The 71,332-nt window shown below is 50.1% G+C and overlaps 1 protein-coding gene across 2 annotated transcripts; it reads left to right on the forward strand.

Moving 5' to 3' along the window:
- Positions 1–32,062: 32,062 nt before the first annotated feature.
- Positions 32,063–51,353, forward strand: SALL3 (spalt like transcription factor 3). Of its 2 annotated transcripts, XM_044934534.2 has the most exons (4): positions 32,064–32,219; positions 44,103–47,006; positions 47,223–47,563; positions 48,625–51,353. In XM_044934534.2, the coding sequence occupies exons 1-4, from the start codon at positions 32,138–32,140 to the stop codon at positions 49,054–49,056; spliced, it is 3,759 nt and encodes a 1,252-aa protein (XP_044790469.2). In that variant the 5' UTR covers positions 32,064–32,137; the 3' UTR covers positions 49,057–51,353. The 2 variants fall into 2 exon arrangements, with proteins under 2 accessions (XP_025129111.3, XP_044790469.2); XM_025273326.3 differs by having other exon boundaries at positions 32,063–32,219; positions 44,103–47,563.
- The last annotated feature ends 19,979 nt before the right edge of the window (positions 51,354–71,332 follow it).

Consider the following 71,332-nt stretch of genomic DNA (forward strand, 5'->3'; position numbering starts at 1 on the left):
GTCCCACAGGCAAGGAGGGCTATTTGTTAATTGCCTACAACTGATGAGGGGCTTTGGCATAGTCAATAAAGCCTTTGACTGTGTGGATCACAATAAACTGTGGAAAATTCTGAAAGAGATGGGAATACCAGACCACCTGACCTGCCTCTTGAGAAACCTGTACGCAGGTCAGGAAGCAACAGTTAGAACCGGACATGGAATAACAGACTGGTTCCAAATAGGAAAAGGAGTACGTCAAGGCTGTATATTGTCACCCTCCTTATTCAACTTCTATGCAGAGTACATCATGAGAAACGCTGGGCTGGATGAAGCACAAGCTGGAATCAAGATTGCCAGGAGAAATGTCAATCGCCTCAGATATGCAGATGACACCACCCTTGTGGCAGAAAGTGAAGAGGAACTAAAAAGCCTCTTGATGAAGGTGAAAGAGGAGAGTGAAAAAGTTGGCTTAAAACTCAACATTCAGAAAACGAAGATCATGGCATCCAGTCCCATCACTTCATGGGAAATAGATGGGGAAACAGTGGAAACAGTGTCAGACTTTATTTTTTTAGGCTCCAAAATCACTGCAGATGGTGATTGCAGCCATGAAATTAAAAGATGCTTACTCCTTGGAAGGAAAGTTATGACCAACCTAGATAGCATATTCAAAAGCAGAGACATTACTTTGCCAACAAAGGTTTGTCCAGTCAAGGCTATGGTTTTTCCTGTGGTCATGTATGGATGTGAGAGTTGGACTGCCAAGAAAGCTGAGCGCCGAAAAATTGATGCTTTTGAAATGTGGTGTTGGAGAAGACTCTTGAGGTCCAACCAGTTCATCCTAAAGGAGATCAGTCCTGGGTGTTCATTGAAAGGAATGATGCTAAAGTGAAACTCCAGTACTTTGGCCACCTCATGCAAAGAATTGACTCATTAGAAAAGACCCTGATGCTGGGAGGGATTGGGGGCAGGAGGAGAAGGGGACGACGGAGGATGAGATGGCTGGATGGCATCACGGACTCGATAGACATGAGTTTGAGAGAACTCCAGGAATTGGTGATGGTCAGGGAGGCCTGGCGTGCTGTGATTCATGGGGTCTCAAAGAGTTGGACACAACTGAGGGACTGAACTGAACTGATGAGGGGCTTCCCTGGCAGCGAAAACAGTAAAGAATGTGCCTGTAGTACAGGAGACCCCGGTTCAATCCCTGGGTGGGGAAGATCCCCTGGAGAAGGGAATGGCAACCCACTCCAGTGTTCTTGCCTGAGAAATCCCATGGACAGAGGAGCCTGGCAGGTTACAGTCCATGGGGTGGCAAAAAGTCAGACCTAACTCAGCAACTAAACCACAATTGATGAGACTCCAGGCACAAAAACTGGGAGGAACCGTCTGGCATGTGGGACAGCTGGGCAGAAAGGGTGAGTGTGGCCACCTGTCCTGAGGCCGCGTGCAGTAGGCCCGGCCTGCGGTGGAAACACAACTCGCCTTGTAAACCGTTGCCGGGACAGAACCCAAGGGCCAAATGGAAGGTATCTGCAGGCTGGCCTTTCATGGACCCCAGTCCTTGACTTAGTTCTCTCCCTCAAAGAGGAAGTTCTTATGAAAAGTGTTGAGATGGGAGAGACACTGGAGGATCTAGGACAAATCCCCAATTTTTCACCTCGGGAACTGCAAACTCAGGGAGGTGGTCCACCCAGGCTTACATTGAAGATAAAGGCTCAGCTTCGGCCACGGAGGCAGAGGCATGGCTTCCAGAAGCAGACAGTGGATCCCTGAGAACAATCCTGATGGAACCACTTTTTTGGAGTTATTTAGGCAGAGACAAATATGGCTACAGAGAGGCACATGTGTCTGACGGTCCTTTCAAGCCCCATTTTTGCTAAATGTTCATAGGCTACAAAACATCCCCCTCCCTTTTCCGTCATGAGTCTGTGAATTCCATGGAACACCCCACGCTCACCGGAAGTCCCCAGGATGATGCAACGCGGTGAAGAGGAGCAAGAGGAGGGCGTCGGAGCCCGCACCTGCGCCCTGGTGACTGACGGGCCCCTGCATGTCTGTGCCCGCCCGCAGTGCAGGCTCCTATTCACCCGTGAGGCACGTGGCAGCTGCTAAATGGCTGTCTATGGCAGTTTGGTGAAAACAATAATAATACGTTATAAATCAATGAAAATGAAGTTTTTGCTGTGTTAATCTGATATAGATTTGCTAACATTTGTATGAAATTCAATTCTGTTTGATTGCATCAGCATATGCTTCATTTCTTCCAGCACTATTGATTTTGAAGGTTCTTATCCATATGTCTAAATTATTTCTATTACATCCTTGCATTACTGTTCAGAAATAACCTGGGTAAACGGAAGCCATTTTTTCCCATTTTCTGTTGTTTTTCCCTTTTCTCGTCCTCATTCATTGCTTGGGTCTGTATTTTGAATGGAAAGAGGTACCTTTAGAAGAGCCTTCCTTCCTTCAGGAACAGTTAATGCTGAATTATCACTGCAATGTGCAGATTTCCATTGTTAACATTTATGATTGTCATTATTGTTATTATTTTCATTGCTATTGTTTTCTGAGAGCATCTGTCTGTTTTGATGGGTCAAATTTTCAAGGAGGGTTTAAATGATCCTGGAATCTACAGCTACATATTAATCTTCCTTGGGGGGAAAAAAGCGTGTGATTGTGCATCTTACTGAGGCCAATTAATAACCAAAAATGCTGAATTTTCAACACAGAATCAAAAAGGAAAGGAAATCAAAGGGAAAAACGCATGTTGAAGGCCAAGAAAGCAGTGTTGAAAAGCATCCACAGACACAAAAAAAGTGAGATCCCGATGTCACCCACCTTCTGCAACCCAAATATCCTCGGAAGAGCGCCCCCCACCCCGGAGAAACAGGGTCGACCACTAGGCCACCATCAAGTCCCCCTCAAGCGCCCCCTCACCACTGAGTCGCCGTGAAGAAAATAGAAGACAACAACTCACTGGTACTCACTGTGGACGTCAAAGCCCATGAGCACCAAGCGAAACAGGCCCTGAAGCCTCTGACACTGACGTGGCCAAGGCCAGCACCCTGGCCAGACCTGCTGCAGAGGAGAAGGCATGTGTTCAGCTGGTTCCCGACTGGGACGCTTTGCATTTCGCCAACAAAACTGGGATAAGGCAATGGCACCCCACTCCAGTACTCTTGCCTGGAGAATCCCATGGACGGAGGAGCCTGGTAGGCTGCAGTCCATGGGGTCGCTAAGAGTCGGGCACGACTGAGCGACTTCACTTTCCCTTTTCACTTTCGTGCATTGGAGAAGGAAATGGCAACCCACTCCAGTGTTCTTGCCTGGAGAATCCCAGGGACGGCGAGGCCTGGTGGGCTGCCGTCTCTGGGGTCGCACAGAGTCAGCCACGACTGAAGTGACTTAGCAGCAGCAGCAGCAACAAAACTGGGATAATCTACACTGAGTCCCAGGTGGCACTAGAGGTGAAGAGCCCGCCCGCCAACGCAGGAGACGTAAGAGACTCTGTTCCATCCCAGGGTCGGGAAGATCCCCTGGAGGACAGCACAGCAACCCACTCCAGTGTTCTTGTCTGGAGACTCCCATGGACAGAGGAGCCCGGTGGGCTCCAGTCCATGGGGTCTCAGGGAGTTGGACACAACTGAGCAACAAACAGCATGTGCTGCGTTCAGCTCCTCTGAACTGAGTGCCCCTTGTCACTCTCCATCTGTGCACCTGGGGGCAGGGAGGGGGGTGCTCTGCCTCCCGTTCCTGCAGGATGTCCCATCTCCTCTCAGACACCCGCTTCTGTTGGTGCAGTCTGTGCTTGGTATCATGTGCTGCAGGGAACATGAGGGAAAGACGGAAGCTAACACACTCACTGACGGAAGCTCTTCTACTTGGAAGTGAAACTGATTCTAAGTCAGCGCCCAAGCAGAGGGCCGGGTTCAGAATACCTCCAAGTCTCCGGTGCCGTGAAGGCTGCGCCAGGATTACTTGCCAAGCGCTGGCACTTCTCACTCAAACCTGACCTGCCATCTTTTATACAGCAACCTATATGTTACAAATGAAGCAATTTATTTTAACTGTTAGCAATAGCTTTTAAAATAATGAGGACAAATCACAGTGTTACAAAGAATACAGCAAGCTCACCAGAACTCTGAAGGCAGAAGAAACATTCTTGACCTTGGCAGCTCGTTCCAGCAATTCCTGCATATACTTTAAATTTGTATTTACATGTGAAATAAAATCTGTATTGTGCATCACATCACCTTAAAGCAACAATTTTTTTATCTCTTCTGAGACAAATTCCACCAGAACATGAGACGAGGTAGCACACAGCCATTTTTACAAGCAACATAGAAAGTTAGTTTGCCTTTATTTTCTGTTGCATCATCAGGCTTTTTTCCATCCACGGCCCTTAATTTTTAAATCAGTGCTCTTAGGGAAGAAACAAAAGTAAACACAACTGCTAGAAGTCAACCTATGTTCTCTGCTCTTTGCAGGACAGGAACCAGGCTCTGAGCCCCGCTTCCCGATCAAATTGGACAAATGGAAAGAGGGTAGAGCACTGAAGCCGGGGCTAGAGGGCCCTGGAGAGGCTGGTGGGTCTCAGCCCCACGAGCTTCAGCCCAAACCATCCGGGACCAGTGGTCGGCTCCAGGGGCAGGGTCCACGCACACCCTCAGGGTGTGTTTTGAGGTTAAAGAAGTCATTCCACCTGGGCTGCCTGGAGCCCTGAAACTAAGTGGAAAGCATTTGGAAAACATGTAAATACCTAAGCTGACAAAACAATCATGGAGGTCGCCCCACCTCCTCTGCCAGCCGTGACGAGGGCTTTCAAGGGAACTGGGGTGGGGCAACTTGCCTTGATTTCATTTAATGATAAGGCATCAATCTCTGCAAATTAGACAATTTTAGCAAACCACATTCTTAAAAGCATGCACTAACTTAACTTTACTGAAACTTTACTCCAATTAAAATTAGTTTTATATATACGTACTTACATATGTGTATACATATATATATAAAGAAGAGAGAGAGACAGAACCAGGGCTTACCAGGAAAATAAAAGATCCCTTTAAGTGACTTTAACAGAGGATATAGAGCTTTAAAAGTAAAGATCTTTTTTTTTTTTTAATCTAAGAGCATCAAGCTACATTATTAGATTTAGTTTCAGGAGTTTATTTATGCAATGCCTGTAATTAACAAATATTTTCAGCTGGGCTCCCTGTGCTACAGAGCAGCTTCCCACCAGCCATCTATTCTACACGTGATACTGCTGCTGCTAAGTCACTTCAGTCGTGTCCGACTCTGTGCGACCCCATAGACGGCAGCCCACCAGGCTCCCCCGTCCCTGGGATTCTCCAGGCAAGAACACTGGAGTGGGTTGCCATTTCCTTCTCCAATGCATGAAGGTGAAAAGTGAAAGGGAAGTCGCTCAGTCGTGTCCGACTCTTAGCGACCTCATGGACTGCAGCCCACCAGGCTCCTCCGCCGTGGGATTTTCCAGGCAAGAGTACTGGAGTGGGTGCCACTGCCTTCTCCCTGCACGTGATAGTGTATATACAATACTGATAGTGTATATATGTGATAGTGTATATATGATAGTGAGAGTGTATGTGATAATGTATATATGATAGTACGAGTGTATACATGATAGTGAGAGTGTATATATGTCGACACTACCTTCTCCGTTTGTCCCACTCTCTCCTTCCCCCACTGTGTCTGTTCTCCATATTTGCATCTCCATTCCTACCCTGCAAATAGATTCATCAATACTACTTTTCCAGATTTCATATATATGTGTATAGCAATTTTCCTCCAATTAAAAAATATATTTAAAAATTAAAAAACACTTAATTATACTTTTGAAAAAAACAAACAACTATCTTTGATAGTCAAAGGTTGACCCTGAAGACTTTAACTTAAGTCCTAAAGTTTAAATTAGCCCAAGGGATCACAAAGACTCAGACACGATGGAGCAACCAAGCACGCCATCCAAACCCTGCTCCCTCCCGACCTCCTGTGCATTTCACATCCTAGAATTAAAGCAAGCACAGGTGGCCTGCAGACACAAGCAGTGTCTTCTGGAACAGCATCCAATGAGGACAGGATCCGGGTTTCCAGAAGGAAGACCTAACATCACACACACAGCTCAGCTTTGTGACTGGGATTTGAGATACTCAGCGGTAAACTGAGGCTGTTTGACGGTGAGAGGCGGGCCGCGTGTGTGCAGGTTGTTGTAGCGCACCCCCGCTGACCTGTTTCCACAGCTCCCTTGTTGCCCCTGGCCTCCGCCTTCAGTTCTGAGCCCTCGTCACTCCCTCTGGGTCAGCCAGACCCAGGCAGAGTCGAGTCCTTCCCGCATTACCATTTTCTTTCCTAAAAAGGCTTCCAAAGACCCAGTGCCCTGCTGTCCTCTGCCGTCACCCTGAGTGGGGTCTTGGCAGCATCTCACGGGCTGGGTGGTATGTTCTTGGGGCAAACCCAAGCCTGGCCATGACCCAGCCCCAAATTCTGTGCCCAGCTTTCAGCGACCCGGTCCTCTGGCCCCACAGCTCTGCCTGGAGCCCAGGTTCTGCTTGTTCCTCCATAACTGATGCTTTTTGCTTGGGTTCTTCCTATCGCACCTTGCATTTCACATCTCATGGTCATCAGGAACCCACATCCTTCACTCCTGGGGACACCAGGTCAGCACCTGTGCTGCTCGTGACCCCTAGTCCCAACTGCCAAGCAGCCGAGTGAGGGCACATAGCCCATGGGCAAACGAGAGACCCAGAGCCACAAAACACACAGGAACCCAGACCCATGACTGGAGTCCCAGGGGCCTGTCTCTCATCCCTCTTGCTCCACGTCCACTACCACACGGAAGCCATCAAGCCAGTAAAATACCCTCCTTCGGCCTCTGGATTTTGTCAAACTGTGTTAGCCTTGTCGAGAAGCCTGGCTGTGGGAAGGGGCTTCCACATGACAGGGAGGTGCCCTGCACCTACTGCAGGGGGTTCAGTCCCTTGTGCCCTGGAACTGCCTGCCAGGGTCTGCCCAGGGGGTGGGGAGCGGCCAAGGGAAAGTGCCTGCCACCCACACACCTGCCAGGGCTCGCCTGTAAGACTAGAGATGGGTTGAATGCCCTTGGTTGTTGTGTGAGGGGCTGTGTGTGTTGTTCTTGTTGTTGCGGGGGGGGGGGGGGTCTTTTTTTCATTTCAGAAAGAAAATAACACAAAGGCTTCTTCGATGCCCCTGTTTCAAGGGGGCTACAGCCCGGCTGCTGGCTGGCACCTGTCCATTCTGTCCCAGCACCTTTAAAGAAACATGCTGACGGGTCTGCCCACACTGAGGACACTTTTTCCTCCACCTCTGCTTTTTTCTAGGGCTCACAGGCACTTTCCGACCTTCTCCTCTGCCTCCTTCTCCTTTTTCAATCTTTCTGACTCTTCCATTGTTATTCGCCCTGCTTGTTGCTCCCAGCAGCCCTGACATACCGCACATCATCTGAAACCACAGACGACAGGATGCAATAAGCTGGAGAAAGCAGCAATCGGAGAAAGTTCTTCATTCACTCTCGCTCCTAACTCTCTGTCTTCTTATCCTACATAGAAAATAAAAAAATCAATACCACCGCCCAGGGCTTGATAAAAGTGCCGGCCGAGTACAGCAGGCACACTGGATATAGTAAATTAAAGTGATCAAAATTTTCCAGTCGACTCTGCCCACACCCTCCGTAAACTAACAGCCCTGTCGGCCGGGTGTCCGTCATGGGAAGCTTTTTTTTATCAGGGCCTCTGATTATCTGGAGAATGAACACACACTTGCCTGGGGTCGGAAGCCTCAGCACTGGGGTGTGAGGACGCACGCCCAGAGGAAGGTGATGCAGGGGCGGGCGCCCACTTTCCACCAAGACATGCGTGCTGCCCACCGGGCACGGGCTGTGGGCTCCACAGGAAGCATGCCAACAGGGTGCTTCGTGTTTAGGCTCCTGAGTGCGGGAAGGCAGGGTGTCAGCCAGTGCCGTCCAGATGCAGACCCAAGTGCAGGCTGGAGGCCCAGCTGTGCCCTCATGTGACTGCATGTGAGGAACATGACCTACAGAAGCCCATGTCCTCCTGCAAAATAACAGCAAAGACGGCAGTAACAGTAACATCACAAGCACAGTCTTGCAGACCTCAGAGTCCTGGGAACAAAGAATAATGTATAGAAAACACCTCCATATCACAGGTGCTCACACAAGGTTGGTGTGCACACAAACACACACCCATGCACTTATACACATACTTGCACATGCACGAGTGTACACAAGCATGCATGGACACACATACATATAAACATACACACAAACACACATATACACATACACACAAACATGCTTCTATACACACACCCACACACTTATGCACATGCATGCACACGCACAAGCATACACAAGCACGCATGGACACACACATGTATATACTACACACATACACATATACACGCATACATGCATCTATACACACACATGCACACAGATGCATACGCACATGTATGTACCATAAAAACTGAAGTAGTGTATGCTTTTCATCTCACTAAAAGACAACTGTCCCTCCAGATGGATAAACAGTATGCATATTCCTAGTAGATCAAATGATGAAAAAAATCTGTTAGCACCCTTCACATACTACTTACCCACACAGGAGTAAAGATTTGACTCTGGAGCACAGTTCCCAGTAAGGGGACCCAAGCCTCGGGGCACCTCCAGGAGGGCGGAGGGCTGTCCCCCAGCACGGTTGTATCAGCTAGCTCTGCCGTCAGAGTCGCGACCCTTGTTAAGTCACTGACACTCGTCCGACGTTGGAAACGAACTAATAGCTTCCATCGACCGTCAGAGAAATGAGCAGAATCAGAGAGCAGCCAGCTGGCAGGGCAGCCGCGAAGACATCCCGGGACAGCACGGGAGGCGGGTGCCCACTAACTGGGAAGTCACGCCTGCAGAGGAGCTCGCCCGCCCCACGAGGGGTGTGCGCCGAGCCCGGGAGACCAGGGCTGAGCGCCAAGGTCTCCACAGGCGCCTGCGCTGCCCGGACACTCCGTCTATTAGGGTTGGCGCTGCGCAGATGGCAGGGAGGTGCGGGCTGACCACATCGCGGGCGTGACCCTCCGTCCCAGGGCCTCGCGCACACCAGGCTCTAATCCACTGCCCGGCCGACACCAACCCTGCTCAGCCCCAGCCTTCTCCCGTGTAAAGTCTTGGTAAGGGCCCCACGGTCCGCATTGCCTGAAGACTAAAGTGAATGCTCGCACAACGCCTGGCGGGAGTCTGGGTGCCGTGAGTGGCAGACACCCTTCTTGAAAGATCTGAACCAATCCATGTCCACCCGGGCTCGTGTGCTCGCCCCCTGAGCGGCCACTAGAGGCGGGTAGGCACGCAGTCCGCCTCTTCCCACGGAGCTCGGACACATCCAAGCTCGTGACCACGCCACACAGCCCGGCTTTGCCCTTGATTCTGTCACTGTGCTGACAGCCGCCCTTCACAAAGCAAACGTGATGGGCATGTTTGGACGCACACAGAGGCAGAGCCCTGATGGCCTGCGTCCAGGTCGCTTGCATCGCTGGTTCTCCCAGTCCCACCCCACCCACCGGCTGTTCCACCGGGAGCCCCAGCCCTGTCCGTTCACCTGTCAGCACCCTTCCCATCCAATGGAGCCTTGTCATCATCATCACACTGTAAGTAGTTAATGACAGTCTCCTCATGTGATCAAACAACCAGTCAGTTCTCAAGCCTTCCTGATTATTTCGGAAATGCCTTTCTGTTGCTGGTTTGTCTGAATCTTCACAACGCTTTCCACAACCTGGGCTGGGAGAAAGCATTTAGCCTGATTTCCGGGCATTGCTACATGCTGGCCTATTTTACCACAAGCTCCTGTCCTTCACCATCACCTCCTCCCCAGCCTTCAAGGGTCCCGACTTCTCTCCATCCCAGTTTCTGTCCTGAGTTGCAACTCAATGCCTCTATCATTGCAGGGAGGCCCCAGTCACTCCATCACTGTTTCATTCAAGGCTGAATCCTGAAGCCTCGTCTGCAACTCAAGGAGTTTCCCGTCCTTGGAAGGTTCCCACCTCACATCTCAAACCCTGGCTTCGGCCGAGAGATGAGCCCCCAGAGTCCCCTCCAGGCAGCACACAGCCCTCAACAGGAACGGCCCCTCAGGTGTGGAGACGAGGACAGGTCAGACGAGACACCCGCTCTCGCGTTGGCACCCGTCTATAGAGCGTGATTGGCACAGATCTGTCTTATTAAATGTCTCTCCTAGCTGTAACTGCCTCTCTCGCCTCTTTTTTAAAAACGAAAAACCTCTCCATGGACATGTGAAGTCTGGGGTCCAGCTCCCCTAATTTCTTCACCACTTTTCATCCCCACCTTCATGCGCGCCCCCCTCCACAAGCGCCCCTCCCCTGACCTGCCCTGTGACAGTGCTAATCTTTGTGTCTAACATCTAATTTCTGGGAGGCTTTCATACTTTTACAGGGATACAAAGTGCACCTAAATAATAAGAATAATAAAGTGTGCCTGCGTGGAGCAGAGACGAGCATGCCGACGTCACCATGAGGTTAGTGGGTCCAGCTGTGTCAGGACACCTACGAAGGCTCCTCTGCCGAGCAGACCTCCAGGACTGTGTCCCACGGCGTCTGCTTGGAAGGACGTGAGGAAAAGAAGCAAATGTGGGAAAGCACTGCATGTGCTGGTGTGAAGGTTCTGGCTGTGTCCTGATCTATCAGGAATGTGAGAAAGCACACTCCCCAGATCCACACGGAGCACCCTCAGTTTTCCCCCAGACTCTCTAATGGGACTACTAGCCTCCTCTCCCCGAGGGACACAGCCCCAGCCGGGGGTGGGGGGCGGGGAGGACTCAGCATCACAGGCCTAGCAGAGGCTGGGCCACCCGAGCCCCAGACCGCCAGCTTGGGGCAGGAGACCTCCCACCACCCAGCCCACAAAGTTGAAGGGAACAGAAATCACCTGCTTACATGGTGGTCAGAGACCTTCCCACCCACGGCGACTTTAAGGCGCGAGCTCGGCCACACAGAGGGACCGGAATTTAAATAGTTCAGTTCATCTGATGTTTTATTCAGTGCATGTAATGGAGACCCCAGGCTGAGTGTCAGCAATCAGGTCCTGGACCTAAGATCCCATGCATGATTCCAGGGCACTGTCTTAAAGGGTGATTCTTCTCTCCCAGGAAAGGAAGGTCTTCGGGATGAAGGCTGTCTGCCTCCCCTCTGCTCCCTCGGCAAAGCTGGAGCCCAGGTCTGGGGTGGTACTGATGGGCCTCCATCAGCGTTAACTAGTTAACCTGACGGTGACTTCATAAACCCCTCAAGACACAGACATTGGGAACCTTGAGCTCAGATGGCTGTCTTTATAAATCTTGTAGATGGAATTGCTGTGTTTATCTCACAGATAAATATCTTTCCATCTGCACCTGTATCAATGTACATTTTAAGAATTGAGTATTGTTTTAATCTGATCATTGCAGGAAAACAAGAGGTCACTTCTAATGCAAATAAAAGCTCCTTCCATCCCATACATGACATTGTGGTATCTAACGGCCTTTACTTCCAACCACTGCCTGGTTTAGCAACGTCCAGGGCACCTGGAGGCAAGGACCAGCCGCTCTGGCGTGAGGACATTGAGTCTGTAACCACATAAAGACGGGGCACAGGACGTTCTTCTTAAATTTAGTATCCAACTCCAACCTATCGACACCACTCGGTTCATGCAACACGTGTGGGACAGGACTTTACAAAAAAATTGTCTGATGGTGTGTAGGACTGAAGGCGAGCAGACCCTGAAGACATTATGGAGGGGGAGGGGGCATCAGATGGGGACCATTTGACATGAATGAGAGAACTCCTTTGGGGGCTTCCTGTGAAAGGGGGATGGGCTCAGAGGCAGCAGACGGCTGTTCCCCTTCTGTCTCCCACCAAACCTCAGGGCGCTTCCACCAAAAGGTGTTTGGGTAAATTGAGATCACCTTTCGCAATGTCACTGACTATTCCCCTGAACGCATGGCCTCCAGGATGCCTTTCACACACCGGCTTTACAAGCTCCTTCTTGCCTCTAAGTGTCTGTTAGCTGCTGCCTGGGGTGGGGATGGGGGGTCTGTTGCTGCTTCGCTGCAGGAAGGCCCTGGTACGAGACATCTAGGCTTATCTGAGTACTTTTTAGGGTAAAGTCCTAGAGGTGGAACCGAGCTGTCAAAATGCAGGAATGTTTTAGCCTTTGATACCATCATGGTTCTGATAAGTAAGAATTAGTCAGTCGCCTAATTCCTCAATGACCCAGCGTTTTTCTGTGAGTTCAAAGCCTGACCTCCCAAGCTGCTTCCTCAGGGACCCCGTGACCCCATCCATCGCCCCCCCAGGCAGACAGATTCCACATGGAACTCAAGCAGGACAAAGTTCCCCAGAGACCCCTCATGCAACCAGGATCCTGTCAGCTTCTAGTCTCAGGAATGTAATATGCATGGCCTCTGGTGGCTACTGACCACGATGACACAGGAGAAGAGTCATTTCCTTGAGGGTGTGGTTCAAAGAACAGCTGCAGGAAGTAGGAAGTCGGGTGAGGGCAGAGGTGGTTGGGGTGGGGACCCAGGGGGTGGTTTGTAAACAGTCTAAGAGTCTATTAGTCTAGTCTAGTAGCCCACGCCCCCACCCGCTCCCCTGCAAGGACTCTGAGTTTTAGCAGTCCATCGTCCACAGGGGCTGTTAGTTGTTGTTAGTTGGGGCTGTGATTAAAAACCCTTGGAACACGTGTGGGGACAGGACTTTACAAAAAAATTGTCTGATGGTGTGTAGGACTGAAGGAGAGCAGACCCTAAAGACATTATGGAGGGGGAGGGGGCATCAGATGGAGACCATTTGACATGAAAGAGAGAAAAACAGAGGAATTTAAAAGTCTAACTGCAATTGATGAGAAAAGTTCAATAAACGTCAAAATTATTCTGAAAACACTTGATCACCTAGAGAAAAATTTCACCCCAAACTAAAGGTTGTAAGTTCAGGGGGAGCACTGGCAGGAGCCCTGCAGGTTAACCTGGGACTCTGGGGTCTGTAGGTTCCTAGGACCCTGGATTCCATCTCCCCAAGCCTGCCGCTCAGGCGGTTCTGCCCTGGCTCCACGACCTCCTGAGCTGTGTCTCCCAGCAGAGATGCCGACAACATTCTCTCTGGTTCAATCTGTTTTGCCCTCTTGTCTGATATTTCCAAGGGTTTTTAATCACAACCCCAGCAGATTGATCAATGACAGATATGAGCAACAACTTTTGCATGCTAACGGTGCTGGATTTTTTATCTGAGATAATATTTCTCCCTTAAAAAGTCTCTGCACGGCTATGTATTAATTAAAATCTAAATACTAAATATTGATTGATGTGTTATCAGGCCATAGCAGTTGGGCTCTGCCATATTGATTTTTTGCTGTGATTTATTATCATATTTAAGAAAAATCATTTTGTGTGATTATACGAGGAAATAGACTTTAGTGAGGGTGTAATTCTTTTGTATCACTTTTGTTGTGTGGAGGTCGGGCCAATTCCTCAATTGCCACCAAGATCGCCGATACCCTTCACGGCTCTTCTCCAGGGCTGCACCAGCCGGGGCTTTAAGCCTCCTTGGTCTTGTCATTAGGAATAATGGGTAATAGGATTTCCTCCTTAATCACAACAAAGATTAACAGATGGATGAACCCACGTTCTCAAAATTATCTAGTTATTAACAAGTATTCCTTTTTATCACATTAATAACACTGTCGCAGAGGATTTTTTTTTTTGCCTTTAACAGCAAGAATTAAAGCAAAGCCCCAGAACAATGTCCAGGCCGGCCCGATGTGTTGCCATGAGCCAATTAATCTTTTCTCTTAGTGCAGAAGCTACGGCTGCTGCAGCAGAATGCAGCCATGAGGAGGAACAGAAACGCATGGCTACACGAAGCAGCCTAGTGAAGGCCTGGGCCTACCTTTGTAAACTCGATTTATACACAAACAGCAAGGGCTTAGATTCCAGTTGTTTACCATTCCCCAAACACAAAGGTGGGGGAGACAGATTCAGTCAAGTGGAAATTTCTGCACATCAGATTCCAGATCAAACTTTCACAGAAACATAATCACTGTCATTTGAATTACTGCATCGAAATATTCCTTGCATTTTATTTTCTTCTCTCTTATTTTGCGTGTTCATCTGAAGAGACTAAAATTTCCTCAGTATTAACTGAATCATTCATTGATTCAATAAACCAAAGTCACTCATTGTTCTTCCCACTTATCACATCTTTCTGACCCCAGGAAAAAAAAAAACAGAAGAAAATAAATGTATTAACTCTAACTTCATATTTGTGGTTTTTCTCTTACAGTCAAAGATCCTTAAATTACGTAGAATTTCAGCCACGAAACCTCCCTTGACTCTCAGCTGAGCACCTAACTTGCTGCCCCAAGTCCGCCAAATCCAAACATAGGGCTTGTCCGCGGTTCGCAAAGGGATCGTAACAACAGACAGAGGGTGGGTGAAGAGTCATAGGGAGATTTAGGAAGAAAAAAAAAAAAAAACAGCTTCTAAGGAAAAGAAATCAGACCATCTCATCGTCATTAAATCGAAATCAATTTTAAATATGAGGCCTTTTCCCCTAATTTCACAAAAATTTAAAACATAGACTCAAAGGCAACATCGGGAAGAGACCATGCTGGGGAGAAACGTAAACGCGCTAACACTGTCCACACAGTCTGTGTCTTTCTCTTGTTAACGGTCTGTTCTCAGAGGGGTTTTCTGAGGAGGGGGGAGATGGGAAAGCCTTGCTCACAATAAGGCTTATTTGGGGTACACGAGTGTGCTCGAGACTCGCTCAGCAAGGCCGGGTCTTAGGAACGCCCTGAGCCCGGGTCGGAGACAGAGATGGACCACCCTGAGCCCCACAGTTGAGCACAGGCCGCCCTGAAGGTAACCCGAGGAGCACACACCTGCCACAGGACACGCACATGTGGCCCCTCACGGCCATGCAGCTGGCACGTCCGTCATGAAGGGGCATCTGAACCACAGCGGGAAGGCCAGGAGCGAGGGTCGGCCAGGCCAGCGGAGGCCCAGGAGGCGTGGAGACCCAGACACAGAGCTGGGACTTCGCGGCCAGGAGCTCTTGTGGTTGTGAGGTGCGTGTGTTTTATGGACATTCAAAAAAAATGAACTCTGAATCCAGTCTCCTATATCAGGCAGGGTAAAGAGCCTGGAGCTAAATTTGTGGAAATTATTTTATAGGAAAAACACTAAACTCAGTCCTACCTATAAAGACACTATTTCTAAACCTTGGTGCCTGAGATTGAGTTATGAAACAGAAAATAATAATAAATGCTTCCCCCATGATTCTTGCAAGATCCATGCACACTGGACGACAAGAGAGGTGCACAGCATGGAAGGCGTGAGGAGGGGACTTTACACTTCTCTTACTGGGTTTTGCATTTGCTAAACAACAACGCAAATAGCCTCTCACCCTCATGTGGCCCCGGCCAAGCACAGCATCTTCCCAGAGAAACACATTAGCCCATCCTCACAGGGAGAACACAGCATGTTTGCCTTGGTTCTCATATTTGGGAGAAGCCCGTTATCCAAGTCCCTGAAGCTGCGCATTGGAAAATCCGCCCTGATTTGGCCCTTGATTTCCCACCTGGTCTGAGAGAAGGGCTGCTGAGGGTCCTGGGCACAGGCTCTGCCCTGCTCCCCCCTGCACCAGCCCCAGAGCTCACGGCAGCCAAAGGTGGTCCCACAGAAAGCACGGCACCCAGAATGTGGAGGTGACCCCCAGCCTAGCAGGAGTCCCTCTTGTGATAAATGCCACAGACACACCGATGACCTCAGGTGACCTGATCATACTCAGGCGCCCGTGTTGATGACTTTCTCTAGTACCTGGCTCCCACTCTCTTCTCGTGAGAACTGAGCTTCTAAAAGCAGCCCAGCTCCACCCATCACATCAGGCTCCTGTACATTGAATAGATGAGGTCATGAGGATGGGCCCCTAACCCACTCTGGGTTCCTCACAAGAAGAGGAAAAGGCTGCGTGAAGACAGAGGTGAGCACTGGAGCGACGCGTCCACAAGCCAGGACTGTCGGCCCCTCAGAAGCAGGAAGGGGCCTGAAGCAGGTACCACGAGAGCCTTCAGCAGAGCCTGGACCTGCTGACACCTGGACAGTGAGCTTCTGGCCTCCAGACCATGAGCAAGTGGACCTCTGTGAAGCTACCGGGTGTGTGGATGCTGTGGCAGCTGCAGAAGCTGATCAGGGTGAGACTTACATCTGAGGCTGGTGAAGTGCTCACACTCCCAGAAAGAGGCCTTCCTCATCCCCACAAGGACCATCACCCACTGCTGAAGAAGGGGAGGAACAGCAAAGATTTTCAAGCATTATTACCATCACCGACATCACCAGCTTCATCACCTCCACCACAGTCATCATCATCTTCATCTTCCCCATCACCATCACCATCACCCTCAGACCCCATCACCATCACCCCCACCAGTCACCATCATCACCATCACTATCAGCCTCAGACCCCATCGCCATCACCCTCAGACCCGATCACCATCACCCCCACCACAGCCACCATCACCATCATCTTCCCCATCACCAGCACCATCACCCTCAGAACCTCATCACCATCACCCTCAGACCCCATCACCATCACCCCCACCAGTCACCATCATCACATCACCATCACCCTCAGACCCCATCACCATCACCATCACCATCACCCTCAGACCCCATCACCGTCACCCTCAGACCCCATCACCATCGCCATCGCCCTCAGACCCCATCACCATCACCATCACCATCACCCTCAGACCCCATCGCCATCACCCCCACCAGTCACCATCATCACATCACCATCACCCTCAGACCCCATCACCATCACCATCACCCTCAGACCCCATCACCATCACCCCTACCACAGTCATCACCATCTTAGCCAGAGCATCAGTGACCACATGTGCCTCAGCTACTTAATCTCTCCAAAGTGCCATCCTCATCTACAACATAAGGAGGCTTTTTTATATGGTGTCCAGGATGGTCTTTTCATACTGTCCATGGGATTCTTATTTTCTTGGGCTCCCAAATCAGTGCTGACCATGACTGCAGCCACAAAATTAAAAGACATTTGCTCCTTGGAAGAAAAGCTATGACAAACCCAGACAGTCTATTAAAAAGCAAAGACATGTTTTGCCAACAAAGATCTGTCTAGTCAAAGCTGTGGTTTTTCCAGCAGTTGTGTACAGATGTGAGAGTTGGACCATAAAGACTGAGCACAAAAGAATTGATACTTTCGAACTGTGGTGCTGGAGAAGACTCTTGAGAGTCCCTTGGATAGCAAGGAGATCAAACCAGTCAGTCCTAAAGTCATTCAGTCAACCCTGAATATTCAGTGGAAGCACAAATGCTGAAGCTGAAGCTCCAATACTTTGGCCACATAATTCAAAGAGGCAACTCACTGAAAAGACCCTGATGATGGGAAAGATTGAGGGCAGGAGGAGAAGGGGGTGACAGAGGATGAGATGGTTGGATGGCATCACCAACTCAATGGCCGTGAGTTTGAGCAAATTCCAGGAGATAGTGGAGGACAAAGGAGCCTGGTGTGCTGCAGTACATGGGGTCACAAAGAATCAGACATGACTTAAAAAATGAACAATGGGATGGTCTTCATTATCGGTGGACCTTAAAAGCTGCTCCATAAATGGTCAGTTCTGAATTTGGTTTGAGAGTCCAAATGAAGTGAGTCAGAACCTAGTGAAACGCGGGTGGAGTAGAAGCCAACCACTGGTCCAGGTGGAAAAGCCTCAGAGGAGAAAGACACCTTCCCACCATGCCTAGTGGACGAGACCCCCTCCTACAACGTCCCAGCTGCAACAGACCCAGTGATGAGGCTCTCACGTAGATTAGTGTCACGCTCTGCCAAGTTTCCCAAGTGTGCATATTTAAAATAAGCTGCCAAATAAGGCAAAACGTCACAACTACTCTTTCTGCAGAAACTGGGCAAGTTTTTAACTCAGACACAAAGATCCTGGAGTGCAGACAGCATCTCATGTCTCAGCATTTCTTTCTTGCCCCTCACCGAGTTATGCCCACATCCCCAGTTCTGAGGCTTTCTTGGCTTCTGGGGCGCCCAAGGTCAGTGGGACATGGAATTCTAACGAGAACAGGGCCATCATGTGGTGTTCACCCCTTCCCTGGGCTTCTCTGAGGTGGAGCATTTGACTGATCTGGCCAGTCCCCTCCGTTTATGTCAGTATCTATAGCACATCACTCCACACCACAGCGTACCGGGGGGCTGCAGGCCCACACCACCAAGCCTTTGTCCTAAGAAATCTCCCTAGCTCTCCTGTTAATTATGTTCAGAAAAATGCAGAATTCAGGTACCAGCTGAAATAAAAATAAAGATCATACATTTTTCAGATGGTTATGGATTTTCCCTCCTATCTTTGCTGTGTGGCACTAGTAATAAAGATCCCAACTGCAGTGCAAAAGATGCAGGAGATGTGGGTTTGATCCCGGGGTCAGGAAGATCCCCTGGAGAAGGAAACAGTACCCACTGCAGTATCCTTGCCTGGAAAATTCCATGGAAAGAGGGCTCAGTAGGCTACAGTCCATGGGGTCGCCAAAAGTTGGACATGACTTAAAAGCTAGCACATGGATTTTCCATTCTATCTGAGTCACGTGACACCCACATGTCCCGTAGATGTGACAACTAAGGGTAGACGTCCTCCATACAACACCATAGAGCGGCTGTGGGCGGACACATGGCAGCCCCGGCTCAGCGCCTTCCAGCTGGGTCGGTGCACCGTCTCTTGTCTGTGGCATGTGTCTGATAGAGGACGTGCTCCCAGGCTCCGTGGCACCTGCTTCTGTGCATACGTACAGGAGGTCCCCTAACAGAGCAGGCCCTGCCCCTGCAGACTGTCACTGCCCAGGTCTATGTCTCCGAACGCAGTGTTCTCTGGATCTCTAACAGTCAGAAGTCACAGCGATGCCCCTTGACCTTCCTCAGAACCTGATGCTGCAGCTGCTCCCGCCAAAGGACTAGCCGAGTCTAGAGCCAAAAGAAGGAAACTCTGCTCTGGCGAGATGGCTGCGGTGCTGCCCGACGGGCGCCCACATAAACCTCCACCTGCCAGCCTCAGCCCCCTCCTGGCACTGCCGCCCAAGGGCCCCTTGCGAGTGGGTGTGGGAGACGGTGCCAACAGGCCAGCAGGCAGAAGGGAGCCGCCAGGGCATCGCTGGCATCAGCTCCCAGCTCTGGTGCCCCCAGGGGACTCGCGCCTGTAGAGAGAAACCACCTGGGGAAGGAAGACCATCAGCAGGGGCCTGGCCACCAAGATCACTTTCTCCTGGAAGAAGACGGCTTCCTTGGGACTAACGAACACAATGACCAACAGAGAAACCTTTAAAAACTGCTAACGTGAGGCACGCTGCCCCATAAACCCCAAACAGGCTCCTGCAGGGAGGACGGGGTGGCGGGGCAGTCTCCGGGCTCTCGCTACCTGTCCCAGCAGCGGCCTCATCTCTCTGCCTTTTCCTGTGTCTTCCTGCCCGGCCGTGGGAGCCCTGCCGGACGCTCTTTCTCTCTGTATTACACTGTGGTTTCCAGTAAATCGTCACACGCTCGGGGCGGGGCTCGCAGCAGAGGAGTGTGGCAGGGGTGAGCCATGCTGGGCTTCCCCACCTATCTAAGTTGTCACCAGACACCCTGTTGGGGCTGCGCCCCTGTCGTAAGCTCGTCACCCCTAACTTCCACCACAGAACTCGCCACACTTCTTCACCTTGTCCCAGATGGCAGGACACACAGCTATGGAATCCTGGACTCAAAACACAGAGCAATTCAGCTACTGAGGAGGGCACGTTCGAATGCTTGTAACCAGGTAGTAATTGCTAACATGCACACTGTGGGTTTTCTACTTTAAAAAACTCTTTACCATTCTAAGGTAAGATAGGACCAAAAACATGATGTCCAAACTGTAGAACCAATTAACAGTCATAACCACTTTCTTTGCAGCCCAAAAGTATTCCCAGGGAGATAATAGGACATACACAGTCTTTTTAAGCTTATAGAGAAAAGGAAAAGTTTGAAATGAAAATATGTTTTGGGGGGATTTCCTCCTAAAATGAGTACCAACTGTGCAGACAGTAGACCGCTAGCTGTTTGCCTCCATAGATTGTGTGGGGTTAGACTGTACAAAGGACGGAGACTCTTCTTGAAGCATAGAAGAGACTTCATTATAGACGCCTAGGAAGAGGTGCCCTGTTTGCACCAACATTATGACGTCATCCGTCACCATAGCAGAACCAGGAGGTGTCTCTTGCACACGGTGGAGGCGCCCTGAGCTTCGCTTCAGGCCCCAGGCAGTTGAGGCGCTGAGGACCACCAGGCCCTGCCGGTCCCAGCACTGCCCACTTGCCCGAGCAGCGACAACAGACCTTGCGGGAGAACTGTTTAATTAAAAGCCAAGCAGAAGGTTCTGGTATGTTCAGTGGGCTGACTCTGCGATGACCTGAGATCGTCGTCATGCTGATTGATCTGATTGTTGATCATCATACAACATGCTCTGATTGCATGCTGGAATTATTTCATTCATCACAGAATGACAGCAGAAGAAATCCTGCACTGGCTGTCTGGACAGTGGGGACACCTCACCAACAGGGAAAGCAGCCACGAGCGGGCCTGCGGCCAAGACACAGAGGGCATGTGGGGCGCAGCCCACATCTCAGGCAGCAACTCAGTTGTCACACTTAGATCCCTCCCTGTACACCCGAGTCCTGGCCTGGCACCGCAGGTCAGAGGCCGCTTGTTCTGTTCAAGAGCATGAAGGGCCAGCCACTCAGACGGTCAGCATGAAGCGGGAGCGGCCCAGCCCCTGTGGGCACAGGCGGCAGCCTCCGGGCCACACACTTCTGTGGCTGAGTTTCATCCTCACTGCAGAGACAGTGACGTTGGACGTCTGACCCCTGCAGCGCCTGTGTTTTGGGAGGTGCCCCAGTTCTCACCTGGTGTCCACACCACAGAATGGCAGGGGTAAACGCAGGTGTGTGCTGAGCCCTGTGTCAGCAAGGCCTGGGGGGCACCCGCGGTGTGGAGGGGGCAGTCTAGCCCTCAGAAGCCACGGTCACAGGGACAACGCCCCTTCCTTCCACCCGAGAGCAGATGGCAGAGACCCACAGAGGAAGGTGTGGCATCCAGTAACTCCAGGGAGGGCGTGAAACCCAGGAGGCCAGTGTCCCCCCAACTCCCCCCAACAGGGTCTCCAGCCAGGATACAGGGAGCCAGAGGCATAGAGCCCACATGCGTCCTGGTCAGAAAGAGCCCCATGCAGCCCTGCAGCCACTTCTCAAGTGTCCGGCGTTCACTCAGCAAATCTGGGGCCAGGAAACCCATTTAAAGGTTGACCGAAATTCTTCTCATCAAGTAACATCTTGTGTCAAATGGCCACGCATCTGTTAATCCCGTTTGGATAATATGGAAAGTAACACATTTACTCTTCCAATAACCTCACAACAGCCAAGAACAAATATGCTTTTGTTCTCTAAAGAAAGGCATGGGATAAAACAGTTTTGTCCAGCTATCACATATCAAGCAATAATTTGTGGTCAAAACCACGTAGCTGCCATTTTTCACACATGGGGGACCTTCTCTTCCTTCATCCAGTGTCTCCCCAGCGGCAGGGAGTCTGTGCTCCCCTCCCAGGGGGAACAGGAGACCACGGCCACTTGTAAGGCAGAAGGATGGTGCCCCATGGCATTCCCTGAGACACCTCATTGTGTTTAAACATTACTCAGGGCAACCAAACTTCTCAGCATGTACCCAACAGAAAGCAAAGTCCTCCACACACATACACTCCCCTTTTTTTGGGGTTTTGTGAAGGCTTCTCCCCCAGAGAAAGTTAGCTAGTGGGCAGTGGAAGAACTCCAGCCTGAGCTCCTGAGGCTGTGGACGGGGTTCATGGTGTGAGACGCACCACACACGCTTCCCAGCCAGGCCCTAGCTCTGCCACCCACAGACAGGAGAGACATAGAGGCCGCAGCCTGGACCATGTCCCAGGCCATTCAGCGAGAAGACCCCTCAGGATGTCATCTCACCTGCAGCCCAGCTCCACCAGAGGCCGTCCAACCAGGCATCTTGAAGACCATTCATCGCTCTTGTTGAAATAATACATGAAGACAGCTGATGAACACCGACCTCCTGAAAGTAATGTGTGGAGACTGAAGATGAGAGAAAAAGCCGAGAAAGGCTGTCAGTGACCCGAGGGCAGAAGCAATGGCAGAGATTTCAAAAACGCACCAGTCGATTCTCAGCACAAACACATGTAAGGTCTGGCAGAATTTTTCAGAAATCACAATATGATATTATTTTAATTCTCTTTGAAATCGGTACATTTTAACAAAATACTGCCGCTGCTGCTGCTAAGTCGCTTCAGTCATGTCCGACTCTGTGCGACCCCAGAGACAGCAGCCCACCAGGCTCCCCGGTCCCTGGGATTCTCCAGGCAAGAACACTGGAGTGGGTTGCCATTTCCTTCTCCAATGCATGAAAGTGAAAAGGGAAAGTGAAGTCGCTCAGTCGTGCCCGACTCCTAGCAACCTCATGGACTGCAGCCTACCAGGCTCCTCCATCCATGGGATTTTCCAGGCAAGAGTACTGGAGTGGGGTGCCATTGTGACATAATAGTAGCAGCTAAATTCTCTCTCTGAATTGATATGACTAAAATGTGTACTTAACATGGAATATGAGTAGTTAATGTTTGTGTTTATAAAGTCATTGTAAAATTCAAGGACCACGTGACTACAGGGAAAACAATCCAACCAATCCCCACATGGATTATAAGGACCATTCTCAGCAAGAAACTAGTTTCAAATGTGTCTGTAGGCTACTGGGCTATCTCATACACAAACAGTTCACACAATGAACAGGTAACAACGTAGAGTGAGATCTGCCCTGGCGAGCAGTTGGTGTTGTTCAGTCGCTCAGTCGGGTCCCACACTTTGCGACCCCATGGGCTGCAGCACGCCAGCCTTCCCTGTCCTTCACTATCTCCCAGAGTTTGCTCAAACTCATGTCCATTGAGTCGGTGATACCATCCACCATCTCAACCTCTGTTGTCCCCTTCTCCTCCTGCCTTCAATCTTTCCCAGCATTAGGGCCTTTTCCAAAGTTGACTCTTCTCATCAAGTGGCCAAAGTATTGGGGTTTCAGCTTCAGCATCAAAAAAAAAAAAATGCAAGCAGTGAAAGTGAAGTTGTTCAGTCGTGTCCGACTCTTTGCGACCCCATGGACGGCAGCCCACCGGGCTCCGAGATCCATGGGATTTTCCAGGCAGGAACACTGGAGTGTTTAAAAAAAAAAAAAAGCCAGCAGTACATGTTCTAATTATTTTTAGAGCAATTATCCAATAAGCCACTTTTTTCTGTCAGCTCAGTTCTTAAACACAAAAAAGGCAAAAAGCATCCAAACAGCATGTTTATCTATTATGTGATTTACATTAAATGTATTTCATACATTCAATGCTGACATTCGTTTTTGGCCAAAATTTGATTGATTAAAAACAAGAGAGGCAAAAAGGAGTCAGCATAAGCAAAATGAAAGAAAAATTAAGTCATTAAACTGGAAAATGTCCTTTATAAATAAATTCTGGTTTTTACTTTCAAGTGAGCATCAGATGTGTGCTTCAATCATAAACACAGTTGTCTTATGTTTCAACTTGAACGTTACACACAAGGCCATAGTCTGATTTCTTGAAATAGCATTACTTTCGGAAGGAAGGGCTGGGATTGAGGTGTGCTGGGGTATAAATCAATTAACAGTTCATTTATCTGCCTTGTCCAGAATCTTACCTTGTGTGAAGGACTAATCTCTTGCCTTTCAAAAGTTCAAAATAAAGAAATCAACCAACAAGTGAAATAGCAGGGTGTGTACTCTGCAGGAAACGTGGGTGCCGCCATCATGCCCCGGAGCACAGGCCACCGACAGTCCTGCGTCACCTCCTCCCGCTCGCTCCTCCTCACCCGCGCTGGTCTCGGGCCTCCTCACACCCCACCTTCCTCTGGTGGGGCCTCGGTCTCAGGGGCTTCTCTCCCTCTTCACTTCCGGTGTCAGCGGCCCCCTCCTGTAAGCAAACGTCCCCTCTTCGGCACAACTGCCACCTATGCCTTCACTGCTGCTGGCTTTCCTCACGAGCCTGGACCTCCTCTTCCAGCCTCTGGTGACACCTTCACCTCAACCGCTCTGAGGAGACTCAAGGCCATCTGTCCGAAACAGCCCGCCTGCTGCACAGACGGGGGTGGGCCTGGTGGGATGGCCATGGTGCACGGGCTGCAGGCTGCAGACCTCCGTGGACCGCTCCAGGGAGACCGTCCGTGCTCCGGAAGACCTGCTTGGTCTTCGGCAGGCGTGTGGCTGAGCCTGGTCCTGGGGCCCTGGGGCATGGCTGTGCAAGCCCACTGCTCTACCCTGAACGGTAGCGCTGGCCACTCCAGAGACACCTGCAGTTACGCTCCCAGGAAAGGGAAGAGTCCTTTGCCGACCGAGTCATGGCCCCTTCAACTTCCTATCTTATGAATTCTGATTCACCATGTCTCCGTAAAGCAGAGCACACACACAGAGTGCAAACATCTCCAGACTTTAGGGAAATCCACTGTCCGCTCACTGATTAAAATTTTTATAAAGGATTCTTTTTTTCTTAACTTTCTGATTTCAAGAAAATCAGTGTCTTTGGGGTCCAGTGTCTTCACCATAGAAGGGCAGGCAATGCCTCTGCATCACTCCCTCATGTCTGATTTCAAACAGAAAAGTCCGGATGAATCAGACATACAAGGCTCAATATGCAGAATACATTATTAAGTGAATTTCTCAGCAGTAGCCAGCGATTCAGAAGGGAGAAGCAGAGATGTCCTGGCTACCCCCACCCCCACCCCTGCACGTGCAAGAACAGAAGCTTGGTCCTTGCCCAACACCGACCAGGAAGGCCCAGAGCAACAGCCTGCTCCTTGGCTCCGGGCCACGCAGGCCAAGCACAGCCCTTAGTATGGAGGGGCCCGCGCGTCTGGACAGACCTGCTCATTTATTTAGCTCATCAGCCTGATTGCACGGCTTGAGCTGGAGGCTGTAAGTCCTGCTACCGGGTTGGTTTTCTTTTGTTGATGGTTTTTCAGGAGGATGTACCGACTCTAATCTGTACGATTTTTGTTGCTCCTTGATTCCTGACCTTCCAGGACAGCTTGAAAGCGTCCGTTCCGGGCAAGGCCCAGTGCATCCGGGCACAGTGCAGACGTCCACCCGGGCCCGCGGGCGGGCGGGGCACCGCGGGGGCCATCCGCAAGGCCAGCGGGGCAGAGTGTCAGCTCTGAGCTTTGCAGCGCCTGGAGCTGAAGCAAGTGACGCCTGTGACCACGAGGAGCCAGTACCTACGGGTCCGCCCCATCGAAGTTGCTCCTGCCTTTCTACAACTTCGGCGAACACGTCGTGGCAGAGCCGGCGTGCTCCCCAGCCTGCGCCCCTCCCTCCGATCCGCAGGGCGCCCCTGCCCCGGGTGGGGACGGGGTGGGTGGAGCCTGCCCCCCAGCCCCCCACCCCGCCCCGGGGTGCCCGGCGACTGCACTGAGCTCCGTACGTCCCACGGGGTGGGCCCAACGAGAGAAGGGGACAGCGGGCCGCGTTCTCCAAACTGAGTGGCGTCTGGACAACAGAGGACCTTCCGGCTCCCGCCCCGCCGCCCAGCGGATTAGAAAGCCGAAGAGGACGCGGTCCCGCGCTGAGGCCTCGCTTGCTTTTCACACCCCCGCTCCCACTGGAACCGCGACCTCGGAGGGCTGCAGAGACGCGAGTGGGAAGGGACTGGGGCGGGCTCAAAGGCAGGGCTCCCTCGGCGCCCACTGCACCAGAGGCCCGGAAGACGGCCTCCCCGGGGACTCGGTGCCTGTAGGTGCGGCAAGGGGGCCGAGGAGGTTCCTCCTTGCGTCCTCCCTGTGTTCCCCGCCGCACCCGAAGCCTCTCTCCTCCCAGCAGGCGTCCGAAACGCGGCCTCGAGGAGGCCTAGGCGTGCGGGGGCGCCCCTAGGTCCGGGGACCCCGGCGAGCGGACACGCGCGCACTCGCTCCGCCGGGCACGCTTGTCCCTGCGCCGGGCAGCCGGGCTGGCGCGGGGGGCGGAGCGGACAGGCGGGGCGGGGGGCAGGAAATGCCATTAATTGGGGAAATGCACACGGATTGCCCGCGCGGCCTTTGATGTGCGCCTGGGGCGGCGCGGCCCCTCCAGGCTGGCGAGCCCACCCCGCGTGCGCCCCGGGCCGCCCGCGCTCCCGGGAGTGCAGCCCGCCCGAGCGCCGAGGACGCGCGACATTGATCTGGAGGGAGCAGGAGGCCGGGGTCTCCCCCTGTGTCTCCCGTCAGGCAGCTCGGGTGGAGCCCTTTTTGTCTCTCCCTAGACCCCCAGTACCCTGGGCCTCCCGGCTCCCCGAGTCCCCCGGGGTGGGGCGGGGCGGGGGTGGGTTGGGGGGGGACGTGGCGGGGGGAGGTGGGGTGGGGGGAGGTGGGCGGGCGGCCGAGCCCTGCGGAGGAGGTCGCTCTGCCCACGCACCCTCGGGAGGAGAGGCCGGGTCTCGCTCGGCCTCGTGTATGTACACATATAAATATAGTGTTCGTCCAAATGACATTCCGCTCGCTCTCCCTCTGGCCCACCCCTCCCCCCTCTTCTTTTCATCATCAGCAAATAAAGATTAGCTGGGAAGATTATGGAAGCGTTTTCAGGCTGCTGCTGATCTTTATTCCGGAGGCTTTGTGATGATATTGATGATGATGATGGTCAAGTGGACAGTTTGATTTTTGTGTTTGGAGCTAGTTATAAAGAATCAATATTATATCAAGGGGTAACTTTCGTGATAAAGGACTTTAACCAGTCCGGCTATTCATCATAAGTCTGTAGCAAGCAGATAGGTCAAAAGAAATTATATTGCACTAAAGACTGAGTCTTCTTATCTCTCCCATACCAGGGGAATAGGGACAAGCCGATCGATACAGTAGCTGCTGTATACTTCTTGCAATTATCAATAGCTGATTTCGCCTTTTGAGGCCTGCATCTAAAAATGCAAGCTAATAATAATCGTTTGAGCCTCCCTATAGGCAAGGGAGTCAAGGTTTTAGCTGGCCACTGTTTAAGGAATCATCCGTGTTGAAGTGCCCCAGCCGGTCCACCACAGCCCAGATATGCGGCTCAGTGGTCAAAAGAGAAGTGCTTTCACATGGCTTGTGTAGCTAAGTGAAGACGAATGAGTCTGTGCTGTTGTTTCTCTGTGTGTGACATAAAAAGCCATGGAATGTTTGCCTGTGATGCCTACATGTGAAGCTGTAAGCTGACCTGTAATGAACATACAAGATGACTGTGAAGCACAAAGACCTAGATGGATTTCTATAACTATACACGTGGCTCCTATCTATAAAAATATTTAGACATATTTATCTCGATAGTGTTGAAAGCAAAGGGGGTAACAGCAGGAGTTGTGTGCAGTGGGCAGGGCAGTTAGCTATATGTTGGTTTATTTAAGGAGAGCATTTTATTTTTATGGGGAAAGTGATTTCAAATGGGTGAGCGAGAAGCTCAGAAAAAGCGTTTTCAAAAAACCATAAATATAGTTTTTGGCTGCACATTTCCTAGCACCGCCCCCCCACCGCCCAAATGTAATAGAAAAGAAACATCTTTATAATTGGCACTTGACATGCTGTTTGCGTTGGGCTGTGGTACACCCAGCACAGATTTCCTGTTGATGGAAACATTTATCATCCTGATTGCCCCAGAGTGGCAGGTGGTGTTATCAATTACCTCTTCTTACCAATAATAATATTAGTATGGTAATATCTTTGCTCAAGTGAGAACCAATTAGCGGTCACTTGTCACAACATTAAAGACACAAAATCATGCCGGTTTAAACCATAAGGACCTAAAAACAAAAGTTGGGGTGGGGGAGGAACCAGAGACAGGGGAGAGAGAAGAAAAGAACTTTGATTTGGGAAGGGAAAAGAAATGAAAAGAGACAAAAAAATAAAGCTCTAACCTTTGAATACTTTTTATACAAAGTAGCTGGGAAAATAAGCACATTGTAAATAAAGTGCCCAATGCACCCTATGCAAAGCTGTCTTTCGTTTTTGAAGAGCCAGGTAGACTCAATAAACCGGGACATTAAGACAGAACCAAGCCTTCCACCTTCCCTTGTCAAGTCAGTATCCCAGATACGCTTTCTGTAGTATCTGAATAAATGATACAAATTAATCAAACACTTAATTATATGTTCCACTAATGTAAAATATACAGTATTAATTTGTAAATAATATTATTAAGCAGACAAAATAATAACGTGTCGCCTCCAAAGATGAAAACAACATTGCAAGAGTAAAGACAATTAACAAATTAGATTTAATTATAGGGAAGAAAACCCAACTTTTGTTTTTGCTAGTGTTTAGGTATTACAATACTGTAATAGACAGTGGTCATGTGATGGCAAAGACCTGTGTGTTGCCTGCACAAGTCGGTATCCACACCTCTGATGCACAGCTCCGGGGGTCCTTTCGCTTGGGCGAGACTGGAGGACACATTCTGGTACTTCATCTGTGAAAACACCCTTCTTGACACGTTGTCGACTCGCATTGTAGCTATTGTTGGGACTCGAACTTAAGATAGGTATGCTTTCATTAAAACTTGCTGCACTAAATAAAAACACTTAAAGAAAAGTTTCAGACCTCAGTGGAGGGAGGCGAAGGAGAACAGGAGACTCAGGAGGTAACTCGCCTTTTGTTTTCGGCCTCTACTTTGTATTTTATTGTTTTTCTTTTTTTTTAATTTTATTGACCTTGAATACCCCAGTCAATCTTTTAAAAGGTTTACAGATCCACACCACCTAGCCTTGGCGGGGAATTTCTGTAGGTTCCCCTTCCGATGCGTCCCTGGCTCTTTCCGTCCAAGTCTTTGCTCGATCTTCTCAACGAAATCCGAGCGCAGAGAGCGCGGGGGGCGAGGTGGAGCCGCACCTACGCCCCGCCGGCCCCACCCCGCGCGCGCCCTGGGCAGGGACCGCACCCCGCGCCCGGGCAGGTCGGACCGCGGGCTCGGCGTGCGGCTTCGCGGCCGCTCGCTTTGTGGCAGCCCCGGCGTCCGCCGCAGCCGAGCCCAGCCTGCCGTGTCTCCCCACTCACAAAGCGCCTCGCAGCTGGCGGACACGTCTGCGATCTGACGGCTCGCTTCTTACAGCTAAGGGGCCGCAGCCTGACATTCGCCTTCGCTGGAGGGACTTAAGATCCTCCCCACGACCGCACATCGTAGAAAATGCAAAACGAGTGGACGGAATTAGACTGTGGCGTTTAGAAGTCCGGGAAAGACTTAAGGAAATCGTGCCAGTGGGTCGGAGAGAGTGGGGGACGGGGGTGGGGGTCTGGGGGAGGCGGGCGAATGGCTTTAGGAACAAAAAGGCGGGGGCCGGTGCGCGCAAAGTGGCCCGAAGTGGAGGAGTCGCTGCCACGGGGCCCGAAGGCTGCGGGGGAGCCGGGTGCGGGCTTTCTCTGAGAGGGTTCGGACGCCGCGAGAACTTCCAATTGCTTCTTTTCCCCAAAAGTGTCAAGTTTTGTAAAAAGAAGGGAAAAAGAGAATTAACCAGGTCACAACAGGCAGTGCACCTTTAACCAGGACTCCGACCCACTGACGGCCGCTTTGGGTTCTTTCTCTGCTGAGGAGCAGACGTCTACCTTTCCGCTGCGGCGCTGCAACTTCCCCAAACTCCTGCCGTCCTGTAAATTCTGCAAGAAACTTCCACTCGCTACCACCGCCTGCCCCTGCCTCGCCCCTCCTCTTAGCCACTCTTTTCCCAGCAAAGTTCCTGGCCAGCTAGCCCCCAAGCCCTGGCTGGAAACTTTTCACTTCCGAGCGCCTCTGCGCCGGATGCGAGAGCGTCCCCAAAATGCAGCAGCATTTGCCAAAGTTGACGGCGCACTGGCGAAACAGACCTTCCCTGCATCTCCCAGCTTAGCTATAAAAGCGTTACCATGAGGGGTGGGGTGGGGGAGATGTTAACTCTAGATTTCGAACATGTTTCATTTTCCATTTTTTATTTTCAAAAACAAAATTACCTAAGTGATACTCCTGCCACCAAGTAGCAAAACAGAACCAATTTTCAGGAATCTGGCTGGGAGGGGGTGGCAAAAGCGGTGGCGGGGTCTTTTTGGAGACGATTCCAACCTGTGCGCTTCCTTCCTCTGTATGATTTTTCTGCGCTTTACCTGGAGCCCAAAGCTGTTGCTTCGTGAAACTTACACAATTAGAGGCGCGCGGGAGAACACCGGCTAGGAAGAGGGAAGGTTCTAGAACGGAAAAGCAACTCGCGGAAAGCCGGGCGAGTGGCGCAGGGCTGGGGTCCAACCGGGGCGGGGGAGGGGGTCCCCACTAGTCAGAGCCCCACTCCCAGCCACGCGGGGAGATCGCAGCCCTGCGGACGCCCAGGGCTGTCTGCTAGCCGGCAGTTCCCTTCCAGCACAAGACCCTGGGGGAAGCGCCGGGAGGCCATCTGTGCCAAAGCTTCGTACCAGACAGGGCCACTTGTGAAGACAAAAATAATAAATTTAGGAAATGAAAGAAGACATGCTGGGGCGTAGGGCACAAGCGCGAGCTCGGCAGCGACGGGCCTGGAGCACATCCCGGCGGCCGCTCGCGATGGAGGACACGCGCGGGAGTGAGCGCGCGGGAGTGGGCGAGGGCGCGTGTGCGCCGCTGCGGGTGGGGTGCGCGCGAGGGGGCGGAGGCGCGCGCCTGATAACGCGCGGAGGGTGGGTGCGTGTGCCGGGAGCGCGCGGCGCCCGCCGCCCGGTGATGCGGGGCCGGTTCGGACGTGCGCGACCCCTCACCTGCTCCCCCTACATCACCCCCAAAAGTCCAGAACGCGGTGGGCCGCGCGTGGGACTTTTGTGGACTTGGAAGTTTCAGTCGCGAGGCCTCCGGGCACCCTGCGCTCCCTGCCCACGCCACAGGCGCCCGGCACTGCACCCATCAGGCTACGGAACTGGGGGTGGGACGCGAAGCCCCGCGGTCCCCTCCCTGTCCCTGGATTTAAGGAGCCACAGGCGGCCCGGAGGCCCGGCGGGCGGGCGAAGGGCCGGGGCAGCCCCGGTGGCGGCAGCGGGCGGGGCGGGCACTCAGGAGTCTAGGGGCCCGGGGGGGGGGCGGCGGGGAGACGGGGGTGGGAGCGGAGGGGAGGGGGGTCGAGGGGAGGGGAGGGGAGGAGCCGCGCGGCCCGCGCCGCTTCCGAACCGGAAAGTTGGTCTTGCCGAAGTCCCGCCACCCCGGCGTGCGCACTCCGCTCCGCTCCGGCCGCGAGCCTCCGGGCCGGGCCGGCCGCCGGGGGAGCCCGAAGAGCGGACACGAGCCCGGAGAGAAGGTCCGGAGACGGGGACACCACCTGAGCCCGAGCGGGGCCGGCGTGCGGAGAAACGCCGAGGACCAGTGGAGGCAGGCGGCCGGCCGGCCCTCCGCGCCCGGAGAGCAGGAGGCTCGGCGCCCGAGCGCCCCGGAGAGACAAAGGCGCCGGCCGGAGCCCTGCCCGCGGCCGCCTGCTCCGGGAGGGGCGCCGGGCGGCGGCGGGGGGGGCGCGGCGCGGGGCGCGGGCGGCGGCGCAGACACTCTATAAAGGGGCGAGCCCGGCGCGCCGGCGGAGAGGCGCCGCGCGGACGCCGCCAAAGTTTGCTGCCTGCGCTCGGGGCCGGGCGGCCGCCGCGGCCGGAGCCGCTCCCGGCCCGCCGGCCGCAACCGGGCGCCGAAGAGCGCGGAGCCCGCGATGTGAGGCGGCGCCGGTCGCGCGCCCGGGTCCCGCAGGCGACGGCCCCTCCTCGCCGCGCGGCCGCTAATTGCGAGCGCGGCCTCATTTGCATAGGCCGCCCGAGTCCGCTGGAGGCCGGCCAATCGGCGCGGCCCTCTGCTAATGGCCATGCATTATTCACCACCCTAATTGCTCAGCCCCATGCGCGGCCCGCGCAGCCGCCGCCGCCGCCCGCGCCCCGCGCCCCGCGCCCGCCCGGCCGCCCCGCGCCGTCCCCGCCGGCCGCCCCGCTGATGCCGCTGCCCTGCGAGGGGCCCGCGCGCCGCTAGCAGCATGTCTCGGCGCAAGCAGGCCAAGCCCCAGCATCTCAAGTCGGACGAGGAGCTGCCGCCGCCGGACGGGGCTCCCGAGCACGGTGAGGGGCCGCGGATCGCGGGGCGGCCGGGCGTCTGGAGGGAGCGTGGGCCCCGCGGACCCGGAAAGTGCCCGGGCTCCCGCGAGCCGGTGCCTGCCGTGTGGCGCTCGACCCGGGCAGGCCAGCCTGGGGATCCGTTCCTCCGCCGGAGCGCGCGGCGCGGGAGTTTCGGGCGAAGTAAACTTGGCTCGGCCGCCGGGAGTTGAGCTGCGCGCGGAGGCGCCAGGGCTCGGGGACCGCTGGGAGCCCGCGCTGCCCCGCGGAGGCCAGCGCGCCTAGCCGGGCGCGGGCGGGAGGGGCCGAGCTGCCGCCTCCGCGCCGCCCCCCAGGCTCCCCACGCCTGGACACTGGGCCTGGCCTCTGCGATCGCGGCGCCCACTCGGGAAAGCGCGGCGGCGGGGACGCGTCCCGGGGTCTCCCACCGCCGGATGCGGGCCGGGGCAGCTTTGTTCGGCGCCCGGCGCCCCAGGCGGTGAGCTCTCGGAGCGGATCCGCCTCCCTGACCGCGGCCTCCCCCTCCCCGGCAGGCCAGCGGCGCCCGGTGTGCCCCGAGGGCCGCGGAGCCTGCGAGGTCCGGGCGCGCCGACAAACCAGCCATCCCATTCCGAGGCGAGTAGGAAGTCGGTGTGGCCTGGCCTTTCCTAATGGCCGCCTTGGGAATTAACCCCGGGTGAGCTGCCCCGCGGCGCGGGGGGTGGTCGTGCACGCGGTAGGACCCGGCTCGCTTCTGTAGCCTCTCGGTTTTCTGGGCCTTTTCCTGCTCTTGGAGGCGCCGCGGCCACTTCTGCAGTCGGCTGGGGGGTAGGGACTTCCTGCCCATCCAGGAGGGAAGGTAGGAGCCGCGAAAGTAAGCTCCGGGCCAAGAGCGGGCTGGCCTGGCGCGCCCCAGCCCGGGAAAGTGAAGGCTCGGGCCTCGCGCCGCCCGCGGGTCCCCAGGGTGCGGGAGGGGCGGCCGCGGGGCTATCGCGGGACGCGGGGCGACCCTGCACTTGCCCGGAGCCCGGGCACCGAGTAGTGTGATCCTTACGAAACAGGCCGGCCAACTTTTTGGATTAACCTATTATAAGTGGTTTAGAGCAGATACGCATCTTTGCTTTGGGAACTAGGCTGCAGAAAATAAAAGGAGTTGAAGAGTTTAGCGAGCGGTGCCGTAAAGTTTGCAAAAGCAGGTATTCGTCCACATCGGGATGGAGAAGGGAGCAAAGGCTTCTTACGCGGCTGGGAATTCAGGAATTAAATAAAATTCGTGAACTCGTGAGGGTCTTTTTTGTCGCAGCGGAGGTAAGAGGTTCTTATCTGTGTCGCCTGGTCACCCAAGATTAGAACGGGAGATATGCTAAAAAGAAACGCTTGCATATGGTGGGTAGATTAAGGACAAAGAATCTTTTTGTCATGGAAATGGATTTTTTTTTGTTTTGTTTACTTCATCACATAGAATTTCTCACACTTGGTTTGTTTTCTATTGCCCTCAATGACTACATGATCAAATGAATGGATTTATTTCTGCCGAATGAGAAAGACAGTCTTTCCTTCAAAAGAACTACATTGCATCCCAGTGAGGAATTTTAAAGCTTTATTATTGTGGCTCCTGAATAGCTTAAAATCGGCTTTCACTGCCGCCCCAAAATGCAACAATGTAAATACTTCTCAGCTTTGTAGGGTCGTTATCAAAATGTGCAATGTCTCTTTTTATTAAAGCATATTTTAATTAATAGAGTAAAACCCCTTGTATTTAACAATTAACAAGCTGAGGCACTGCTATTCATTTTTAATTTCACTTCAGAAATGCGAGCATGGTGAACCTCCTAGTGTAGCATGTGGAGGGGTCCAGAGCCCTTATTTGAAAACCTAAGATGGAGTAAATTATTCACAAGTTCTCTTTTGAATTCCCCTTGTTGTTACTGAATTTATTTAGGGGTGAAACATATTCAGGATTTTTTTTTTTTTAACCCACCATGGGATTAAAGTTTTTGTCTAGGCTATGTTTTTCACAATCATTCAGAGTTGTAATCAAGATATTGCCACAGTTCCTGATCATACTTTGCAACAGGCCAAAAATAGCCTGTCTGGGGCTGAGTCTCAGTCAAGGAGTGTGTTCCCGCGATTGTTCCGGCAAACTGTTTAAAAAATAGTTCTTTCTGATTTAATTATTCTGAAGCTGATTGTTCATGGAGCATAAAAGATACTCTGTTCTCTGTTCACTTAAGGAATGTTCATGTATGTATTACTCTGTTGTGCTGATCGCCATTAGGAGGAGAATTAAGTAAAATATTTTTTTTAAGATAAATGGTTGTGAAAACTAAATCACTCCACCATGAATTCAGATATTCTCAGAATTATATTTTGTTAAAAGCAGTGGAAATAAACAAACTATGCATCAAGTTATAAGTGAACTAAGTTTACATTGTTTTAGAAAGGAAGTAAATAATTCCTTTGTATCACTTTGGGTGTTACATGTTAATTAAAGCAGTAAATGCCTGCAATAAAATTGAAAGTTCTTGATAATGACATGAAACACAAATATTCTATGCAAAATTTTTAGTATGGTATGGGCGGGGCAGAGTGCACAGCCACATCAATTTACAGTAAAAGGCTTTATTTCTTTTAAAAGAGAAATGTGACTGTTATTTTTCAGGCTTTAGTTTTTAGGCAAGCAGTGAAAAGACAGCTATCCAAAAATGCCTTAGCGCTTTCCAGACCTTATTGCAAAAGTGAACTATGATGACGTATGTAGAACGGGAAAAAGTGATAAAGATTTACATAAAGTTCTAAAGTTATTCTGTTGTTAAAGGCGTGTTTTAAGGATGGCTGGGACTCGACTTATATTCCCAATAGGTACTATCTTTTAAAATTGCAAAGTATTTCCTTCTTGTTTCTGAAAATTTAGAAATAAATGGGATGCAGTTTTAGGATTCAGTTAATTAAATGTATGCCACCAATATGGAAATCCTTTGAGCCAGCTGAATGTTTTTGTTCTAAGAAAAATTAATTAAAACTTCTAATGATGGAACAGCACTTACACTCCTACTAAGAGCTTTAAAAGGTGTATTATTGCTCTCCTTCATTGGATAAAATACAAATTAGGAGGGATATATTTTATTGTCGTTAGAAGGAAAATATGTATATGAGGAAGAACAAAAGAATATTATAATTTAAATCAGTTTGCCATCCTGTATCTTGTTTGTTTTTTATTTTCTGCCAATTCACAGTTACATGGCTATCTTAAAAATCCTTTAAAATGTGGTGATCCTGTGATTTAAGACTTTACCAGTGGTATTCATCGACTGTGTTTAAATTAAGGGGAAGAAGGCCCCCAGCCCTGGGTGCTGAGATCTTTTCTCTTTTATCTGTCTGTGCACGGTTTGCCTTCAGCGCTCAGGGCACTCACTCACACACTTACAATTCAGCATTGCAAAGGAAACAATACAGAAGGCACTTTCTAACATCCGTAGGCAGACTGTTTTCTCTGAAACATGAAAGGTAAGGAGTAAGTTAAGCAGGAGGGGAAAGGAAAAGGAGAATTTGCAAACATTTATTTTTAAAATGGCAGTTAAAATCCTAATCTATTTAAAAATGCATAATTTGGCGACCAATAAAAAGTCTGCCAATTAATTCCCACCATACAGAGAAAGAGCTGATTATGTAAGAGTTAGGGATTTTTTTAAGGCACATTTAAACTTCCACAATCTATGCATAATCCAATATTTTTGGATCTGTTTAGATCCAGAAAAGGAAGAAGGTATGGACCAACAGCAGGAATTACTTAGCAAGCTGATTATTTTTTGTATACAAGATGATGGCAAAAGCAGGCAAAAGTGGGTCAGATTTCATTTTCAACTACAGTCTCTAAGAGGCTTTGCCATTCACCCCAAGATAGCTCTGAGAACGTTTTCTTTTGGGGAGAATTCAGCAAAGGTGCAACCAAGGTTTCCGTTCTGTACTGAACACCAGTTAGAATTTAACATCCTTAAATGTAAGTATTTTATTTGCATGAAATAAAAACCTGCTTAACTGCCAGTGAGGTCATGCCCCATCCTTTAAGGCTGGACATAGTTTCAAGAAGGAGAATTGTTAAATACTACTTACAAGAGGAAGAGGTTTTGTTGTTTTGTCAGTTTTCATTTCCTTCATGGTCTCTTGACCGGTTGCCAGGATAAGAACGGCAGAGAGCTGCCCCCACTGCTGGTGGGCCAGGTTTGCCATCACATGTGTGATGCTGCCCACACTTCGTATAAGACCAGGCGTAAATAAAATCTATGTAGACATTGAACGTTTTACTATTACTCTACATAAACTTTTATATTTTAAAAAGAGCCCTGTCCTTAGATTTTTTTCAGTTTTTCACTATTACTTGACATAAACTTAAGCCCTCTCCTTAGGTTTTTCTCTCTAATTTGAACACTTCTGTGATCTCGAAAGCAGTTAACCGTGTGATTTCCAAGCTGACGAGTAAGGCAAGTCGTATCACAGCAAGTGTGAAATATTAATTGAAATAATAAAATAATGTAACGGGCTCTGTTTATGTGAGAGATCAGGGTTGGCCTGTTTGTTAATTAAAGGCAAGAGCTCGGGTCCAGGGAGACCTGAGGCTCTGGGGTGGCATCCCGGCGCCCCTCCATGGGCCTGTCTTTTCCAGGCATCTCGGATTAGTCCTGCTGACTATCCGGGACCCCTCCCCCTCCGTGTTCCGGGAAGCCTTGGGGCCGCACAGGGTCCTGCCTGGTGGCCTGGAATCTGTGAGAAGGTGGGCTTGCAGGGGACTGGCAGCTTCCTACTGCTCTACCAAAGGTGGGTGGCTCAGAGCACTGCTGCAACAGACCTGCTGGTTTAACCTTTGCCTGCTTTGCCCTGCCAGGGGTGGCCACTAGATGTCAAGCTCATAATACAATTAGTGCATCTGCGCTGTTGACCTTGGCAACAGGACTCACCAGTGTTCTGTTAAGTGTTAACACTGGCTCTGAGAGTGGACTGGGGACCCACAGGTTTGCCCTGTGCTGCTGGGCTTATCAGATGCCCGGCTAGTTCAGCACAAGTGTTTATAGTTCTCCAAGAGGGAGAGAGACCCGTTTTCTTTTGTGCGGCTGTTACATCTTGAACTGTTTAATTAACCCTGCAGGTGCCGTGGCTCTTGGTCTTAATTCTTCGGCATTCCTGGTCCTCTTTGCTGAGTGCCCTCTCCAGACCGCCGTTTGATCGTTGACTGTAGGCTCAGCGCAGGCAGACGCTGGCTTCAGACCCCAGGCAGAGCTTTTCCTGGAGGATTTTTTTTTTTTGCTCATGTGTAAACTTCCCCTGTAGAAATGGAACAGTGTGCTGAGGTGATGGCAAATCCTGGAAATGATTTAATAACCTGAGACCGAGTGCAGGAGTCGACGGTTACAGTCGACGGATGGGCACCTTCTTCCTGGACACGGCGCCAGTGCGCGCAGCCGTGGGGCTCTTCAGGCCAGGTGTTTGTACATCCGAGAGGCTTGGCTTATTTCTTTATCGTTGTGCCGGTGGATATGAAAAGTGAGGAGTTCGAGGAGGACCTAGGCAATTGTCTGCATAGATGCATGGTGGAGTAGCACGTTTAGTTTCATGTGTGGGTTTATCTGGGCCAAAAAAGTGACCCAGCACAAACCGTGCTTTTCCCCTCCCCTAGTTTTGATCGAAATGGTCTGCATTGGCCGCCGAATTTCAGGTTTGTGCGTTGCTCGTGAGGCACAGATAGTGATATCCGTGCATTCATCGGAAGGGTGATTACAGCATAACATCTGAATGAAAGAACGATTGTGCAACCTTGAAGTGCAACAAACATCTTATTATTTGATACAGCGTCGGGCAGATAGTTAAGACAAGTGAACGCTGTGGCTGCTTTCCAGCTGCGTGCGTCCATAAAGGAAACAGTGTTCTCCCTCCCCGGTGCTTCACCCCGCAGAGGAGAACCCGCAAACCTTTTAGACAGAAGGCGTTTGGTGCCTGTGCCACAGGTGGTCCGTCCTTAACACATTTGAGGCGTGGGCCACTGAGTCGGCGGAAGCCGGCCTGCGGGTCAGCGCGGCTTGGGCGAGGCGCGAGCGCCCTCCGCTGTCCGGCTCCGAGCGCACACGCTTGGAGGTCTAGGGAAAGGACAAAATTTTTCTATCGCGTCTGGAATTTCTTCTACATTGTTAAACACAGTAGGGGTCTCTATTTGTCTCCTCCTGTTTCACAGCTTGGGCTCAGTATGTGATAATTCATCTTTCTTTATGGGATTCAAAGCTATCATAAGGAGTTAAAAAGAATTAATTTGCAAGAAAATAGTGTCTCCTAACAATTTGGGAAAACTTGAAAAATGCTTCTTAGATTTTTAAGGGAGGGAAAAGGCACAGGAGAAAAGTACAGTTTCCTTTCCTCGAGACCCACGTGTCGTTTCCCAGTTACTAATTAAAGTGAAGAGGTTAACATCCATTTTCCCGTAAGGGACAACTTTTGCTTCTCCTCTTGTTAAAAGGAATTAAAAAGTGTAGCAGAATCAAGGTGAAAGTTTGAGCTTGATCAACAAAATTATCAAACACCTGTTTACTGCTCTATGTAAGTGGTTACTTATTTACAAGGTACTGCCCTCAGGACGCAGAGAATAAAAACGCCTTACTGAGAACTCCACTTAGAATTTTTTGGGGAAAGCGTCATGTGGCAAATATTCTCATCAATATTACAGTGATGCTTTTTACTTGTAGCTTAAAAAGATCATCGGGCATGTAAGCACTCTGCCAGGTCATCTCTACTTGGAAGACCACCTTAGCTTTTGCAGGCAGTGAAGACCTGATCCCTGTATAACCTGATCCTTGTATATTGTATAGCAGACCGGGAATCAGAGCTGAGAGAGAGATGGTGCAAGGGGAGGTCCTTTCACACCCAGAGAGTTATAAAGGGGACATTTTTGTTAAACATCCTCTGTGTTTTTATTAGTGAGAAGGGGGAAAATATGTACTTTTAATACTGCCGTTGAGGCCCTCCCTAGGTCGAAGGCCTCTCTCTGAAAGGCAAGGGAAGCCTTTTGCCCCTCCTGTGGCACATGTGCTCAGGAGTGCTTGAATGGTGAGCGTTAGAAGCCCTGAAAATCTCATGTATAAATAGTAAGTGTGGGGCTAGCTGTAAACTAATTGCACATTTCCTCTCCAATTGAAATAGCTTCAGCCTCCTGCGTGTCCCTCCTCCTGACTGCGTCCAGGAGAACAGACCCCATCGCCGGGCTGGCAGCCATGGCCAATGCATCCTTCATGTTAGCAAAATAAAGTTATTTTCACAACAGCTCCTTCTTCTCGTTGACACTCAGTCAGTCCAGCAAAGCTGTGTGGCACTTTCAGAAAGTAACCTCGACCAAATACTCCTGTTAACCAAGAAGGGAAGATTCCTGCCTAAGTTCTGTTCCTGGGTGCACTGGTTGGCATTTTTCTCCACTAGTTCTAACCCTTGCACAGTCTAAGCCCCTGACTATGTGCAGTTAAGTCTCTTAAGTCGTTGATCTGCCAATATGCAAACAATAAATTATTTTGACATTAATGATAATGTTAACAATGCTTGTTTTTCAATTGTCCCTTTTAGGAAGAAAGAATTTCCTATTGCATGGAAATACATTTCTCAAACTTGTCCTGTGGCTACAGTGGCTGATGGGCATGGCTTTCCCGTGAAACAAAACTTCTAAAGCCATATCAGCAAACGGATGTAATAACTTCTACTTGTAGAATGCAAAAGCCAGTGTCCAGTGTAAGTTTAATTAAAAGATAGTTGAATCCGACACAATAGTGGCTTAAAACAATGGCAGGATTAAAGGACTTGAGACGTCATATGGTAAAATTTGGAGCTGCTGTCAGATCTTTCCTATAAGGGTTTTCTTGTTATAGAAAGCACTTTTTTAAAGATAAGTACTTCCAGATTAGCATGTCTACGCTGTAACACGATGCGCGTAGCCACTGTAACGAGAAGCAAGTTATAACAACTTATTTTGCGTCTCACCCCGAACGCGACATAAGGTCGCTGCTTTCCCTCTGGACTCAAGTGCAGTCTTGCTGCTTCTAAAGAGCTCTGTCCCCAGTGAAACAGGCTCGCTTTGGTTCTTCTCTCCCAACCAATTCAGTTGAAGTGCTTGTTGTTCTTTAAAAACGTTCTTAAAATATGCACCCAAAATTTCTGTTCCACACGTGACATATTAGAGTCTTTTCATTTGTATTCATTGCATTCAAGACTGTCTTGTGAAATTTGTGCTTCTCTATAACTTTCATGGAATGCTAATCCCACTCAGATTTGATAGTGAAACAAGTAGAAATTAACAATTGAAGTGATCATGTTACCGTATTTCATGCAGACCCCAGTAAGAAAAACTATAGGTGGTGGTGCTAAAGTATTTGCCCTCAATACGAAATATGAATTGTATGGAGGAATTTCTTTTCTTCACTGATTGTAGTTTTTTAAATATGTTTTAGTTAAAAGGCAAATTTATTACGAAACTTTGCTTGTAAAATCCAACAACTGTTTAGTTAGGTTCATTAACATAATGAACTAACAGGCCCTAATGTTCAGAATGCCATTTTCACCCTATTTCCTCTCTTCAATTTTGCTTTCCTTCTTCAATTTTAGAGGCATACAATGCAAGTTTATTTTACTGTGGCAAGAATATCTTCATTGTGTTTAGTTTTAATTATCAATTTCCTTTAAACAAAATGGCTTATTATTTGGTAGATAGTGCTTAAATATTATTATTCTGTGCACGGTTTCTACAGTTGAGACACAGTTATAATTTTGCCCACCTGCAGTGGGGACAGGAGGAAATTACCTTCCCAGCTTTCTTGACTTTGCAGGTGAACCCCACATACTTAACACATGAAAAAAGCCAATGGAAATGTAAAAATGTATCTTTAAAGTAAATAGAGATTTATTTGGGTTTCTTAAAACCTTAGGGAAAAGTACAGTGTAAAATAAAATCCTGTTTCCTTATTTCACATGCCATAATTTGTTACAAAGAAAATCTGGGCAATGCTCATTGGTAAAGATGTAAGTTAACGTAAATTCTTCTGGCAATCGTCGCACTTAAAGCGATCCAGCAGTCAGCCAATTTCCAAGCATTTTCTCTGTGAATTGTCCCCAATACATACTCCATATTAAAAAATATATTCTTATATAGCACAGGGAACTATATTCAACTGTTATTCTTTAGTAATCTATAATGGAAAAGAATCGGAAAAAGAATACAGAAATAAAACATAAATATGTGTATATACAAAATAATCACCTTGCTGTACACCTGAAACTAATGCAACATTGTAAATCAACTGTACTTCAATCATAATTTTTTGGAAAAGAAAATGAAAAATATTCTTTGGACAAAATATACACCGTGTTTAATTGTGTAAAACTGTAAATGTATATACCATGTGAATGCTTTTGTATACCATGTAAGTTATACATTTTTTTCTTCTCTGGGGAATAAAGATGTAAAAATAATTTTTCAAAAAATTAGCAGTATTTAATTTCTCTGTATTTTTCTCTTTTTTTGTAGTTTTCTTTTTAAAAAGTATTAAAATTAAAACTCTATGAAGACTATGGCTGGCCTTTTATATCATAGCTTTAAAGTGTTAAAATTAACTTTTAGAATATTTTGTGTTCTGATAATTACACTATTTATGATACAGTATAACACTGATTCCAACTTGATTGCTTAATGCAGATGAACTTTTTAAAATGTCCACTAGTGCTTTTTTTAATATGTGGGTCTGCAGGAGAACAACCCACTGTTATAAACAAATTGTAGAGATTCTTTGCCTTTTTAAAATAGGTGAACTAAAATGTGAGATAGCCCGTGTTTTCTTATCATTAAGAAATTATTTACCTGAAGAGTTGAGGCTTTTTCCCTGCCCTGTTCCATAACCCTTGCGAGTTTCAGATCAGATTTTGCATACATAGAGCAAAGTTAAGTACTCCAAGTATTTATTTTGTTAACGCTGCTATCTGCAGTATAAATCAGCCATGTCTTTGCTTCCAGCTACACTCGACCTCATTACAGACACCGATTCCGCTCCTGCCTCTGTGCAGTAAGGAGACTCCTTGCAGTCTGAGCTTCAGCACTGAATTTAGTTTAAAAGTCTAGCAGGTCTTTATGGGCTGCAGCTCTAACTTTTTCCCCTATCAAATGGTTGAGCCAGTTAAGAAAATGCTAATTGAACACCACTAATAATTTTTTAAAGGCACGTATAAATTACCTGGAAACAGCAGCCTCGCGGGGAGCAGCCGACCAGCCTCGAATTATAGTTTTATTTTCTCCTCTAGCGGAGGGACTAAATGTTTTCACTGGATATTTTTTACAAGTCAGATTTCTCAACTGAGATCAGTGCCGAATCCTTCCTTCCCTAAAACCCTAAACGAGAAAACATGGAGGCTTCTCAGCAAATCCATTTGTTGATGTTTCAACAGTCAGTGGTTTTCGGGGATGTGGACCTGAGGGTGCATGGCGCTCACACTCCACTGCGCACGACAACAAAGGGCCGGCTTGAAGCTGTCACTTGTCTCTGTCCAGGTGATTTGTTGCTGTCACTCCATCCGCAAGTTGACAAAAAGCAGTTGCAAGGCAGTTTTACCCAGGCCGGCACAGGGAGCCTGAGCACCCCGTTGAGGGCTGCCTGTCACCCCAGCCCCCTGAAAATAGGAGCTGGGCATGTCCTCGGATGTTGGTTTCTCCTTCCTGTATAGCTATTTATTTGATCAGGTGTGAATGAGAATCATTCATTATACAGGGTTGTTATTCGGCACAAGAGGGTAACGGGAGTCGGCAAGTCGCTGCCTACAACAGTAATTAAACATGTGTAACCAATTAGAGGGTTTCCACCATGGCACAAGCATATAATTTGCTAAGTCTTTCTATGTGAATAGATGAAAATAGGTACAAAAAGTGTGTCTGACTACAACATTCTCATGTTAAACATGTCAACATAAATGAACTTTAAATATATAATTTCTAGTTTGTTAACAATCTGTGGGACATGATTGGCTAGTAACAGTAACATATAATTTTGGTTCATTTTGCCAAGAAATATTGCATCTGACAGAGGCAATTAATTGTATTAAACATGATTAATTTTAGGCACAGACTATATTGATGGTATTCGTTTGGTGAATCCTGAAATGTAGAAACGTACTGTATCTGGAGGCAAGTGCACCCACTAAAAAGATACAGGATTGATGTGTGGATCGAACTGCAAGTCGGGGAGATTGTTTTTCTGAGCAGAGATGTAAGAAGTGCTTATATATTCTTTGTTATATTTACAAATGAAAGTATTTAGCTGAAATTTCCTCCATGAAATAAATGCCCATTGATTTGAAAGGTTCTGTAGAATTACATTAAATCTGTAATGTCTCCGCGCGGCATAAAGATAATAAATCTCCGTGGTCGGAGCCCAGGAGAGAGGCTGCAGCCGGCTCCCCTGTCAGGTGCTGACGTGAGTTTGAAAGGTTACAGATTAGTTTAGCAATGTTAAGCGAACTGGCAAAGGCATCTCTGATTTTGCTGGAAATGAGGAAGCCGGATGGTAGGGGAGTCCTAATGAGCCCATCGAAGGCTGGCTTTGTACCCAACAGACAGGGTGGCTGCAGATTGTATGAAAATATTGGAAATCAATGGCTTCTATGGAATTTCATTAAGAAGCAGTATCCACAATTGATAGAGCCTCATAATTTGATGGATTGTGCTAAGAAAATGATTAGCTAGCTAGAAAGAGTCATAGAATACACACACCAGGACGTCAGAAATGTTGAAGTGGGGTAATTTGTACAGAATAAAAAATATTGATTTTACTTATGTGCAAAATTTTGAGATGGAGGGCGGGCTGTCTCTCGAGACCGGGCTGATGTAATGTCTTGCTTTTCCAGCGGCCCCCGGGGAGGGTGCCGAGGACGCGGACAGCGGCAACGAGAGCCGGAGCGGAGGCGAGGACACGCACGTGTGCGAGAAGTGCTGCGCCGAGTTCTTCAAGTGGGCCGACCTGCTGGCGCACAAGGAGGCCTGCACCAAGAACCCCCTGGTGCTGATCGTGGGCGAGGATGAGCCTGCCCCGCCCTCCGAGGACTTCCCTGAGGCGTCCCCGGCCAGCTCGGCCAGTGAGCGCGCGGACAGCGAGGCCGCAGAAGAGGCGGCGGCAGCGGTGGCGGCGGCCCCGGAGGGCGGGGAGGCCGTGGAGGCGAGGGCGGCGGAGCGGGAGGACGAGCCCATGGAGGTGGGCGCGCCCGCAGACAAGGGCTTCCAGGGCCCGGGCGCGGTGCAAGCGGGGCAGCCGCCTCCACCGCCAGGCCCCGAGCCGGCCCCCGGGGCGGCCTACGGCATGCCCAGCACCAACGTGACCCTGGAGACCCTCCTGAGCACCAAGGTGGCCGTAGCGCAGTTCTCGCAGACCTCGCGGGCCGCGGGCGCGGCGGGCCCGGGCGGAGGCGTGGCGGCCGCGGCCCTCCCGCTGATCCTGGAGCAGCTCGTGGCCCTGCAGCAGCAGCAGGTGCAGCAGCTGCAGCTCATCGAGCAGATCCGCAGCCAGGTGGCCCTCATGAGCCGCCCGCTGCCGCCATCCCGGCCGCCGCTGCACCCCGGGCCGGCCGCGCACCACACCCTGCCACTCTCCACCGGCACCGGCCCCGCGGCCACGGCGCAGGGACCCGCCGCCCCACCGGCGGCGTACGAGGGCCCCCAGCACCTGGCTGCGCCGGCGTCCACAGCCAGCACCCCGCACGTAGCGAGCGGAGGCCCCTCGGCGCCGGAGCCCAGCGCCCCCGCGTGCTCCGGTGCCCCCGCGACCTCCACGGCCTCCACCTCAGCGGCCGGCGCCTCGGGGGGCGCCTCCCGGCCACAGAACGCCCCCACACCCCCCACCCTGGGGCCCGGGCCGCTGCTCACCTCTACACCCAGCCTGCCAAGCCCACTGCTACCTCAGACCTCCGCCAGCAGCGTCATCTTCCCCAACCCGCTGGTCAGCATCGCGGCCACGGCCAACGCGCTGGACCCCCTGTCGGCCCTCATGAAGCACCGCAAGGGCAAGCCCCCCAACGTGTCGGTGTTCGAGCCCAAGGCCAGCACTGAGGACCCCTTCTTCAAGCACAAGTGCAGGTTCTGCGCCAAAGTGTTCGGGAGTGACAGTGCCCTGCAGATCCACCTGCGCTCGCACACGGGCGAGCGGCCCTTCAAGTGCAACATCTGCGGGAACCGCTTCTCCACCAAGGGCAACCTGAAGGTGCACTTCCAGAGGCACAAGGAGAAGTACCCCCACATCCAGATGAACCCCTACCCGGTGCCCGAGTACCTGGACAACGTGCCCACCTGCTCTGGGATTCCCTACGGGATGTCGCTGCCGCCAGAGAAACCGGTCACCACCTGGCTGGACAGCAAGCCAGCACTGCCCACTGTGCCCACCTCAGTGGGGCTGCAGCTCCCACCCACCCTCCCGGGCGTGGGCGTCGGCAGCTACGTGGACTCCCCCAGCCTCACCCCCGCCAGCCGCTCCCCGCAGCGGCCCTCACCCGCGTCCAGCGAGTGCCCTTCTTTGTCCCCAGGCCTGACCAGCTCTGAGGCAGGCGTCCCGGTGGCTGCGGGATCCCCGCAGCCGGCGCCCGGTGGATCTTCCCTGCCCAAGACCGAGCCCATGAGCCTGCCCTGCACAAACGCCAGGGTAGGGGACCTCCCGGCCACAGCGGGGCAGGTCTCCACCACGTCTGCCCTGGCGGACAGCAGCGCATCCCCAGGCCTCTGCAGCCCGGTCCTCCCGGCCGGGGCCGAGCCGTTTAAAGCCAAGTTCCCCTTCGGAGGGCTGCTTGACTCTATGCAAACGTCCGAAACCTCCAAGCTGCAGCAGCTGGTGGAGAACATAGACAAGAAGATGACAGACCCCAACCAGTGCGTCATCTGCCACCGCGTGCTGAGCTGCCAGAGCGCCCTGAAGATGCACTACCGGACGCACACGGGCGAGCGGCCCTTCAAGTGCAAGATCTGCGGGCGTGCCTTCACCACCAAGGGCAACCTGAAGACGCACTTCGGCGTGCACCGCGCCAAGCCACCCCTGCGTGTGCAGCACTCCTGCCCCATTTGCCAGAAGAAGTTCACCAACGCCGTGGTGCTTCAGCAGCACATCCGCATGCACATGGGGGGCCAGATCCCCAACACGCCGCTGCCCGAGGGCTTCCAGGACGCCATGGACGCCGCCCTGCCCTACGACGACAAGGCCGCCGATGCCCTGAGCACCTGCGACGACGACATGGATGACAACTCCCTGGAGGATGACGCAGAGCTGAAGGACCCGGCCGGCGACCCAAACAAGCCGCTGCTGGCCTTCTCGGGCTCCTGCCCGCCCTCCCCGCCCTCTGTCATCTCCAGCATCGCCGCCCTGGAGAACCAGATGAAGATGATGGACTCGGTCATGAGCTGTCCGCAGCTGAGTGCCCTCAAGTCCCTGGAGAACGGGTCTGGGGAGAGCGACCGCCTGAGCAACGACTCGTCCTCGGCCGTGGGAGACCTGGAGAGCCGGAGTGCGGGCAGCCCGGCCCTGTCTGAGTCGTCCTCCTCCTTGCAGGCCCTGTCACCCGGAAACAGTAACAGCGAGAGCCTGCCCTCCAAGTCCCCGGGCCTTGGCGCCCAGGAGGAGCCCCAGGAAACCCCACTGAAGACGGAAAAGCCGGACAGCCCGCCCCCCGGCCCCGAGAACGGAGGGGCACTGGACCTGACGGCCACCCACCCATGCCGGCCGGCCGTCAAGGAGGAGGCCCCCTTTAGCCTGCTGTTCCTGAGCCGCGATCGGGGTAAGTGTGCGAGCACTGTGTGTCGTGTGTGTGCCAAGCCCTTTGCTTGCAGGAGCGCCCTGGAGATCCACCTCCGCAGCCACACCAAGGAGCGGCCGTTCGTGTGTGCGGTCTGCGGGCGCGGCTGCTCCACACTGGGTAACTTAAAGCAGCACTTACTGACCCACAGGTTGCGAGAGCTGCCTCCCCAGTTGCTTGACCCCAACTTTACTCTAGGTCCCAGCCAGGGCACCCCGAGCCTGGGCCCTGGCTCCACGCCCACCACCATCAAAACGGAAGTGAACGGGCACAGCAAGGCCGGCCTGCTGGCTGAGGGTCCGCCGCTGCCGGCTGCCGTCCAGGTGCCCCCCGGGCCCCCGACGGTGATGAGCCCTGGCCTCGCACCCATGCTGGCCCCCCCACCGCGCCGGACCCCCAAGCAGCACAACTGCCAGTCGTGTGGGAAGACCTTCTCCTCGGCCAGTGCCCTGCAGATCCACGAGCGCACCCACACTGGGGAGAAGCCGTTTGGCTGCACCATCTGCGGGAGAGCCTTCACCACCAAGGGCAACCTTAAGGTGAGGGTCGCCCGGGAGCCCCCTCACCTCCTGTGGTCCTGGCTGAGGGGTACCCCTGAAACAGCATGCGTGTGCCATGTCTATGAGTGTTATGGGCGAGTCTGCCTTGTATGTGTGCCCAGGTATGTGTGTTCCATGTGGCGCTCCCACGCACGTCCAGGGCCCAGCGAGGAGCTTGCCTTCCGTGCCGGTCTGTCCTCCCCTTGAGAGGCTGGTGCCACCTAAGTGGCTGCAGGGTGTTGGGGAGATGCACACTTGCTGCCCTGAGTCCAGTGGGTCACTGATACCAAAATAGCTAGGCTTTAAAATGCTTCCACATGACACAAGTACTGCTGATCCTGTCCAGAGGCCAGGGCTGTGATCTGTGGGTTTGTCCACGTGATTGCCAAGAGGGCCCGGTGGGCGTTTGGCAGAAGCTTCCCAGCCTGAGGGCCAGGGGCAAACGGTACAATGATATAATGTTGGTATCAAAGATGCAGCGAGGCAGCCATCTTCCCTGGAGGCAGGCCGTGTGGCCAGCACCACGGAGCCATTCAGGCCAGCGTGCTGCTTTCCAGCCCAGGTTAGCTGCATGTGGAGTCTCAGCAACCTCCTTCAGTAGGCACTGTGGACGTGGTTTCCACTTCCTGAAGGCCACCTGAGGTCCTTGCTGACCACAGGTGCCCAGACGTTCCCTCTCTGTTGGGGAGAAAACCAGAGAAAGGCACAGGAAAGGCAGGAGTTACAAGCAGAAGATGATCTGGGTATGGGGGGAGCTTTGGGACCCTCCGGGTGGCCTGTGGGTCTGACACCTTAGTGGGGAAATCATGCTGTCAAGCTGTGAACTGATAGGAGCGTCCATCAGCTCATCGGTCAGCTTGCCTTGTACTTGACGAAAGGAGTGTTGCAGGTTCATGTCTCAGATGTTCAGAAAACCTCACCTAACAAGTTTGTTGTCCCAGATGAATGCTCAGGCTGGGGAGGAGGGGATGGAAAGGAGCTGGAAGGCGTCCCCTGGCCCCGGATGCCCTGTAACCGGAGGCTGGGTGCGCTCACGCCTGAGTGTGGCTCTGTCCCCACAGGTGCACATGGGTACCCACATGTGGAACAACGCTCCCGCCAGGCGTGGCCGCCGCCTGTCAGTGGAGAACCCCATGGCCCTGCTGGGTGGTGATGCCCTGAAGTTCTCAGAGATGTTCCAGAAGGATCTGGCCGCACGGGCCATGAATGTGGACCCCAGCTTTTGGAACCAGTACGCCGCTGCCATCACCAACGGGCTGGCCATGAAGAACAACGAGATCTCTGTCATCCAGAACGGAGGCCTCCCCCAGCTCCCTGTGAGTCTCAGCGGGAGCGCCCTCCCCCCACTGGGCTCCCTGGCCACCGGGCTGGACAAGGCACGTCCAGGCAGCAGCCCGCCCATCGCAGGGCTGGACAAAGCCAACTCGGACACGGGAGGCAGCCGGCCATTCACACGGTTCATTGAGGATAACAAGGAGATTGGGATTAACTAGCCACGTCCCTGCCCTGTGGGTCTCCTTCTCGGTTCACCCGGAGCGCGAAAGACGTCACCGGGTGGCCGCCCGAGGTGGCCTCCTGCGCTGCCCGGTTGCGCCTTTAGAGGTGAACTTGGGAACTCGGCAACCTTGGAGATAGATCTGAGTCAGAAAGAGACGTCTTCCGAGAGCCGCCTTGGAAGCCAAAGGGGCTCAGACCACATCCGTTCCATCCCTCCAGAGCCCTCCCTGTGCCAGGGAAACTTGTCCAGTGGTCTTGTTGGAATTAGTTAGAAACTTGAACTCTGTCTTCAGAACTCTTATCTTAATGACGTGGTCCAGTGCGCCCGACGCCGGTCCCGCACAGCACCTTCCCCTGTAGTATTTATGACGTTCAGATGATGCGGGTCACAGACAATGCAGCCTGACTATAACGGGAGCTTTTGTACTGCAGAATACATCTGGCTATGTGAATTTTTTTTTTTTAAAGCAAGATTTGTTTTACTATAAATAAGTGGGTGATTTCCATGCAGGCAAAATTGTGAAGTTCTGTTAAGAAACAGCATGCTTTTCGTGTGCAAGCACCTGTCAGTAACAAGCCTTTTTTTTTTTTTTTTTTTTAATTTAAATGTCTGTAGCTGCTATGTGGACAGTGGTCTCTAGTGTGGTCTGTAGCCCAGCAATTGGGAACAAGTCACAGACAGACGTCACCGTGAATTATTCACAACGTTATAGCAGTTGTGAGTAAATATTTCACATTATCAAAGCTGTACAATAAAAAGGTAATGTTTGTATAATGTGGTTGCAAACTCTTAATTTATAACTACTGCACTTTTAGTATTTTGTATTAGGGAGGTTTGTCTATAATTTGAAAATTTTAAAAGATGTAAAGCATTTTATAAATAGTACTTTGATTGAAGGAAAATGAAAAAAAAAAAAAAAGCTGTTACGGTCTTAGGTCAAACGATACGAGAAATCTGTGCTCCTTAACCAGGAAAACCACCAGGACTTGTCCGTTCCTCAGTAAACTAGGGCCTGCCATTTCTTACACTGAGAGATTTAACTTTTCTAGAAAGCCCATTTAAAAGCTTGACTACCCCCAACAGAACTCTGGTGGACTCGTCTTAGGGCTGTGGCACCAACACAAGCCGGGAGGGGGGAGCCGAGCAGCTGCCATGCGGGTGTGATCTCGCCGTCCCCGCTGCTGCTTCCTCGCACGCCCGCGGACCAGATCCCGACTGCCTGCAGGCCTGGCGTTGTGTCCAATAAAGCGAGAGGTGCCGGGTGTCGGGCAGTATAATCCATCACAACCGGGACATGTTCTGGTTTCTGATTTATTTATTACCTTCTCAGATGCAAACGAAGCGCACTGTGGTCCAGTCACTCGAAGTGCAGGCTTGTGCTGGTGATGGTCAGCTGCTCCGAGTCAGGGAAGGGCCCCGGGCAGGTGCAAGCGGCTCGGCTGAGCCAGGCCGTGTGGACAGGTGGTGTGTTCTACCTCATTCTGTGTGCTGCACGCGTGCCGGAGTCTGAAAGCGGGGCCTCCTCCGACTGCACGGTCCCCCGGGTCATCGTGCCCGGGGGCAGCGCCGGGAGGCGAGCCTCGAGGAAGGAGGCGGGCAGTTGGCCGCCTCAGCAGAGACCGAGCTCTAGAACAATCTTCCTAACAGAGCCCCAGCAAGCGCAGACCACATCGTGTCACTGAGCAGAGTTTCAGAGCCTCACAGATGAGCAGACCTAGCAGTGATTTCTGTCGGAAAAGAGCACGGAACCCTCCCGCTGTTTCCCACAGAGGTGGGATGGAGTGAGCCCCGGGAACCCTCTCTTCTCCCAGGATGGGTGAGGGTGTGCCTGTGTCGGGAACAGAAAACAGGTGCTCGGTGTCGCTGTGTTTCAGCAGTGAATGTTGTTATTATTTATCTGTGTCCCTTTAGGTGTGATTTTTTTTTGGGGGGGGTCGTATTTGGTACCATGTAGTGTTCTGTCCTCCCAGAAAGATGTGTATATACCATGAGAAAAGCGAAATGTAAAGTGCTGTACATAAGGCAGCTCGCGGCGGGCAGTGAGACTGCCCGGCCTGTGTCCGGGTGAGGCTGTCCCTCCGCACGGTGGAGAGACACTTATTTTTCTATTGCAGCACCGTGCAGGGCCGGGCCCTCCCTGAACCAGTGCAGAGTTGTTACCCAGATCCAATATTTTTTATGACGAAATCTGTGGCTTGACACATCTACTGATTGAAATGGATGTCTTAGTCTAGGTTCCTATTTTTGTCATATGGAATTGAATAAAATGCAGGATGTAATATTATTTCTGAATGGCGTTCCTTGATTATTCTAATGGAAAAAGTGGCATTTGAGGTTATGGTCATTGATGGTGGATGTATATTTGTGGTGTTTCTCCAAGGACAGTCAGTCAGGTCTGACAGCTTAGATTTAAGCCATATCTAAGCGTGTCTTGATTGGTCTTGAAATTTTCATGTTTCACCTTTTTATAAAATAAAAATACAGCCTTTTGATTATGGGTTTTTTTTTTTTAATTTACATCTTTGATGGAAGAAGATGTGGTAGAAAATGTCTAATGACTAGAGACTGTTGACAGTGTCCAAAAATGACTGCACTCTGAATGGCCCTCCCATGGTGAGCCGTGAGGAAAACCTCAGTTCTCTGGGTCCCTGGAAAACTAAATAGCTGTGCCTCCAGCCGTGATTCAAAGAAGCAGGCCAGGGAGGAAGGTGCGGGGCCCTCCCTGAGCCTGTCAGTCCCAGATGAAGGGTGCCCCTCACTTGAAAAGAAGCTTTACCTTGCCAAAAACATGTGATAAGGCATAAAACCTTACTTAATTTAGTAGCTCCTGGATTTCAACATATATAATCCACTTCTTCTTTTAAAAAAGTAACTGCCGATACCTAGAAGCCACAGTGAAGTTCACCTGGGAGACGCTGGGTGTTTCTGAAGTGCTGAGAAAGGTACTAACCACACAACAACTGCCAGTCCCCCGGCAGGTGTCATATGTCATGAGCCTTCGGAATTAAAACCCTGTTGATTTCAGAGCTAGAGTTGAAATTATGAGAGAGAAACCAACTAAATCAGATAGTCATTTTTTTAACATATGGCAATAGTCGTTTAAAGTAATTAATATAAATTAAAATGTAAAAAAAAGAGAGATTTACTTCTTAATTCAAAAATGTTTCCAGTGTAAAACCAGAGGTGTTTGGGCTTAACAAGCCTGGATATTTACTTCTTCCTGACATGAACTCTAGCTGCTCAGACAGTATATCAAAGAATCATAAATGCCAACAATCCCTAAAAATTATTTATTTAAATATATTTCTATTCTAAGTTGGTTGCAGGAACAATTAACATCTCAAACTAATTAAAAAGCATTGCTTAAGGGCCAAAAAACAATTGCTGTGAAGCCCTCACTGTTTAACTCTGCGTGTGTGGAAGCTTCCAGGCAGCCCAGGTCCCCTGCCCGCTCTCCTTCTATGCCCAGCAGGCAGCGCCCAGCACCCGCTCCAGTGCTCAGAAGCCGAGGCAAACATCAAGGCTGTTTGTTACCAGCGGCTGCGTGGCATTTCCAGCCCACCCACCTTCAACGCGCTTTATTTATTCTGGCTGGCTGTCCAAGCCACGGAAGTCCAGACCCCTGTCTCTTCCCCTGGTGCATGCTTTCAGTGGATAATAAGGTCACATGTGTATAATTCTGCAGCCAGCCTGTCACCTTGCGAGCGTGCCAGCCGACCTGAGGACCTCGGGTTCAGCCTTTGTGTTTCAAGTCCTGTGCTCATTTGCTCGTTTCTGGGCTGAGGCACTCCTTCGCTCCTTCAAGAAGTTTTTCTAGGGATCCGGTGCGTCTTTGAAAAGCAGAGGCTGTGAAATGTTTCTGTGAGCGGGTCTGTTGGCTGATTTTGAGCTATGGGAAAATCTGATCTACAAAATATTCCATGCAACACTAGGAAGATAATGAAACCCTTTTCTTTTTCACTTAAGTGGAAAACACTGTATTGTTTCAGCACTTTTTTATGAACGGAAAACCTTAAAATGAAATCACCATAGAATCATTCTCCTGCCATTCTCCTGTCCACGTCTTTGTCCCAGGGTGGTGGCCGTGGGTGCATCAGTGTCGCTGAGTGGCCCTGGTCTTCCCCGAAGTGGCTCAGGCTGGGGACAGGCCAGGCTGTGCCCTGTGAGAGCCCCAGCAATTCCTCCCTTTGCTCCCCGATCTGCAATAGCAGGGGAGAATTTGATGACAATAAAATTTCCACTTCCAAAAACCAGTGTTGTTTTTTTTTTCTTTAAACAACTACCACTAATGTACATCTTTCTTCCCTGCCCCCTTCAGAATTCAATAGACAGACTAATTGATGGCATCTGTATAGAGAGAAGATACAAATGATTAGCTAAGAATATAAATATGAAAAATCTATTACAAATGACTTTGCTAAAGAAAATATGTGGAATCATATTTGGACCATGAAAAATGTGTTGGTATCTTTGATTTTTTTAAAAAATCATTAAGTTTATTGAAGCTTTTAAAAATGCAACTATATTTAAGGTAAAATAAAGTCGAGTTCTGTGAACATTATGCTGACTGCATTTTCTGTCAGAAAGGAGACCTTTTCAGGTGGATTGGATTTTGTCATGTATGCACGTCACATGCAGAGCCTTATTAAGGCGACATACAGATATCTGTGTCAGTGTAGACACTCAGCAGAGGATACACCGGAGCAGGGGTTGACTCATCGTTCTTCTTGGGGAGCAGTTAGAGAACCTCGCTATTAGCACTGGGTTTCCCGTCCTAATTTATAACTGCATGTGCAGTTCTGGTGTGATGTTTTCAGAAGGAAGGCTCGCCAATTACTCTTAAGCGACTCTGCCTCAAGCTCTTCCTCATGGCTGAGTTCAGTATTCACTGCGCGCTGGACCAACCCAGAGGGAGATAATCAGAGTGTTGGTGAGACAGGAGAGGGGAGGAGAGGGAGTCCTGGATGTGAGAGTCCATGCATGTTAAGGGTTCCCTACGTCACTGAATGGAAAACATGATTCATAAGCCCCCAAAGTGAAGGGATATGTGTGTATCCCTGTGAGTCACTCACTGTTTCTGACTCAAACCTGGAAATAAATGTCTGGCTGTAGTCCCACATGTGGTCACTTGTGAACATGGGGATTTTGCACATTCCACGAAATGCTTTCCACGTTGGTCTGCTGTGCGTGTTTTTACACCACAGAATTACCTGTGAACTAGGACTGTCTCGGGAGCGTGGGCTCCTTCCCTCTCCAGCTGCTGCTTTCTTTCCATTTATCAGTTCTCTTTCTGGTTGAACCTCAAGGACACCTGAACTTTCATAACTTTTTACAAGTCAGGATATAAATATTTAAATGACCAAAGTCACCACATTTCTTGTCTAACTGGCATTATACAAGATGGATTTATATGTGTGATATAAAACACTTCTGTTTTATTTACCTTTTCTATTTACAGTATCAAGTGCAGCTTGGGAACAGGTCTTGTTATGACCTAAATTTACCCAGAAAGAGGAATATGTCACACCAGCCCTCAAACACCACCTCCAAGGAAAAACAGGCAGCCTCAGAAAAAAACGTTTTCCACTCTGACAATAGTGAAAGTTTTAGGGATACACAGAGGGAGGAACACATAGAAACTTCCCCACATGTTCAGATAATTGAATGATAAGTTAGATTTTGAATTCATTTTCCTTCACAAGTAAGCCTGGAGTTGTTTGGTTTCTCCCTAGGAAATAAATGGGTCTAGGAACAGTTCTTGGGGTAGAGGCTGTGCCTGAGAGCAAGAAGCATGAGCATTTCCTTTCTATCTTGTCTTTTCGGCAATTCCATTCTTTCCTTGGCTTCTCATTCGGGGCTTTTTGTTCTGCTCTGTTTGTGATGTTTGGTAACAGAGGAGCTGCCGCTCGCTGCTAAGGCCGTACGGGTAGGGGTTTGGGGTCACGGAGAAGAGTTCTGGAACCCAGGTGTCTTCTAGTTGAGGGTTAAACAAACTAGATAATTGAAAAGAGGTAGGAGCTGTGAAGGCATTCTCTTCTAAACTGAGCGATTCACTTCTGTGGCATCGTGGATAAGTCTCCCAACCCGCTGATAATTTTAACCCCAAGATGAGTAGCTACATATGGATAAAGCACCAACTTATTAAAGAAGCCAATCTGGAAATTGTACCAGCAGTGAAAATAAACACTAACAGAGACGTAAAGAGTAGAAAACTCACCAGCATCTCAGAGAGTTTATAGCTGCATTAACCTCATGGATTTTCAATTAGGAGCTATACGCAGTTTGGGAAATGAACTTTATCAATAAATATTTGTAAATGATTAGCTTTTCCTGACAGCAGCTACACATTTTTCATAATCTCAGGACACTTTCTAAGACTTGAACAAATCCCTGAATATTGTTTAAGGTGATGAACCTCCAGTTCATTTGTTCACGATGAACCCCTGGTCCACTTAGAAATCTTTCCATTATGTTTGTTTTTTTGCATTGTCATCTCTTATCCAGAATTTATATCCTGGCCTGTGTTTCTCTTTTTTTCATTTTATGTTTTAACCTTGATTGTGTCACTTTTTTTTCTGTTTTGCTGGAAAATAGTAGAGATCAAATTTTAAATTAGAAATTGTGATGTGAGGGAGCTCCCTTGCAGTCCAGTGGTTAGGATGCGGTGCCTTCACTGCTGTGACCTGGGCTCAGTCCCTGATCGTGGAACTGAGATCCTCAAAGCAGAAAGATGAGGCAAAACAGTACATAAAATTAGAGATCTTAACTTGGTTATTTTCAAGACTGGTTCCTGAGGCTGAGCTCTGAGCCCAGGCATCTTTCTCTTCCAATGGGCTGAATTACTCAGTTTTAGAAATACAGACCCAGTGGTCTCTGTGGCTGAACTTGGTATTTAACTGAAGACAAATTCAAAGGTTTCTCACAATCCCTGAAAAGGGAGACTCAGATGATTTCAACACCCGCTTTTGCCTGCAGGCTTCACTTTGGCACAAACAAAGCATCTTCCGTGGTGTGGAGACCAGTGTGCACAAGCTGCCTTACCTGGTGCTTGTGTGTCTGCCGGGAGGCGGCGAGGGACAGACGCACACTGTCTCCCGCTGGGCAGGCGCGTCTGAGCCAGCCTGCAGACCCTGCGTCCTGCTGTCCAGGACTGATTCCATCTTGACGACAGTGAACAACAGTGACCCAGTAGTTCATTTTGCATACTGTCCCGTGTGGTTGATGGTATCTGACTTGGTTTACTTTGGGAGCATTAAGGGAATAAGTGTAGGTATTTAAAATTATAAGTGCATTAAAATAGTACTTGTAATCACAGGAAAAAAGTACCACCAGGTTGAGCTTTGGTGAATACTACAAAGGGAACACAAGTATGGGATCTTGCAGGAAAAATGACGTTGCCTGGCTCTTCGTAAAACTCACTTTTTAAGACATTCTTAAACCCCAATGTGTATCTTAAAGTCAGTGATAAGAACTAGTTTAAATTGTTTTGATCTTCACTAGAAGGAGTTTCTACTTTACTGGTAAGTTATGTGTACCTGAAAGAGCAACTCTTTAAGAATCACCTCCTTCAACTCTGCAAATACTTGTTTGTCCAGAATAACAAGTTCAGTTTTTTGAGCAGAAAATAAAGCGTAATTGTTTTGATGCTGCATACTCCCTGCGGTGAGAAGATACTAGGGTTAGGATTTAGGGTTAGGCAGAGAAAGCAGTTGGCACAGGTTTGCATGGGCAGCTTAGTTGTGTGTTGGAAAATGCTGTGTTTTCTGTGCTTCTAAAAATTGCATTTTGATACAATTTGTGTTTTCCCTGCTCTTGTAATTAAAGAGGCTGGGACTTCTCTTGGGATGCGTCCGAATTCCTAGAACAGAGCGCTGGATACGGATGCAGACTTCTGCCATTTCCGGAACCTTCTCCCTGGCTGCGACACCAGACCCCACCCACCGCTTCTCTGAGAGCCGCCGCTGGCGTCTCTCCATCCCCACCTCACCTCGGTCTCAGACCTTTACGGGAGAGCCCGTTTCCTTTCCGATCTTAAAGCAGTCCAGCCTTTCTGAAAATATGAAGTACTTTCCAAAAGCAAAAACAGAATGTGGTGCGACGCAGGTTCTCTGGCCCTTGATGGCAGGGACGCCCCCAGGTCCCTGACGCTGCAGGTGAGGAGGGCGGGGGTGTGGGGGGTGCCTCCTGGCTTCCCCCTTCCATGTCACCTCCAGGGGCCTGGCTCCCCTCCTGGATGGAGACCAGCTTCACTCCCCCGCTCCTCGAATCCCCGGGCCCCTGCTGCTCTCTCTCCAAAGCGACCTGTCTGCATGCGAGGCCAGGACAAGTCCGAGGAAGAGCTGGGGGGCGCGTGTCCCCAGTCCCAGCGCCCAGGCTGTGGGGCGGAGAGACTCCACTCGTGTGGGCATGGAGATGCCCGCCCCCGGGACGTACCGAGAGCTGGAATTCGGACAGGAGAGGCTTCTGGGGAAGGCGGCTCTGAACACACGGGAAGCCGAGACCCACCAGCTGCCAGGAAGCGACGTGGGGACCAAGGGCAGGGGCCTGCAGGCCTCACCCCAGCCCCACCACCCCGAGTGGTCCTCCTGCAGAGTGAGGCTCTGCCCTCTAGGGTGCTGCCGAGTGAAGCCCCCCAGGTGGGCCGGAAAGCCCACTGGCTCCCTGGGAGCACCTCCAGGGCCCTGCCACCTCTGCAGGGTGGGGGCTCAGGGCAGGGGCGACCTAAGCCCGCCTCTTCGGCACTTTCCTACCTCCTGGCCTCCAGAGTTCCTGCCGTGAAGACCACCACCTCTGAGTCCTGCGGGGGCGGTGGGGGCTCGGAGAGGACTGGGGTCCTAGGGGACTTGCTGAGTCCAGACCGACATCTTAGAAGGAGACCTGGACACAGAGTAGGTCTCAGCGGAGCGGCTGTGCTGCCCCGGCCCCGGGGCTGTGAACTCGGTCAGGGAAGAGGTGAGGCGCACATATCATGCTCACACACACACACACACACACACAGAGTCACACAGACCTCACACTGCCGCCTGCTCACTCAAATGCCTGCAGTCTGCTCTGCCTACACCACCCCCAGGGCAGGGGTCTTCCCAGATATCCTTCATGAAGAGAGAATCAACATGGCTATCTCCTTCCTCTCTCTGGTCCAGAGGCCACACTAATGAGCCACACCACTTACCTCTGGTCACCAAACAGAATTAATCTACAAAGGTCAGGCAAATTATAATACACATACCCACAGCACACAGGGCGGGATTCCAGCAGAAAGGTCTACCGGGGACACTGTGAGACGATAAATACAAGTCAGTCTTGTAACAATCCTTACTGTATTCAGTAGATGAGAGGTAGATAATGGGTGGGTAGGTGGGTAGGTAGATAGATAGATGATGGATGGATGGCACCTGTTTCCTGTAGTATTGGCAGGAGTAGAAGATGAGAGATTCCTGCCATCAGAAGCCATGGTTAGCCAGGAGACCCCACCCCACCGCTGATGTCTGTTACTTCACCCTCAGCCTTTCAACCTCCTCCTCTTTGTGGTGGGTGTTCTGTTGAGCTCTGTCTTCCCTGATAGCTCAGTTGGTAAAGAATCCGCCTGGTAAAGAATTCTATGCCTGCAGGGAAAGAATCTCCTGCAATGCAGGAGACCCCGGGTTGATTCCTGGGTCAGGAAGATCCCCTGGAGAAGGGATAGTCTACCCACTCCAGTATTCTTGGGCTTCCCCTTGTGGCTCAACTGGTAAAGAATCTGCACCTGCAATGTGGGAGACCTGGCTGCCGTCCCTGGGTTGGGAAAATCCTCTGGAGAAGGGAACGGCTACCCACTCCAGTATTCTGGCCTGGAGAGTTCCCGGGACTGTATAATCCATGGGGTTGCAAAGAGTTGGACATGACTGAGCAACTTTCACTTTCACTCATGAGCACAGGATGGCTGCCGCCGCCCCAGGTATTGCATGCACTCTCACACGCTCATCTGTGTCAGTGTGACGTCCATGTCAGAGCCCTTCTCATGCACCCTCCCCAGTGACCTGCCTGGCACCTGCTGTGTGTCAGAGCCTCGCTATGAGCAAAGATGAAGGCACGGGCGCTGTGTGTAGGGGGTGATTGTCTGGGTGATAGTGATCCCAGAATTTATTCTCGAGAAGCACGTTCCAGATTCTGACCAAGCGTTTCACCTTCATCACTGAGCCAAAGTTTTGCACATTGTCCATGCCCAATAAATACGTGTCGGTGTACTGCGATTGGAGTTATAAATGCAGAGAAAAATCCCCAGAACTTTGATGAAGTTAAAGTGAACCCGGAGGAAAGTGAATCTGCCAAAGAACGTTAATATTTTCTGCTTCTCCCCTTCCCCGAGTCTCAGTAGTGATTATTGACAAATGCTGAATGGCTTTTCTGCAGTCACATCTCTGTGTTCAGCTTAATGATATGGGAACTGCAGATGGAGGTGAGGGTAACTTGAAAAGAAAAGGGTATTATTGGTAAATGCACTGGACGCCTTGCAAATGCGAGAGGATAAATTGAAATTTTACAGGACTAATGAGTTTTTGAAAACTGTTAGCCAGGCTTGTCCAAACTGTTCTCTCCCTATTTAAGATTTTCTAAATTAGAAACTCAGAAATTTCGTAGCTGTTTTGGTCCTGGAATAAATAAACAGCCAAAGTACATGGTGTTTTCCCATTTATTAAACTTACATTGTCTCTTGTATCCACTGTAACCTGTGTATTATTTTTATTAAGGTTGATGGTCTGTTCAAAGCACTTGCTTTATTGAGCCCAAATGTAGGTACTTTGTAACCATAACGGGGCTCAGCTGTCAAAAAGAGGTGGATTCTAGGCGCCTTCACATTTAATTTTTTTTGCATACTGCAGGGTTCTGGCGGAGAAGGCAATGGCACCCCACTCCAGTACTCTTGCCTGGGAAATCCCATGGATGGAGGAGCCTGGTGGGCTGCAGTCCATGGGGTTGCGAAGAGTCAGACACGACTGAGAGACTTCACTTTCCCTTTTCATTTTCATGCATTGGAGAAGGAAATGGCAACCCACTCCAGTGTTCTTGCCTGGAGAATCCCAGGGACTGGGGAGCCTGGTGGGCTGCCATCTCTGGGGTCACACAGAGTCGGACACAACTGAAGTGATTTAGCAGCAGCAGCAGGGTTCTGAAGCATATCCATATAAGCCTAAAATTAAATTTCAAGGTAAACGCACCATATTTTTGAAATTGTTGTTTATGGCCTAGTGGTTAAAGTCTTGAATTTGATTCTTGGGCTTAAGTCTTAGTGTCAAATTTGAATTTACATTCATCACTGAAAAATGTTATGGACCTAAACAGTCACATATATATATATTTGAATCCAAAAATCTTGCTGTAAGGGGATGAACCTTTCACACACTTTGAACTGCAGAAGTAACCTTTATTTTTATTTCAGTTATCAGCCATTTCCTCTGATTGTTGTTGTCGTTCAGTCCCTAAGTCGTGTCCGACTCTTTGCGACCCCGTGGACTGCAGCGCACCAGGCTTCCCTGTCCTTCAGCATCTCCCAGAGGTTGCTCAAACTCATGTCCAAGTCGGTGATGCCATCCAACCTTTCATCCTCGGTCGCCCCCTTCTCTTCCTGTCTTCAATCTTTCCCAGCATCAGGGTCTTTTCAAATGAGTCAGTTCTTCACATCAGGTGACGAAAGTATTGGAGCTTCAGCTTCAGCATCGGTCCTTCCAATGAATATTCAGGGTTGATTTCCTTTAAGATCAACTGGTTTGACCTCCTTGCAGTCCAAGGGACTCTAAAGAGTCTTATCCAATATCACAATTCAAAAGAATTGGTTCTTTGGTGCTCAGCCTTCTTTTCATCTGATACCACTGTCAATTGGTTTAAATACAATTTGCCTCAATGTTCTTAATTTGTCGCCCTGGGAAACTGGCACACCCATTCATCAGCTGAGAGATTGCATTTTACTTCGCATTTATGTACTTCCATTATATAACATTATGTAGTTGCATGTGAAGAAAATGCTAAATATCCTTCAATATCATTTCCTTCCTAAGCAAATCATCTGAGATCATTTTGTGTTTTGGAAAAAAGGAAGTTATCTGTGAAATATTTTATCTCTGTTGCCTAGACGTGTTCTCAAATGTAATATAGATAAATCAAAAACTAAGTTGCTCACAGCTTTTCTGGTGAAAACAATTTGAGAAATAATTACAAATTCTAAGTTGTGGGGGTTTATTTGTTGCCCATATCAAAATTGTAGCAGAGGTATTTCATTCACACAAGTCTTTCAGAATTCAAATTTAATCCATCCCATTGTTTCCTATTGACTCAAACGCTAGAAAAGTGGATTCTGACGTTTTCACTGATCATCTTCAGAAGAAGCAGTTAGTACAGATAGATATCTCTCCTTTTCAAACTAAAACTACATACTCATTCTGTTATGTTTGTGTTCAGAGAGATTTGAGTTTCTCCCTGAGCACTAGTCATCCAACTCAGAGCCCATTTGCGAGTCATGAAATCAATTTAGTGGCTCTAAACCAGCATTTTTTAATGAAAGAAAGTGGAATAGTAAATGGTAGACCTCATGGCACGGCAAGTTGAAATTATGAGTCTCACTTTATATCTGTGTGTGTGTGGACAGGCTGTCAGTGTGAAGTAGTCACGATCAAAACAAAGGTCACGGCTCTATAGGTGCATCTTTTCCTTTCTCTTTGCTCCTCTGCCTTTTTCCCTTTCTTCTTTTTTTCTTTCATTCTTTCTTTCTCTGAGTCATTAGTGTACCTACGCGGTTAGAAGGGTATAAAATCGGAAGTCTGTCACGATTCACACTCAGGCTCCATCACCTACTGGCGGTGTAGTCATGGGCGAGCGTCGTGACCTTTATGTCCATTTTCTCAACTGTCAAGTGGGCTGCTTGATAGGCTCATTGGTAAGGAGGTCAGACCAGTGATGGTAAACGGTGAGGACCACATAAGCATTAGCTAAAACTATTGCCAACTCTTGAGAGCAGTCTCTTTCACTGTTACTATTTTTCCATATGCTACATTTGTTAACTGTATATTATTCTTTCAGCATTTCTAGATGATAATATGTATCCCTTTATATTAGAATTTTTATATTAATTTTTTTTGCATTTCCTGAGATAAAATGTTATTATATATTGAAATGAGTAACTCCTATTTGAATATAAATATGGGGAAAAGGCACTGGCAACCCACTCCAGTACTCTTGCCTGGAAAATCCCATGGATGGAGGAGCCTGGTGGGCTGCAGTCATGGGGTCGCTAAGAGTCGGACACGACTAAGCGACTTCACTTTCCCTTTTCACTTTCATGCATTGGAGAAGGAAATGGCAACCCACTCCAGTGTTCTTGCCTGGAGAGTCCCAAGGATGGGGGAGCCAGGTGGGCTGCTGTCTAAGGGGTCGCACAGAGTTGGATACGATTGAAGCAACTTAGCAGCAGCAGCGGCATATAAGAATGAACATAATGAGGTTTTCATTGATGGAAATCATTCACTGAATGCATGCATTGCTTGTATAATAGTAAAGGGTTTTAATAACAATTTTGGATTATGAATATGCATAGGGAAAGGTCAGTAACTACTTGGTAAGAAAATGATGAAATGCGGATTTTTTTAAGGTGAGAAGCACTTAGTAAAAACTACTATCTTGAACTTTTGGGGAGATTATTTAAGATTCATACAGGAAATCAAGAAGAACAAGTCTAACTGTACCAAAGAAATAGAAAGGCAGGATATAACTGTCCAACTAGAGCTGATAAAAGATTCAGAAATAAACTACAGACCTAGAGAAAGCTAAAACAAAAGAGAACATTTTTACTTATAGTGGTTCTGTCCTGAAAAAATGTTTAAAATTTCAGTAGATGAAAAATGCCGGGATAGAATTTTAATTTTGTAGCTTTACCCAAATCAGATCCCAGGAAGACTGTATTTAGTTCGTGACAGGCAAAGATTCATTCCATCCTGATAACTGATTCCTCTGACTTCTGAAATTGCATCTTTCTAGACATGGAAAAAGGAAGGTAGAATAATTTGGTGACCAAAGAATTATAAACAGAAAACTCAAAAAGAGATATAGATGTGATTAATGGCTTTAACTACACAAAGTACAGCCCCAAACCAAACAGTTGTCTTGACAAATACACATGTTTTATTTTTCTGACAATCCAAGAGAAATACTAACATTTTGTGAATTATGACCGAATGTGTGTACTCACTGCTGTGCAAATGGAATTTTCCACCCAAAGCTGTCTTTGCTTTGATGGCATGAATCTAGCCCAACCATGACAAACTAGCCTAAAAGGCAATCCTAAAACCTTTCTCTTCAGCAGAATGGGTGCAATCAGTTGTTGAGAAAAAGATATTGCAAGTTTTGTTGAGGAAACCATATTGTGCTTGCATCACTGAAGCATTTAGACATGTTCTAGATTACAGAAATAACAGCAGAGCCAAAACCTTCTGCATACAGGTCTAGTTTGTTTTAAACTCTGAAGAAAAACCAACAGTAAAGATGAAACTTCCAGCCTGGGGACCCACGGTAGGAATATGAAACGGCTCCAGGGAAAAGAGTTTAGACCAAAAGGAGCACACTTCCAGGGTGGCCACACAGAAGGTCTTTATTCTGGAAGTGACGATGCAAAGGCGCTCCAGGACACCTGAAACTAAGACTATACTGTAAATCAGCTCCACTTCAGTCAAAAGGCAAAGACGCACCGGGCAGCCTGTGCCAGATGCTGTGTTACCCGGGAGGTCCCTCCTGGGGAGGACATGAGTGACAGGCACCATCTCGGGTATTTTGCTAAAAGATGACTTTAGAAAGGCAATGTCATTAGTGAGACTTGGAACCCCTGTTGGCTCAGACGGTAGAGAATCTGCCTGCACTGCAAGGGACCTGGGTTCTATCCCTGGGTGAGGAAGATCCCCTGGAGAAGGGAACGGCTACCCACTCCAGTATTCTTGCCTGGAGAACCCCATGGACAGAGGAGCCTGGTGGGCTACCGTCCATGGGGTCACAAAGAGTCGCACATGACTGAGCAAGTAATACTTTCGCTTGCTTTCCAAACCAAGCATGTTATGTCCCAGGTTATATTGTAATTCCCCATCTTCTACTTTTTGAATTATTCCAAGTCATCAGATCTTCAGTGTTTGAAGAAACAACTACATCTTATCATCTGTTGGTTTCAAGGTTAAAATTGTGTGCTTTCCCAACTACTTTCAGAACCAAGGATGCTTTGAGAAGAGCCCTGTCTTGGTACTGAATCCTCTTCCTTTCACCAGATTTCAGCCTAAACTGCAGCTAAATTGCTGCGCTCCTCTTGGCCTGCAGGCCTTTGTATTAGATATTCCTTAAATTCAAGGGCAAAATCAGCAGAATGGCATTTCCCAAAGCAATCCTTAACTCACTTTGAATTTCAGTGTTGGACCACTTAACTTTTAGTTTGTTTTGATCAATCTCCAGGTAGAAACCCTCCAGTTTTAGTTCTTGCTCTCAAATAATTCATGTCTAGAAAGAATGTGCTGATCGAGTAGGAACGGCGGCCCCAGGCATGGATGAGGGCCTGGGAATCGGATTCTTCAGGGACACACTCGGGGCAGCTGAGGCGGGTTTCTGTGCTGCAGGACTTCTCAGAGCCTTAAATGAGCTCACGAGCCCCGTGCATCTCCTGGCGAGGAGTGTGGTCTTCCTGGTTGGCAGGCGTGGACCACAGAACGAGGGTGGGAGACCCTGAGCCCCACACCACGGCTCTGGCGACAGCCACCTTGTCCTAAGGTGCAGACGCGTTCTCCAAGTTCACCGTCTGCAGCCTCCCCAGACTCTTCAGGGTCTGCCTGGGCTGCCAGCCCCTCCTCTCCTTTCCTGACCTCGTGTGTGCTTCGTTCACAGCCCTGGTCTGTAGGCCAAGCTGCAGTCCCCCCACCTGGAGGGGCTCCCAGGGCCTCGGGAACAAAGGAAACTCATTATCTCGCCCCACCGTCCAGGCGTTGCGGGCCAGGCAGCTGGGGCAGAGATGGGGGAGGGGGAGGTGGCCCTTTTCCCTCCCAGGTTAGGGCGGCAGGCCCACTGTGTAGACATGTGTGTCTGCACCCTGCTGCAGGGCACCATGGCCAGTGCTTGGTGCCTCCCCTTCCTAATTCCTACTGCATGAGTCCAAGTGGTAGGAGCTTCGCAGCTAGAGGAGCCCTGTGGCCCAGTGTCCGGTTCTCTGGGCCAGAGTCTGGGACCTTCCCAGGCCTCCTGGAGTGCCCTGCAGTCTGAGCCGCCTCTGAGGGTCACCCGCATGTTGGGGTCTGGCCCCCCATGAACCAACATCTCACCAGGCAGCAGCCACATTAATGCTCACCTTGGCCTTGGTTCTCTGCTTTGATTTCCATGCTTACTCTGTGGTCACCAGCAGCAGAGAAGTCTGCCCGACCCAAGTGGACTTGGAAGGGCAGGGCTTCCAGGCTGGAAGGCGGGTGGCCCTCAGTGCTGGGGCGTCCCCCGAGCCCACCCAGAAACCAGAGGCCCCCCCGCAGGGAAGCCACCTGTCCTGGTCAGAGGGTCAGAGGGAAGGGTGTCCTGCGGGTTCCCAGGTGGAGACTGGCCTGGAACCTGCTCAGAGACACGCCTGGCCCGCATACGACCCCGCCTCGCCCCTGCTGGCCGGTGTTCACTGGGTGATGTCCCCTCAGCCTGACCCAGATGCCCTCAGTCCTCGTCCACCCCGAGCTGGGTCCCTCATGCCCTCGTTTATTTTATACACACGTTCCCTCCATGTCTCCTGGGAGCTAGTCACAGGGGGAGGAAGGACATCCTGCTGTGCCCTTGGCTGCAGCAGCTCTGCCTTGGATGGCCGCTGGACTTCCTGAGTCGGGTTTCCCGCCTAGACGAAGAGGGGAGACCCCTGTGGTTGCAGGTGTTGGAAATAACATCAGGGTATTTTGCAGATTAAGTGCTTAATGCTCCAGAACCTAGTAGGTCCTGTCAGCAGCTCTGACCATCTGAGCGTCCATCCACCTGCTCACAAGCTCACACACTGCCCAGGACAAGTGCCGGGTCCAGGGCACCGGTAGGAAACACAGGCTCTTGGGTCCGACGTGCCAGACTGCACATCACTTGCACCAGTGGCCAGGCTTTGGTCCCAGGTCTCTAAGCCCCATCCCCACTAGTGACAGCTGCTCACATGGGAGAGGGGCCCTGAGCCAGGACGCCTGAGTCTCAGAACACGGAGGCGGCCGGCTGCCCCCTGCCCTGGCCAGGGACGGCTCTTGGGTCCCGGCTGCTCACCGTGCAGACAGATGTGAAGAGCCAGCTGACAGCGTAGGGCACCCAGCCCCCCCCCCACCCCCACGGGATCGGAGGCGACAGGACAAATGCTCTGAGGACTGCCCCCAGCGCTCACAGCCTGGCCCAGTGACTCCTGAGTCTCTTGGGGAGACGCTGCCTGACGTGGCTGTTTACAGAAGCATGTGCAGCGCTGTCAGACGGTTTACATGTGTGTGGGCTCCGACTCCCATTAGATAGAAAGCTGTTGGCATGATAGCTGAAAATCTGAATAAATGCCCAGTTTATGACGCTTCTTCCCGGCACATACGCCAAATGTGGTCTTCAGATCCATATTCTATTTTTGATTTTCTGTCGTGAAACATAATGTAGAAAACTGAAAACAATGCAGTCACCTTTATCTTGTGGCTGGATTGGCTGCAACAGGCGTTAAGAGTGTTTCTCACAATTGTCATTGCCTCATTCACCTGCTCAGAGTGACACTGATGGAGTGTCCCTCTCTAACGGGTGGCTCTTTATGCTGGATCAGTTGGGTTTGTTAGAGGAAGAAATGGAATCCGACAGCGGGATGAGCCCGGGGTGCTGCCAACGGTGCCGCCGTGTAGAGAGCCTTTCTCCCTCTTGCTCTCATTCCCGTTATTAAGAAAAACTTCTGCCCGAAGATGCATTTCTGTGTGAGTTATGGTGACTGTGTAAATCATAGGAAAAACCAACTCGGCGTGTCGCCGCGCCCACACCACCCACAGGCGACACTGCCCCTCAGAGCCACTCCACTCGGGCCAGGAAGGTGCCCCCCTGGCCACTCAGCCGACTGCCTGCCTCCCCTGAGCCCCCACCCAGCCTCAGAAGGTGCCACGCAGGCACAGGCAAAGGTGCCCTATTTGCTTCTGGTTTCATTCAAGCCCTGGTTATTCCTTGTCCTAATCACTCACCTAGCACTGCCCACCAGATTAAATAGCTAAGTGATCAGTAATCATTAAATGACTAATAACTATAATAGTAATTGGGCTTCCCAGGTGGCACCAGTGATAAAGAACCCGCCTGCCAGTGCAGGAGACGTAAGACACGAGGGTTCGATCCCTGGGTTGGGAAGATCCCCTATAGGGGAGAGTGGCCACCCACTCCAGTATTCTTGCCTGGAGAGACCCACCGACAGAGGAGCCTGGTGAGCTACAGTCCGTGAGGTCACAAAGTGTCAGACGTGACTGAAGCAACTTAGCACGCACACGAGGACTGCTGCCTGGCTGTATGTTGCAGACTTTCTGCGTGATCTCCGTGGCGTGGCGTCCCCGAGGTTCTGTGATCTCCATGAAGGTCATTGTTCCGTATGACCCCATGACAAGGTGACTGTCCCAGAGAGGCTGGCAATACACTTGTGTGGCTCCCACAAGGCTGGCCAGAGAGTGAACAAAATAAGAGGCAGGGCTTCCAGAAACCCAGAGGTTTCTTTGAATGTCCTACTGCTCCTACTCTCCAAGGAGGACATGCTGAAGCTCAGATATTGAAAAGGAAGTTGCATCTATGTCCACAGTGTTTTTCTAACCTTTATAAACATATTTAATAATAGGTGTTCTGCCCACAGGTGTTTGAGTCGATACTCGCAAACATACTTCATAATGTACACGTCTTACATTTTAATTATATGGAAAGTGTTTTTGAAACAGTATGGCCTCTTGCAACACAAGCTATTAATCCGACTTTCCCAGTGCCTGTAGTTTTGTTTCGCTTACCTTGATCCTTCCACACCATCGTTTCTTTTCTCTTGGGAAGGAAAGGCTGATAACCTATGATATTCATTTGGGTGCCCATCCATATCCCACAATTATCCAAGTTGACTGAGACCAGGTGAGCACTCACCAAGGCTAGGGGCCAAAGGGGCAGAGGTTCCCTGGGTGGGAGTCAGAGCCTCTCTTCCGGTCCACGCCACCTCTGTTTAATGGCTCTGTTGTTTACACGTCTCAGTGGGCAGAATCAAAGGGTGATCTGAATTTATTCCAGGCAATTTCTTCTTTTGTTTTTCTTAGTTCATGAGTATTAATATTCTTTAATAAGGATTTTTAATTCTGAGCCTTTTTTTAAGGGAGGGAGCTCTGCTTCCCTCCTTTCTGGAGGGAGAAGCATTAATGAATTCTAAGTGATGGAATATTCCAGCAACTTTCTATAAAGGGGGGACAGAAGAAGGTTCTCCAATGCAGTGGGTGTCCCTGTGATTCTCGGGTCTTGGAGAAGCCTCAGTGTCCAGCGATGACGGTGTCGGTCTGATGCCCTGTCCTGCAGTCCCTCCTGCGGGGCAGACCTGTCAAGGAACACCCCGCCCTGCAGTCCCTCCTGCAGGGCAGACCTGTCGGGGGCACCCTGCCCTGCAGTCCCTCCTGCGGGGCAGGCCTGTCGGGGACACCCCAACCCCGCCCTGCAGCCCCTCCTGCGGGGCAGACCTGACAGGGACACCCCGCCCTGCAGTCCCTCCTGCATGGCAGACCTGTCGGGGTCACCCTGCCCTGAAGTCCCTCCTGCGGGGCAGGCCTGCCGGGTCACTGCTTATCCTACCAGTATCTGAGACAAGGAACTCAAAGCAGACAGAGCCCGAAAGGACTCAACAGGGTCACCACACATGTGCTTCTGGGTCCAGTGCACTCCAAGTGCTCGGTATGCATTCTTGTACTTCGTTCTCACACAGATCTTTTGAAGTCAGTACTATTATTATTCCCATCCCTCAGGTAAGAGAGCTGATACTGAGAGTTTAAAATTTGCTGTAATTCATAGGCTTCCCTAGTGCCTCAGACAGTAAAGAATCTGCCTGCAATGTGGGAGACCTAGAGAGGTTCGATCCCTGGGTCGGGAAGATCCCCTGGAGGAGGAAATGGCAACCCACACCAGAATTCTTGTCTGGAGAATTTCATGGACAGAGGAGCCTGGCAGGCTACAGCCCATGGCGTTTCAGAGTTGGACATGACTGAAGAACTAACACTTCACTTCTTCATAGGCAGGTAAGAAGAGGAGAGATTTGAAAGCCGGATAGCTTCCTCTTGAGCATCAACTCTTAGATGATGAGCTCTGTTGGCTCCTAGATTTTAATCAAGCCATCATCATACCTTAAAAAAATCTGAAAATAAATTTGTCATGGTCTCTGATGCATGTCAAGTTTCTATAGCAAAATTTTTTGTCAAGCAACTGTACTCCAATAAAAATTAATTTTAAAAATGTTGGCAAAATTTTTCAGTAGGAAGAGTGGAGAGTTATTAATAAAAAATGCCGTGTGAAAATAATAAACATCTGTAGACTGTGCTTTTGTAAAACAAACTTGAACTTGTTGGAAAAGTTAAAGTTCTTGGGGCTTCTTCTTTAAAGAGGAGAGGATGGCAGGGGGATGCAGGGGGAGTGTGGGTAGATCACAGAGGGGTGTCCACCGTCCAGCCATCCTCATTCTAATGGAAGCCCACCCAAGACCGTGGCTGGATGGAAAGTGCTGTGCAGCCTCTGTACGAAAGTAAGTCCCTGGCAATGAGGGTGGCTGAACACTGGAGAGCCTCTATGAAAAAATCTGAAAATTTTTCCCAGAGAGGCTGTGTTCCTGCCAGCTGTCAGGCTAGCTGTCCCTGGGCCAGCCATTCACGGTGCCTGGGCCCTGCATGTTAATTCTGATTTTACAAGTGTATCAAGCACATCTGGAATCTCTCACTTATAACAACTTGGTAAGCTTAGACTGTCTGACAACTCCAAAGGAAAAAGAGTTTCAGCATTTGGTTTATTTTTATTTGACTATTAAAATAAAAGCAGATATATTCCACATCTAATATAGGAAAAACATATTAAAAACTAAGTGGTAAAGAATCCACCTGCCAATGCAAGAGACTCATGTGATGCAGGTTCAATCCCTGGGTCAGGAAAAGTCCCTGGAGAAGGAAATGACTATCCACTTCAGTATTCTTGCCTGGAAAATCCCATGAATGGAGGAGCCTAGTGGGCTACAGTCCATGGGGTCACCAAGAGTCAGACACGACTAAGTGACTGAGCACAATAAGAGAAAAGTTAGCATTCAGGTAAATAATAATAGTGTTGGGGGAGTGTGTAATTTCCTTGGTTCTGTCTTGACGCAGCAAAGATTTGAAATGGTGGACCAGCATTACAGCTGGATTACAGCCCAGAGTTTTATTCGGCAAGCAAAGGAAAGTACACCCTTTCTTTTGCATGAGGGTGGGCCAACCCCAAAGGAGAGGGCTCATTCTGGCTTGGCTTCCTCCTTTTATATGTTTGTCTCCTCCCCGCCTTGAGCCTGCCCTATGCAAATTGGCCTGGCCAAGAAGGGGGCGTGTTTGTTTCACATGAAGTTCTCACTTCAGCACGTGGATTTTCTTTTGTTCCATTTTCACGGGCTTTTTCCTTTCTTTGGCTTTTAGCCACTGCCATCTTGGACTCCTTTTTCCTATTCAAACTATGAGATCAAATTGCCAACATTCGCTGGATCATCAAAAAAGCAAGAGAGTTCCAGAAAAACATCGATTTCTGCTTTATTGACTATGCCAAAGCCTTTGACTGTGTGGATCACCACAAACTGGAAAATTCTGAAAGAGATGGGAATACCAAACCACCCGACCTGCTTCTTGAGAAACCTGTATGCAGGTCAGGAAGCAACAGTTAGAACTGGACATAGAACAACAGACTGGTTCCAAATAGGAAAAGGAGTATGTCAAGGCTGTATATTGTCACCCTGCTTATTTAACTTCTATGCAGAGACATCATGAGAAATGCTGGGCTGGATGAAGCACAAGCTGGAATCAAGACTGCCGGGAGAAATATCAATAACCTCAGATATGCAGATGACACCACCCTTATGGCAGAAGGTGAAGAACTAAAGAGCCTCTTGATCAAAGTGAAAGAGAAGAGTGAAAACGTTGCCTTAAAGTTCAACAGTAAGAAAACTAAGATCATGGCATCCGATCCCATCACTTCATGGCAAATAGTTGGGGAAACAATGGAAACAGTGGCTGACTTTATATTTTTTTAGG

Source organism: Bubalus bubalis, chromosome 22 (assembly GCF_019923935.1).
Source record: "Bubalus bubalis isolate 160015118507 breed Murrah chromosome 22, NDDB_SH_1, whole genome shotgun sequence".
Classification (NCBI taxonomy): Eukaryota; Metazoa; Chordata; class Mammalia; order Artiodactyla; family Bovidae; genus Bubalus; species Bubalus bubalis.

Coding starts and splice junctions, on each gene's coding strand:
- SALL3 (XM_025273326.3), top strand. CDS start 32,138: ATGTCTCGGCGCAAGCAGGCCAAGCCCCAGCATCTCAAGTCGGACGAG. Junction 32,220..44,102: donor GGACGGGGCTCCCGAGCACG/GTGAGGGGCCGC, acceptor TTGCTTTTCCAG/CGGCCCCCGGGGAGGGTGCC. Junction 47,564..48,624: donor CCACCAAGGGCAACCTTAAG/GTGAGGGTCGCC, acceptor CTGTCCCCACAG/GTGCACATGGGTACCCACAT.